Consider the following 72089-nt stretch of genomic DNA (forward strand, 5'->3'; position numbering starts at 1 on the left):
GCACCTATATAAGTCTCTGGGTGCGAGTGACATAACGCACAGGACTCGGATATCATCAGCAGTGGAGGAGATGGAGAAATTAATTTCTCCACCTCCTTCGTAGCGGTGTTCCGATCCTCTCTGTGTGAGAGTATTGGCGCACAGTAGCATGACACTCAGCTGCCGCTCGCAGAAGAGCCGATGGTCATTAGCTCTCGCATCGGATGCCATACGCTAGTGTGACATCAGCCTTAGCTGGGGCCACAGAGGACACTGCAGTTGTCAAGGAGGGAGATGATGAGGGCATGCTCTAACATTTTAATAGATTCAGGGCTGAGAAAAGGATGGATTCTGGAAATAATTTTGAGATGGAGGTGGCAAGAGCTTGGATGTGCAGTTTAAAGGACAGGGCAAAGTTAAGGGTTACTCTGAAGCAGCGGACAACCGGTACAGGGGAAAGGGTAATGTCATTTATTGTGATAGGTAGATCAGGTAGGAAGGTTGGGTGAGTTGGAGAAAGATGATGAACTCAGTTTTTTCCACACTGAGCTTTAGGAAGCATGCGGAGAAGAAAGAGAATACGGCTGATAAAATCCTAGGGAGAAATTAGCGCAAATAGGGCCTTATCTATCATACAATTATAGCTCTTAGTCACATTCTACTAACCTGATTGATGCTTTAAGCATTTGTACTGTTGCTGTGGATCCACGAGTCATAAAACCAAAAATCATGAAGATAAGAATAATTTGTGGATATCTCCCGAGTTGCTGTGTACTGAAGACGTCAAATCTCAGCTACTCATTCAAGTGTTTTTTTTTCAACGCGTTTTAAAGTGTCAAACACTTCTTCCTGAAAAATTGACCACAAATCTGAAATAACGCTATTAACCTGCAGATATGGGGTTAATCTGCAGGTTAACAGTGTTATTATGCTGCCCAGCGCCTGCATGCAGCCGAATGCATCTGGGAGAAAATTATCTTTATTCTCTCTGCCAGCATTTGGAATTCAGTCATGAGGGCGGTCGCACAGCGGGTTCAGTCATCGCTCCGAGAATAGAGAACGATGGCTGTAACTGTGCCCCTGGCCCTGACTGACAGGCGACCGCAATGCAGAGGGAGTGTTAGTCAGGGTCGGGGGAAAGGTTACAGCCACTGCTCTGTATTCTCAGAGCAGTAACTGAGCCCAAGTAGTCTCCATCCCCATGACTGAAACTGAATGCTGGAAGGGAGAATAAAGTTAATTTTCTCCCAGCTGCATTTGGCTGCGTGCAGGCACCAGGGTGCATAATAATGCAGCTTATAGGGAACCTGTCACCCCAAAATCAAAGATGAGTTAAGCCCACCGGCATCAGAGGCTTATCTACAGTATTCTGTAATGCTGTAGATAAGCCCCCGATGTATCCTGAAAGACGAGAAAAAGAGGTTAGATTATACTCACATGGGGGGGGGGTCCAATCCGATGGGTGTCGCGGTCTGGTCCGGGGCCTCCCATCTTCATACGATGACGTCCTCTTCTTGTCTTCACGCTGCGGCTCCGGTGCAGGCGTACTTTGTCTGCCCTGTTGAGGGCAGAGCAAAAGCAAAGTACTGCAGTGCGCAGGCGCCGGGAAATGTCAGAGAGGCCTGGTGCCTGCGCACTGCAGTACTTTGCTCTGCCCTCAACAGGGCAGACAAAGTACGCCTGTGCAGGAGAAGCAGCAGGAAGACAAGAAGAGGACGTCATCGTATGAAGATGGGAGGCCCCGGACCGGACCGCGACACCCATCGGATTGGACCGCCCGCCCAGGTGAGTATAATCTAACCTCTTTTTCTCATCTTTCAGGATACATCGGGGGCTTATCTACAGCATTCCAGAATGCTGTAGATAAGCCCCTGATGCCGGTGGGCTTAGCTCACCTTCGATTTTGGGGGTGACAGGTTCCCTCTAACAGCATATCTGCAGGTTAATACCATTATTTCTGGTGGTAGGTTCCCTTTAAAGAGGTTGTCTGGTCACAAGATATTTAAGACCTGTCCATGTGATGGGTCATCAAATTGAGATCAGAGGGGGTCTGACATTCGGCATTCTTACAAATCAGCTGTTATTAGCGCCGATGGTGGTCAGAGGTGTTGTGAATTTGGATTCTGGGCTCCCCCGGTGGCCGCTTGTGGAATTGGACTTGTCATCCTCTTTCCTGTTTCACCTGATTCCATCAGTAGTGGGTGTCGCTATTTAAGCTCATTTCTCTGGTGGTTTCTTGCCGGTCAACAATGTTATCTGATGCCTCTCAGTGCTTGTTCCTGCTTCTAGACAACTACTAGATAAGTTGGACTTTTGTCCATGTTTTGTTTTGCCTATTTGTTCCAGTTCACAGCTGAAGTTTTGTTACTGTGTCTGGAAAGCTCTCGTTGATCAGGGATTGCTACTCTGGCGTTATGAGTTAATGCCAGAGTTTAAGGTAATCTCTGGATGGTGTTTTGTTAGTGTTTTTCTGCTGACCATGAAAGTATACTATCTGTCTTCTGCTATCTAGTAAGCGGACCTCAAATTTGCTAAGACTATTTTCCTGCTGCGTTTGTTGTTTCATCTGAACTCACCGTCATTATATGTGGGGGGCTACTGTCTTCTTTGGAATATTTCTCTAGAGGTGAGCCAGGTCTTATATTTCCCTCTGCTAGCTATTTAGGTCTTAGGCCAGAGCTGGGCATCTAGCGATAAATAGGAAATGCTACCTGGCTATTTCTAGTTGCGCGGCAGGCTTAGTTCATGGTCAGTATAGTTCCATCTTCCGAGAGCTTGTCCCTCTATAGGCTTGCTATGATCTCTGCCTGCAGAGATCATGACAGTTTGACCGGCCCATAAAGTGTTAAAGACCCAGGTTGAGAAAGGAGAGTTATAAGTAGTCTGCTGGAATTTTTTTTTTTTTTTTTTTTTTCCTCCAGTCTGCCTTGCTGCAGTCTTTTTTCTCTCTCTCCTCCTAATCTCTGTATGCTCTGTGTGCACCTGACAATAATGGATCTCCAGAGTGTAACTGCGGGTTTGAATAATCTCATCACGAAAGTACAAAATTTACAAGATTTTGTGGTACATGCTCCGGTATCTGAGCCGAGAATTCCTTTGCCGGAGTTCTTCACAGGGAATAGAGCTAGCTTCCTGAATTTCCGAAATAATTGTAAGCTTTATTTGTCCCTGAAGTCTCGTTCAGCTGGAGACCCTGCTCAGCAGGTTAGGATTGTGATTTCCTTGCTCAGGGGTGACCCTCAAGATTGGGCCTTCTCATTGCCAGCAGGGGATCCTGCGTTACGCGATGTGGATGCGTTTTTTCTGGCCTTGGGCTTGCTTTATGAGGAACCTCATTTGGAACTTCAGGCAGAAAAAACTTTGATGGCACTATCTCAGGGGCAAGACGAAGCTGAAGTTTTCTGCCAAAAATTCCGTAAATGGTCTGTGCTTACTCAGTGGAATGAGTGCGCCTTGGCGGCAACTTTCAGAGAAGGTCTCTCTGATGCCGTTAAGGATGTTATGGTGGGGTTCCCTTTGCCTGCAGGTCTGAATGAGTCCATGACAATGGCTATTCAGATTGATAGGCGTCTGCGGGAGCGCAAACCGGTGCACCATCTGGCGGTGTCTATGGAAAAGACGCCAGAAAGTATGCAGTGTGATAGAATTCTGTCCAGGAGCGAGCGACAGAATTTTAGACGGAAGAATGGATTGTGTTTCTATTGTGGGGATTCTACTCATGTTATATCGGCATGCTCTAGGCGTACAAAGAAGCTTGATAAGTCTGTTTCCATTGGCACCATTCAGTCTAAGTTTATTTTGTCTGTAACCCTGATTTGCTCTTTGTCATCCATTGCCACGGACGCCTATGTTGACTCTGGCGCCGCTCTGAGTCTTATGGATTGGTCCTTTGCCAATCGTTGTGGTTTTGATTTAGAGCCTTTGGAGACTCTTATTCCTCTGAAGGGGATTGACTCCACCCCATTGGCTAATAATAAACCACAATACTGGACACAAGTAACCATGCGTATCAATCCGGATCACCAGGAGATTATTCGTTTCCTGGTGCTGTATAATTTACATGACGATTTGGTACTGGGATTGCCATGGTTGCAGTCTCACAACCCAGTCTTGGACTGGAGAGCAATGTCTGTGTTGAGCTGGGGATGTAAGGGTATTCATGGGGACGTACCTTTGGTTTCTATTTCGTCGTCCATTCCCTCTGAAGTCCCTGAGTTCCTCTCTGATTATCAAGACGTCTTTGACGAACCCAAGCTTGGGTCGTTACCTCCGCACCGTGAGTGCGATTGTGCCATAGATTTGATACCGGGTTGTAAATATCCAAAGGGTCGTTTGTTTAATTTGTCTGTGCCGGAACATGCTGCTATGCGGGAATATATAAAGGAGTCTTTGGAAAAGGGACATATTCGTCCATCTTCTTCTCCCTTGGGAGCTGGGTTTTTCTTTGTCTCAAAAAAAGACGGCTCTTTGAGACCATGTATTGATTATCGGCTTCTGAATAAGATCACTGTTAAGTATCAATACCCATTGCCATTGCTTACTGATTTGTTTGCTCGTATAGAGGGTGCTAAGTGGTTCTCTAAAATTGATCTTCGTGGGGCGTATAATTTGGTGCGGATCAGGCAGGGGGATGAGTGGAAGACCGCATTTAATACGCCCGAGGGCCACTTTGAGTATTTGGTCATGCCTTTTGGTCTTTCTAATGCCCCTTCAGTTTTCCAGTCTTTTATGCATGATATTTTCCGCGATTTTCTGGATAGATTTATGATAATATATCTGGATGATATTCTGATTTTTTCTGATGACTGGGACTCTCATGTCCAGCAGGTCAGGAGAGTTTTTCAGGTTCTGCGGTCTAATTCTTTATGTGTGAAGGGGTCTAAGTGCGTTTTTGGGGTCCAGAAAATTTCCTTTTTGGGGTATATTTTTTCTCCCTCTTCCATTGAGATGGATCCCGTCAAGGTGCAAGCTATTTGTGACTGGACTCAGCCCTCCTCTCTTAAGGGTCTTCAGAGATTTTTGGGCTTTGCCAACTTTTACCGCCGATTTATTGCTGGTTTTTCGGATGTCGTTAAACCACTGACTGATTTGACCAGACAAGGCGCTGATGTTGCTAATTGGTCCCCTCATGCTGTAGAGGCCTTTCAGGAGCTTAAGCGCCGTTTTGCCTCTGCCCCTGTGTTGCGTCAGCCTGATGTGAATCTGCCTTTTCAGGTTGAGGTTGACGCTTCGGAGATCGGAGCTGGGGCAGTGTTGTCGCAGAAAGGTTCCGACTGCTCCGTCATTAGGCCTTGTGCCTTCTTTTCTCGCAAATTTTCGCCCGCAGAGCGGAATTATGATGTTGGGAATCGGGAGCTTTTGGCCATGAAGTGGGCGTTTGAGGAGTGGCGCCATTGGCTCGAGGGGGCTAGGCATCAGGTGGTGGTATTGACTGACCACAAAAATTTGATTTATCTTGAGACTGCCAGACGCCTGAATCCTAGACAGGCGCGCTGGTCTTTATTTTTTTCTCGCTTTAATTTTGTGGTGTCATACCTACCGGGTTCTAAGAATGTTAAGGCAGATGCCCTTTCTAGGAGTTTTGACCCGGACTCTCCTGGTAATTCTGAACCCACAGGTATCCTTAGGGAGGGAGTAATTTTGTCGGCCGTTTCTCCTGATCTGCGGCGGTCCTTGCAAGAGTTTCAGGCGGATAGACCGGATCGTTGTCCGCCTGATAGACTGTTTGTTCCGGATGATTGGACCAGCAGAGTCATCTCTGAGGTACATTCTTCTGCATTGGCAGGTCATCCCGGAATTTTTGGTACCAGGGATTTGGTGGCAAGATCCTTCTGGTGGCCTTCTCTGTCACGAGATGTGCGAGTCTTTGTGCAGTCATGTGACGTTTGTGCTCGGGCCAAGTCTTGTAGTTCTCGGGCTAGCGGACTGCTGTTGCCCTTGCCTATTCCTAAGAGGCCTTGGACACACATCTCGATGGATTTTATTTCAGATCTGCCTGTTTCCCAGAAGATGTCTGTCATCTGGGTGGTCTGTGACCGTTTCTCTAAAATGGTCCATTTGGTTCCTCTGCCCAAGTTGCCTTCTTCTTCTGAGTTGGTTCCTCTGTTTTTTCAGAATGTTGTCCGATTGCACGGTATTCCTGAGAATATTGTTTCTGACAGAGGTACCCAATTTGTGTCTAGATTTTGGCGGGCATTCTGTGCTAGGATGGGCATAGATTTGTCTTTTTCATCTGCTTTTCACCCTCAGACTAATGGCCAGACCGAGCGGACTAATCAGACCCTTGAGACATATCTGAGGTGTTTTGTCTCTGCTGACCAGGATGATTGGGTTGCTTTTTTGCCATTGGCAGAGTTCGCCCTCAATAATCGGGCCAGTTCTTCCACCTTGGTGTCCCCGTTTTTCTGTAATTCGGGGTTTCACCCTCGATTTTCCTCCGGTCAGGTGGAATCCTCGGATTGTCCTGGAGTGGATGCGGTGGTGGAGAGATTGCATCACATCTGGGGGCAGGTTATGGACAATTTGAAGTTGTCCCAGGAGAAGACTCAGCGTTTTGCCAACCGTCATCGTCGTGTTGGTTCTCGGCTTTGTGTTGGAGATTTAGTGTGGTTGTCTTCTCGTTTTGTCCCTATGAGGGTCTCTTCTCCTAAGTTTAAACCTCGGTTCATCGGCCCTTATAGAATATTGGAGATTCTTAATCCTGTTTCTTTCCGTTTGGACCTCCCTGCGTCCTTTTCCATTCATAACGTTTTTCATCGGTCGTTATTGCGCAGGTATGAGGTACCTGTTGTACCTTCAGTTGAGCCTCCTGCTCCGGTGTTGGTTGAGGGTGAGTTGGAGTACGTTGTGGAGAAAATTTTGGACTCTCGTGTTTCCAGACGGAAACTCCAGTATCTGGTCAACTGGAAGGGTTACGGCCAGGAGGATAATTCTTGGGTCAATGCATCTGATGTTCATGCTTCTGATCTTGTTCGTGCCTTCCATAGGGCTCATCCTGGTCGCCCTGGTGGATCTGGTGAGGGTTCGGTGCCCCCTCCTTGAGGGGGGGGTACTGTTGTGAATTTGGATTCTGGGCTCCCCCGGTGGCCGCTTGTGGAATTGGACTTGTCATCCTCTTTCCTGTTTCACCTGATTCCATCAGTAGTGGGTGTCGCTATTTAAGCTCATTTCTCTGGTGGTTTCTTGCCGGTCAACAATGTTATCTGATGCCTCTCAGTGCTTGTTCCTGCTTCTAGACAACTACTAGATAAGTTGGACTTTTGTCCATGTTTTGTTTTGCCTATTTGTTCCAGTTCACAGCTGAAGTTTTGTTACTGTGTCTGGAAAGCTCTCGTTGATCAGGGATTGCTACTCTGGCGTTATGAGTTAATGCCAGAGTTTAAGGTAATCTCTGGATGGTGTTTTGTTAGTGTTTTTCTGCTGACCATGAAAGTATACTATCTGTCTTCTGCTATCTAGTAAGCGGACCTCAAATTTGCTAAGACTATTTTCCTGCTGCGTTTGTTGTTTCATCTGAACTCACCGTCATTATATGTGGGGGGCTACTGTCTTCTTTGGAATATTTCTCTAGAGGTGAGCCAGGTCTTATATTTCCCTCTGCTAGCTATTTAGGTCTTAGGCCAGAGCTGGGCATCTAGCGATAAATAGGAAATGCTACCTGGCTATTTCTAGTTGCGCGGCAGGCTTAGTTCATGGTCAGTATAGTTCCATCTTCCGAGAGCTTGTCCCTCTATAGGCTTGCTATGATCTCTGCCTGCAGAGATCATGACACAGAGGTAAACATTGAACGGGGCTGCACTAAACAGCTCCAGTCACAGTTAGTGTGTAGGAGAGTTCATAATTGTCAAGTGACTGAACAAATCCTTACAAGTACTCAGACACAATTCAATTTTTTGGAGGCTGTTAGAAGCCTCACACATCACATAATGATGTCACATTTTCTTACCTTAATAATAACTATGAAAATGACCTAAATAACAAAATAATACACATCAAATTGGTGAATTAAACATACAAAGATCACCAAAACTCTAATAACCTTACTTTTAATTATTTCAAAACCTGAGCTGTACAACTATCACTGGGATTATTATTATTTATTATTATAGCGCCATTTAGTCCATGGCGCCTTACATGTGATAGGGGTATACATAGTAATCACAGGTACATGTCATGTCGGACACTGTTCAGACCAGGTCGTCTGACAGACAGCGGTAATTCCGCGTTTGACCACTGTTTGCTCATTGGCGTCGGCTAGTTTTCGTCTGGCTTCTCCAGGGTTAATTTATCTGATCCTCGGATTGGAAGCTGGGCCATGCCCATTTCCTTTAAATGGTTCTCCTGATCTTTGCAAACTGTATTTCCGTATGCGCCCGATCTCCTCTGGTAATGAGGCTCAACGTGTGGGCCTGGTGTTGTCATTATTAAGCGGGGATCCCCAAGCATGGGCATTTTCGTTGCCGTCTGATTCTGCTGCATTTAACTCAGTGGAGGGTTTCTTTTCTGCTCTAGGACACATTTACGACGATCCAGACAGAATGGCTCTAGCAGAATCTAAGTTACGCACTATTTGCCAAGGGGAGCGTTTTGCAGAGGATTACTGTTCTGAATTTCGGCGCTGGGCGGTTGACACTCAGTGGAATGAGCCAGCATTGCGGAGTCACTTTATTCATGGAGTTTCTAATAGGGTTAAAAAAGCCCTCCTGATGTACGACACTCCTGCTTCACTAGACTCCGCTATGAGTCTTGTTGTCCGCATTGATCGCCGTTTGCGTCAGGGGAATCATGAGACACCGCCTGTGGGTGAAGGTTTAGGTTCACGTGAGGTTGCTGCAGGTGAGCCCACGGAATCTATGCAAATCGCAGGGGTGTCACATGTTAAGAATCGTCCCCCTGTACTCAGGAAGCAGGGAGCCTGTTTTTTCTGCGGTAAAACTGGTCATTTTATTAATATCTGTCCTCTGCTGTTAAAGAAAAATGCAACGGCGGAAAACTTCTGAGCTCAGAGGGGGGTGGAGGAGTCCAATCTGAGCTTATGTATATCCTCCATGATGATTTCTCAGTGCATGCTCCCTGCCAAAGTTGTTGTCGCTGGCAGAGAGATACCAATCACTATTTTTGTGGATAGTGGTTCCGCCACAAATCTCATTGATGAGGAGTTTTAAGATTGAAAAACTGCCTCATCCAATCCGTGTGGTCACCATCAATTCTGCTCCTCTTCCACAGGGGGAGATTACTGAGTTCGTGGCTGAGGTTAAACTCCACATTGGGGTTCTTCATTTCGAGCAGGTCACATGTAAGGTGCTCAAGAGTCTTCCGGCACAATTGGTTCTGGGTTTTCCATGGTTGTCTACACACAACCCGGTGATTGACTGGAAAACTCAGGACATAATCCAGTGGAGTGATTTCTGTCAGGAGAATTGCCTGGCCACATGTGTGTCCGCTGTGACTTCAAGCGTTCCTGAGTCACTTCAGGATTATGCGGATGTGTTCTCTGAGAAGGGTTGTTCAGAGCTGCCGCCACACCGCTCCTATGACTGTTCTATCAGGTTTAAACCAGGGGCCAAGTTGCCTAAAGCAAGGATGTTCAACATCTCCGGTCCGGAGAGACAAGCGCTCAAGGATTACATTTCTGAAAGTTTGAGCAAAGGGCAAATCAGGCCATCATCCTCGCCGGTGGCAGCAGGGTTCTTCTTCGTGAAGAAGAAAGATGGCGGATTACGCCCGTGTTTGGATTTCAGGGAGTTGAACCAGATTACGGTTCATGATCCATACCCTATGCCACCGATACCTGACTTGTTCAACCAGGTGGCAGGTGCTAAGTGGTTTACCAAGCTTGACCTCAGGGGGACGTACAACCTCATAAGAGTCCGTCAAGGTGATGAGTGGAAGACGGCTTTTAATACCCCTGAGGGTCATTTTGAAAATTTGGTGATGCCTTTTGGGTTAACTAACGCACCTGCAGTGTTCCAACATTTCATCAATGATGTGTTCTCGCATGTTTTGGGGAAATTCGTTATCGTGTACCTAGATGACATCCTCATATATTCTTGCGACCGTGATGCTCATTTAGATCATGTCAGGCAGGTGTTACAGCTTCTCAGAGAGAATAAGCTGCATGCTAAACTTGAGAAATGTGTATTTTTTGCTCAAGAGTTGCCGTTCTTGGGTTATATTGTGTCTGCTTCTGGTTTTAAAATGGACGCCGCTAAGGTGCAAGCGGTGCTGCATTGGGAACGTCCTGATAACCTGAAAGCACTTCAGCGGTTCCTTGGGTTTTCTAACTACTATAGGAAATTTATCAAGGATTTTTCTATCATTGCTAAACCGCTAACTGACATGACTAAAAAGGGTACCAATTTCTCCGTTTGGCCTGAGGCGGCTGTTCGCGCATTTGAATTTCTCAAGAACAGTTTTGTTTCAGCCCCCATTCTTCTGCAGCCAGACGTATCTAAACCCTTTGTCGTGGAAGTCGATGCGTCTGAGGTTGGTGTGGGGGGTGGTACTATCTCAGGGCTCATCCTTGAGTGGTTTGCGTCCGTGCGCCTATTTCTCAAAAAAACTGTCGTCCGCTGAACGTAACTACGATATCGGCAACAGGGAGTTGATGGCTATTAAGTTGGCCTTTGAGGAATGGCGACACTTCTTGGAGGGGTCGGTACATCAGGTCACTGTTATTACCGACCATAAGAATCCACTGTATTTGGAGTCTGCCAAGCGTCTGTCTCCCAGGCAGGCTCGCTGGGCATTGTTTTTCACGCGGTTCAACTTTGTTGTCACTTACAGACCAGGGTCTAAAAACACTAAGGCGGATGCTCTGTCCAGGTGTTTTCCGGGGGGTGAACCTCGGGAAGACCCAGTACCCATTCTCCAAAAGGGTGTTGTGGTTTCAGCCCTCACTACCGAGGTTGAGGCTGAGATTGCCGAGGCTCAGGAGGAGGTACCATCTGAGCTTCCATTTCACATTTACCCCACAGTGCCCTGTCCTCCTCTCCCACTTCAGCCTCTACAATATCACAATCCTCTTCCATTCACCCCCACAGTGACCATGATATGCCTAAATCGAATTACTCTAATAAATTCTATCCCCACTTACTGATGAAGTTTTCAGGCAGACAGTGAGGAGAACCAGGAAGTGACCAGATAGATGCAAGGAGGGCACTAGGACCCAGCGTGCCTCAGCCAAACCAAGCGTGCACACACTGCACAGCCAGAAAGTAACTGCAGCTTCTGCTGCCAGCCAGGAAGAGATTCCTCAGGTGAGACCACATTGCACTCTGCATGGAGGAAGGCTCTGCAGCTGGCATTGTGCTGCTCTCTCCCTGACACCTCAGACTCGGCAGTGGATCTCCCGGTGGGCCCCTTCAGGTGACTGGGCCCGGGGCAATGGCCCCCTCTGCCCCCCCAGTAGCTACGCTGCTGGCCTCTATTATAGACTTCACTATATTTGCTGAATATAAAAGTGACGCTGTATGCAATGCAATGGACACCTTGGCATTACCCAGCAGACCCCAATAAGAGTCAACAGCAACTTAGCGCTGGGCAAAAAATGTGGCTATTCAACATGCTGGATCCTTCTCTCTCCTGACATTTGTGTGCACTTCACCTTACACAGTGACAATGTTGTGAGTGATTGCTGATGCTCAATATTTCAGACATCATCTGTTGGGAGAAAGTTGGGAGGTCCCCAGACACATGAGGTGGTCGGATGTTCCTTCCAAAATCAGTGGGTTCAGTCGACCTATCTAATATGTATGTAAGTATGTAGGTGTTTAGCTTGCAGAGTGTATATTGTGCATTAGTCTGTAAGAGCAGAGTATCCATTGTACTAGATTGTGAGCTCCTATGAGCAGGTCGCATGTCTTTCTTTCCAGGGTCGGCTCTCCTGAGCTTAAAATTACATACAGCCGGGGCGGACATACCATTGATGCATCCTGTGCAGTCACACAGGGACCAAGATGTAAAGGGGCCACTACCACCTCCTAATCAGGTGAACTGTGCATTATGATGAGCTATTGGACTGTAAAGGGCCCATATACTGTTCTGGCCCAGGGGCCTCATCTGTCTGTGTCCGCCCCTGGCGTACAGATATACAGCAATACGCAGCAGGACAGACGAGATCCAGGGAGATATCCAGGGAGTTCGCCAGAACTGGGGTCAGGAAGGAATTTTTTTCCCCCCGTGAGGGTTTCTTCGCCTTCCTTTGGATCTTCGGGTCCAGTGGCTCTCATCAGGTCCACAATCTCTGCAGCACGTTCTGTGGTCTCCATCGGGCCTGACCTGAGAGTCACTGTGACCTTTAAGTTATTAAAGGGTCAGTAATATGCCAATACACAGTTTGGCTTTATCTTTCCATTTGGATCTATTTCCCCTTGCATGTTCCCTTCTGACTTCTAATTAATCCCCTCCTGTGTCTGTGACCAGTCTTCCTGCTGCCCCTCCTGTTGTGAATTCTGCTCTTGGGCTCCCTCCGGTGGTTGTTGGTGGTAGTGCAGTTGTCTTGGGGTTGTAATCTGGGCAGGTATTTCTGCTGATTGCAGCTCTATTAGGTATTTAGGTGTGCAGGCTCCATGAGTCAGTGCCAGTTGTCCATTGTACTTGGAGGGATTGCATCTCTCTCTGGCTCCTCATGCCATGCTGCCAATTCAGATAAGATAAGTGTCTGTTTTTTTTTTTCTCTGTGCACACATGCAGTGTGCTTTGCAATTCAGTGCAATTTATTGTGTTTTTGTCCAGCTTAGACTTTGTTTGGATTTTTCAGTCATGCTGGATTCTCAGGAGTTGCAGATATACTTTCTATGTCTTTAGTTAGATGTGGAATATTTGTATTATCTGCTGTGGATATTTTTAGGATTTTAATACTGACCGCTTAGAATTCTGTCCTATCCTTTCTATTTAGCTAGAAGTGCCTCTTTTGCTAAATCCTGTTTTTTCTGCCTGCGTGTGTCTTTCCTCTTATACTCACAGTCAATATTTGTGGGGGGCTGCCTATCCTTTGGGGTTCTGTTCTGAGGCAAGATAGAATTCCCATTTCTATCTATAGGGGTATTTAGTTCTCCGGCTGTGTCGAGGTGTCTAGGACGTGTTAGGTACATCCCACGGCTACTTCTAGTTGCGGTGATAGTTTAGGGTTGCGGTCAGTACAGGTACCACCTACTCCTGAGAAAGTCTCTCATGCGGCTCCAAGGTTACCAGATCATAACAGTACAACTGGCCAACAATGAGTTAAATGCATCTCAGAAGAAGGGAAGAAAGAGCCATTTTTTTTTCTGTAGCCTGCTCTGTCTTTTCTTCCCTCTTTTCCTCTGGGTGACTGAGGAGTTTTGTGCTAGCATGGATGTTCAGGGATTAGTTTCTCGTGTAGACCAGCTTGCTGCTAGGGTACAAGGTATTTCTGATTATATTGCTCAGACTCCGCTTTTAGAGCCTAGGATTCCTACTCCTGATTTGTTTTTTGGGGACAGGTCCAAATTTTTGAGTTTTAAAAACTGTAAATTGTTTTTTGCTCTGAAGCCTCGTTTCTCTGGTGATCCCATTCAGCAGATTAAAATTGTCATCTCTCTGCTGCGTGGCGACCCTCAGGATTGGGCATTTTCCCTGGAATCTGGGAATCCAGCCGTGCTTAATGTAGATGCATTTTTTCAGGCTCTAGGATTATTATATGATGAACCAAATTCTGTGGATCAAGCGGAGAAGACCTTGTTGGCCCTGTCTCAGGGTCAAGAAGCGGCAGAATTGTATTGTCAGAAATTTAGAAAATGGTCTGTGCTTACTAAATGGAATGAGGATGCTTTGGCGGCAATTTTCAGAAAGGGTCTTTCTGAATCTGTTAAAGATGTTATGGTGGGGTTTCCCACGCCTGTTGGTCTGAGTGATTCTATGTCTCTGGCCATTCAGATCGATCGGCGCTTGCGGGAGCGCAGAACTGTGCGCGCTGTGGCGTTGTCCTCAGAGCAGATGCCTGAGCCTATGCAGTGTGATAGGATTCTGTCTAGAACGGAACAACAAGGATTCAGACGTCAGAATAGGTTGTGTTTTTATTGTGGCGATGCTTCTCATGTCATTTCAGTCTGCCCAAAGCGTACAAAGAGAATCGCTAGTTCGGTTACCATCGGAACTGTACAACCTAAATTTCTGTTATCTGTGACCTTGATCTGCTCATTGTCGTCATTTTCTGTCATGGCGTTTGTGGATTCAGGCGCCGCTTTGAACTTAATGGACTTTGAATTTGCCAAGCGTTGTGGTTCCCCTTGCAGTCTTTGCAGAACCCTATTCCTTTAAGGGGCATTGATGCTACACCTTTGGCTAAAAATAAACCCCAGTTTTGGACACAGGTGACCATGTGCATGGCGCCAGCCCATCAGGAAGATTGTCGTTTTCTGGTGCTGCATAATTTGCATGATGCTATTGTGCTGGGTTTTCCATGGTTGCAGATACATAATCCTGTGCTGGATTGGAAGTCTATGTCTGTGACTAGTTGGGATTGTCAGGGGGTTCATAATGACGTTCCTGTGATGTCAATCTCCTCTTCCTCCTCTTCTGAAGTTCCAGAGTTTTTGTCTGATTTTCAGGATGTATTCGATGAGCCCAAGTCCAGTTCCCTTTCACCGCATAGGGACTGTGATTGTGCTATTGACTTGATTCCAGGCTGTAAGTTTCCTAAGGGCCGACTTTTCAACCTGTCTGTGCCGAAACATACCGCCATGTGGAGTTATGTTAAGGAGTCTTTGGAGAAAGGCCATATTCGGCCATCTTCTTCACCGTTTGGGAGCGGGATTTTTTTTTGTTGCTAAGAAGGATGGCTCCTTGAGACCCTGTATTGATTATCGCCTCTTGAATAAGATCACGGTCAAGTTTCAATACCCTTTACCTTTGCTTTCCGATTTGTTTGCCAGGATTAAGGGGGCTAGTTGGTTTACTAAAATTGACCTTCGGGGGGCATATAATCTTGTTCGTATTAAGCAGGGTGAAGAATGGAAAACTGCGTTTAATACGCCTGAAGGCCATTTTGAATACCTTGTGATGCCATTCGGGCTCTCTAATGCTCCATCTGTTTTTCAGTCCTTCATGCATGATATTTTCCGGACTTATCTTGATAAATTCATGATTGTATATTTGGATGACATCTTAATTTTTTCCGATGATTGGGAGTCTCATGTGAAACAGGTCAGGATGGTATTTCAGATCCTTCGTGATAATGCTTTGTTTGTCAAGGGGTCTAAGTGTCTCTTTGGAGTGCAGAAGGTTTCTTTTTTGGGCTTCATTTTTTCTCCTTCATCTATAGAGATGGATCCGGTTAAGGTTCAGGCCATTCATGATTGGATTCAGCCCACATCCGTGAAGAGCCTTCAGAAATTTTTTGGCTTTGCTAATTTTTATCGCCGTTTCATTGCTAACTTCTCCAGTGTGGTTAAACCCCTGACCGATTTGACGAAGAAAGGCGCTGATGTAACGAATTGGTCCCCTGTGGCTGTCTCTGCCTTTCAGGAGCTTAAACGCCGATTTACTTCTGCCCCGATGTTGCGTCAGCCAGATGTTTCTCTTCCGTTTCAGGTTGAGGTTGAGGCTTCTGAGATTGGGGCAGGGGCCGTTTTGTCTCAGAGGAATTCTGATGGTTCCTTGATGAAACCGTGTGCTTTCTTTTCCCGTAAGTTTTCACCTGCTGAACGCAATTATGATGTCGGCAATCGGGAGTTGTTGGCTATGAAGTGGGCGTTTGAGGAATGGCGACATTGGCTTGAGGGAGCCAAGCACCGTATTGTGGTCTTGACTGATCATAAAAATCTGATTTACCTCGAATCTGCCAAACGGCTGAATCCTAGACAGGCTCGATGGTCCTTGTTTTTCTCCTGTTTTGATTTCGTGGTTTCGTATCTTCCGGGTTCTAAGAATATTAAGGCTGATGCCCTCTCTAGGAGTTTTTTGCCTGATTCTCCTGAGGTACTTGAGCCGGTCGGCATTCTGAAGGAAGGGGTGGTCCTTTCTGCCATTTCCCCTGATTTGCGACGGGTTCTGCAGGAATTTCAGGCTGACAAACCTGACCGCTGTCCAGTGGGGAAACTCTTTGTTCCTGATAGATGGACTAGTAGAGTGATTTCTGAGGTTCATTGTTCTGTGTTGGCTGGCCATCCTGGTATTTTTGGTACCAGAGATTTGGTTGGTAGGTCCTTTTGGTGGCCTTCTTTGTTGCGTGATGTGCGTTCTTTTGTGCAGTCCTGTGGGACTTGTGCGTGGGCCAAGCCTTGTTGTTCCCGTGCTAGTGGGTTGCTTTTGCCTTTGCCGGTTCTTGAGAGGCCCTGGACGCATATTTCTATGGATTTTATTTCAGATCTTCCAGTTTCCCAGAGGATATCGGTTATCTGGGTGGTTTGTGACCGGTTTTCTAAGATGGTTCATTTGGTGCCTTTGCCTAAATTGCCTTCCTCTTCTGATTTGGTTCCGTTGTTTTTTCAGCATGTGGTTCGTTTGCATGGTATTCCGGAGAATATTGTGTTTGACAGAGGTTCCCAGTTTGTTTCTAGGTTTTGGCGGGCCTTTTGTGCTAGGCTGGGCATTGATTTGTCTTTTTCTTCCGCATTTCATCCTCAGACAAATGGCCAGACCGAGTGAACTAATCAGACTTTGGAAACTTATTTGAGATGCTTTGTGTCTGCAGATCAGGATGATTGGGTGGCTTTCTTGCCATTGGCTGAGTTTGCCCTTAATAACCGGGCTAGTTCGGCTACCTTGGTTTCGCCCTTCTTTTGTTTGTAATTTTGGTTTTCATCCTCGTTTTTCTTCGGGGCAAGTTGAACCTTCTGATTGTCCTGGTGTGGATTCTGTGGTTGACAGGTTGCAGCAGATTTGGGCTCATGTGGTGGACAATTTGGTGTTGTCTCAGGAGGAGGCTCAGCGTTTTGCTAACCGTCGTCGGTGTGTTGGTTCCCGGCTTCGGGTTGGGGATTTGGTCTGGTTGTCTTCCCGTCATGTTCCTATGAAGGTTTCTTCCCCTAAGTTTAAGCCTCGGTTTATTGGTCCTTATAGGATTTCTGAGATTATTAATCCGGTGTCTTTTCGTTTGGCCCTTCCGGCCTCTTGCCATCCATAATGTTTTCCATAGATCTTTATTGCGGAAATATGTGGTGCCCGTTGTTCCCTCTGTTGATCCTCCTGCTCCTGTGTTGGTTGATGGGGAGTTGGAGTATGTGGTTGAGAAGATTTTGGATTCTCGCTTTTCGAGGCGGAGGCTTCAGTACCTTGTCAAATGGAAGGGTTATGGCCAGGAGGATAATTCTTGGGTTTTTGCCTCTGATGTCCATGCTGCTGATTTGGTCCGTGCCTTTCATCTGGCTCGTCCTGATCGGCCTGGGGGCTCTGGTGAGGGTTCGGTGACCCCTCTTCAAGGGGGGGTACTGTTGTGAATTCTGCTCTTGGGCTCCCTCCGGTGGTTGTTGGTGGTAGTGCAGTTGTCTTGGGGTTGTAATCTGGGCAGGTGTTTCTGCTGATTGCAGCCCTATTAGGTATCTAGGTGTGCAGGCTCCATGAGTCAGTGCCAGTTGTCTATTGTACTTGGAGGGATTGCATCTCTCTCTGGCTCCTCATGCCATGCTGCCAATTCAGATAAGATAAGTGTCTGTTTTTTTTGTCTCTGTGCACACATGCAGTGTGCTTTGCAATTCAGTGCAATTTATTGTTTTTTTGTGCAGCTTAGACTTTGTTTGGATTTTTCAGTCATGCTGGATTCTCAGGAGTTGCACATATACTTTCTATGTAAACTGCAACATACTCCTCTGTGGCCTTCCTTCTAACACTCTCGCACCCCTCCAGTCCATCCTTAACTCTGCTGCCCGACTAATCTCTCTCCTCGCTACACTCCTGCTTCCCCTCTTTGCAAATCCCTTCACTGGCTCCCAATTTCCCAGCATATCCAGTTTAAACTACTAACACTGACCTACAAAGCCATCCATAATCTTTCTCCTCCGTATATTTCCACACTAATCTCTCAATATCTTCCCTCACGTAATCTCCGGTCCTTCCAAGACCTCCTTCTCTCCTCCACGTTTATTCGCTCCTCACCCAATCGCCTCCAAGACTTCTCCCGAATATCACCCATCCTCTGGAATTCAGTGCCCCAACACATCCGGTTATCCACTACTTTTGGATCCTTCAAAAGAAACCTGAAAACCCACCTCTTCAAAGAAGCTTACAGCCTGTAAAGACCACACGGCCACCTCAACACCATTGGAGCGACCGCAACCCTCGACCTACTGTCTCCTTCCCCATAATCCTGTAGAATGTAAGCCCACAAGCGCAGGGTCCTCTTCCCTCTGTACCAGTCTGTGATTGTTAGTTTTGTTTACTGAGATATTTGTATTTTGATGTAACCCCTTCATATTTTCATTACAATGTTGCTTATTGCTATTCCAATTAAAAAAACTCAAATAATATATTGTGTTGTGTGTTTTATTTGTGTGCACTTCACCTTACACAGTGACATGATGTGAGTGATCGCTGATGCTCAATATTTCAGAGCTAGAATCAGACTTGGCTGCTGATCTGGCTATAATAAAGTGTCTTACATGCTATATACATAGAGGCAGCTGCTTCAGCAGCGGGGACTACAGGGGGCGCTATATACAGAGCAGGTCGCATGTAACTCCAGTACAAGTAACATCACCAGTGCTATGGGGGTCAGTTTCTGTAATGGGGCCACTCATATTCTATTGGTCCTATACTAAGACATTACCTGAAAGACTGAAGACCAGATCACAGCGACGCAGAATACAGGAGATACAGGAAAATAGGAAAATGGCTAAAGAGGTATGATAGGGTGCAATAAATAGTCATGGGGCCAGAGTAAAACTAGGCCTCACTCAGAAATTAACACAATGACTCATTTACCAAGACCAGCAATAGTAAGTGGATATTTCTTCTGTTATCAAGTCTATCTTACCTTCTGGGCCGTCCTCCAGGCCGGGAAATAGAACTTGATAAAGCGCACAGAGCTCTGCGCCTTGTAGGTCTGGATAATTCCCGCCCCAGGCACAGAAACGCTTCAGAGTAGCTTCATCTCCTATCATGGATATTTTTAATCAAATGGAATAAAGCATTAATATTTTTATGCACACCCTCCCAATCCGAACCTTCTTTTTTTGCACTACCATTATAGATGGTCAGCAGTTTCTTTGGATTTAAGCGGTTTTAAAGTTATAGCTCTTGGAAGAAGAAGAGGAAAAAAAATAATACTCAAATATAGAAAATAGGTATGTTGGGAAGGGGTTAATGGTCCAAGCCATATAGGTTATACAATCTTTTTCGGATTTATTTTCTTTGATCTTGGCAGAATTACTTCCAGTAAGCTGATATTCTAAAAAGATTTGTCATAAGTAAAAAAAAGTCTTCTGCATAGAGTAATCAGAGGAAAACATTTATTGATTTGTTATATTTAAAGATATCAGCATCAAAGATTGTTACACTTTTATGAGATATCGGCTTTAAATTATAATTAATATCAAAATAAAATGATACGAGTAATATACATATAAATCATAAAAATTAAATATATTTCTAGGTAGTTGAAGACTTGTAAGCAATAGGTAAAACAGGAAATATCCTCATTTAGGAATCCCAGTCTTCATCAGAGAATAGGTCGGTACTACGCTTCTGAAAAGTCTTCCGAAACTCCTCATCAAACATACCGAGGTCCTCTTCATTTTTAAATATGCCCTGAAATTTATAGAAAATAACATTAATACAACTTAAAAAAGACCGATTACAGACAACAGCACTATTAAAGGAAACCTTTCAGGTCCCCCATACCCTCCAACCCTGCAGCATTAATATATATGACTAAATTCCCTGCCTAATCAGCCCTGCATGATTATTATTACTACTTATTATTATAGCACCATTTATTCCATGGCACTTTACATGTGAAAATGAATATGCATAATAAAAATGATTACAGTAATCTTAACCCCTTAGTGACCAAGCCAATTTTGACCTTAACCAAGCTAATTTTTACAATTCTGACCACTGTCACTTTATGAGGTTATAGCTCTGGAACGCTTCAACGTATCCCACTGATTCGGAGATTGTTTTTGTACTTATTGCACTTCATGTTAGTGGTAAAAAATTTCTATAAGACTTGTGTTTATGTACGAAAAAAAATGGAAATTTGGCAAAAATTTTGAACATTTTTCAATCTTCAAACTTTTAATTTTTGTGCCCTTAAATCAGAGAGTGGTGTCACACAAAATTGTTAATAAATAAAAAATTTACGCATGTCTAGTTTACATCAGCACAATTTTGGAAACTTTATTTTGCTAGGAAGTTATAAGGGCATGTTGACCAGCGATTTCTTATTTTTTCAAACAAAATTTACAAAACCATTTTTTAAGGACTATATCACATTTGAAGTGACTTTGAGGGGTCAATATGACAGAAAATACCCAAAAGTGACACAATTCTAAAAACTGCACCCCTCAAGGTGCTCCAAATCACATTCAAGAAGCTTAACCTTTCACGTGCTTCACAAGAACTAAAGCAATGTGGAAGGAAAAAAATAACATTTAACTTTTCTCACAAAAAATTCACCTTAGACCCAAACTTATTATTTTCACAAGAGTATCAGGAGAAAATGGACCACAAAATTTGTTGTGCAATTTCTCCTGAGTGCGCCGATACCCCGTATGTGGGGGAAAGCAACTGTCTGGGTGCATGGCAGGGCTCAGAAGAGAGGGAGCACCATTTGACTTTTTGAATGCAAAATTGGCTGGAATCGATGGCGGGCACCATATCGCGTTTGGAGACCCCCTGATGTGCCTAACCAGTAGAAACTCCACAATTCGAACTCCAACCCTAACACAGCCCTAAATCCAACACACTCTTAACACAAACCACAACCCTAACCACGACCCCGACTCTAATACAACACCAACCCCATCCCTAACCCTTACTGCAAAGAATGGAAAAAAATATTTTTATTTTGATCACTGTGATAAGGTCTATCACAGTGATCAGTGTCGGACTGGGGTGCCAAGGGCCAACCAGTAACATTAACTTTGGGGGGGGGGGCTACTTTTCACCTGCATACAAATATGACACTACCCTCGTTCACATATTTACCTATATCTCTATATAATAATAAACTGGGTAGTTTGGGTAATGAATGATGATATGTTGCTTTTTTATGTACAGAGTGAATCAAGTGAATTATGCCAAGTACTGCCCATACAGTGGGGTTGTAGGCCAAGATCTGTACTGGGGCCCACCGGGGGATTCCAGTTACCCTATGGGCCAGTTCAAGCCTGACAGTGATCAAAATGAACCAATAGGAAAAATCTCGGCGGGTGCACTGTGCATGCACCCGCTATTTTCTTCCAGGAAGAGGACATGGAAGGCCGGAACAGGAGGATCCGGGGATGGGTTGGGGGACTCCATTTCTCTTTCCTCTGATATCTTGGATCATATCAGAGGAGAGAGAAAGGAATGCAAAATCAGACTTTTTTTTGTGTGTGTGTGATCGCCGTTATTCAGTGAACAATGGCGATCACGTGACAGGGGACGGTAAAAACCGACCCGAATTCATGTCGGGTAGCTGAGACCTTGGAGATTTTCTAATGCTGGAGGGCACTATACATTTATTTCTCAGCGCCATTAAAAAGTGGCGCTGAGGAATAAGGCCCCTTAAGTGCCGCCTTGAAAAGGCGTATCGGGGTTGTTAAGGGGTTAAACAATAAAAGTCACGTCTGGTACAAGAGTACAAGAGGAGAGAGGAACCTCATGATCTACAAGGGATGGGTTAGGATACAATAAATGAGGGTAGAGCTGCTCGTGCAGAGGTTTGGTGGATCGGTGGTTACTGCAGGTTGTAGGCTTGTCGGAAGAGGTAGGTCTTAGGTTCCTTTTGAAGGTTTCCATGGTATGCGAGAGTCTGATCTGTATAAAGTTATTCACTGAAATCTAGGTTTAAAGAAAGTAGTTTTAACTTCCGCTTTCGGATGCTAATGAGGGGTTTGACTAATTGATGGGGCATTAGTTTCACCAGACTAGTCAGCCCTCTTTCCATGCCATCATGCCCCTGTAGGCATGATAACATTATTTTAAGCCAAAAGAGAATGGGGTAAACAATCCCAAAGAGTACATAAGCCTTAAAATACTGAATTTTATTTGACCATTAAAAATATACGTGAAATAGTAAAAATACATACAATGCCAGAGGCTGCCAAACGTAACTGCAGGGATCCATATCAGTAGATAACGTGAAACGTGTACGCTTCCTGGCTTCATAGACGCACCATCACCAGTCTTCTGCTCTTCTGGTCATGCGCAAGATTTGCAGGATATGGCGATGAAGCCGGCTCATACAGAGGCGTGATAACATGGAAAAAGGGCCAACTTGACTTGGGAAACTAACGCTCCATGGGAATTTAGTCATATATACTGTATGTTAATGCTGCGGGATTTTAAGCCAAGGGGAACCTGACAGGTTCCCTTTCAAGGTAATATGTCAGTAGGAGCAACCCTGCTAGGCCACCTACAGTGGGCATGTAGGGCATAGGAAGCTGAGCAAAATAATACCTTGATATCTGCGGTCTGATGTCTTAAGTACAGAGAAATTCACAGTTTTAATATGTAAATGAGCAGTTAAAATCTATGGGCCAAACATTGATCTCCAAAAGAATTTACTTCCAGAACTCACTGTAAATGAAAGGGGGTGTTACTGGTGTTAGACATGGTGCTACCAGGGTTTAGAAACGAAAGATTGCTTTAATTTTTGGAGCGCAATTTTGGCTGGAATAGACTGGGGACACTATGTCGCATTTGTAGAGCCCCTGAGGTACCAAAACAGAACAAAAAAAAAACATTTTGGAAGCTACACTGCTCAAGGAAATCATCTAGGGATGTACAGTGTGTTTTGAACCCACAGTAGCACAACAGAATTTTATAACATTGGGCTGTCGAAATAAAAATTACATTTTTACCACTGAAATGTTATATTAGCTGCAATTTTTTCATTTTTACAAGGGACAATAGCTGAAAACGGATTCATAAAATTGTTACACAATTTCTCTTGAACAATGTGATACCCCAGAAACTATTGATGGCTAAACAGCAGGTCTAAGGAAGGAGCACCATTTGACTTTTCGAGCTCAGATGTTGCTGGATTAGTTGGCGGTTGCCATTTGCAGAGGCCATAAGTTGCAGAACAGCAGAAAAAAAGCAAAACAACACAACCATGAGTACATGGTGCATGCGCGAACCACTACGCCAACGCCGGGAAGATAAGCAAGAGGTGGGGGTGAAACAGCCATTTCACCACGCCCTTTTGACCAGACCAGCGTGATTGACAGGCGAAAACGGCGACTTTTGTAAGGTATTTCAGCAGCATAGGTGGGGAATCAGGGCACAAAAAATACACTATTGTAAAGCACAGCTCAGGCCCTATTTAACGGTATTTTTATCTCATACTGAAAAAACGGGGTGACAGGTTCCCTTAAACAAATAACATCTTAGTGGCAACTGTAGAAAGAGTTGCAGCTTTTATTTGTAGCATTTTGCAGGGCAAAACATGTTTTGATCACTTTTACGGCTAGATTCACATTTATTCTGTGCTTTTGTTCAACACTAAGGGTACTGTCTCACAGTGGCACTTTTGTCGCTACGACGGTACGATCCGTGACGTTCCAGCGATATCCATACGATATCGCTGTGTCTGACACGCAGCAGCGATCAGGGACCCTGCTGAGAATCGTACGTCGTAGCAGATCGTTTGGAACTTTCTTTCGTCGCTGGATCTCCCGCTGTCATCGTTGGATCGGTGTGTGTGACTCCGATCCAACGATGCGTTCGCTTGTAACCAGGGTAAACATCGGGTTACTAAGCGCAGGGCCGCGCTTAGTAACCCGATGTTTACCCTGGTTACCATCGTAAAAGTAAAAAAAAACAAACCGTACATACTCACATTCCGGTGTCCGTCAGGTTCCTCGCAGTCTGCTTCCCGCTCTGACTGACTGCCGGCCGTAAAGTGAAAGCAGAGCACAGCGGTTACGTCACCGCTGTGCTGTGCTTTCACTTTACAGCGGCACTCAGTCAGTCCGGGAAGCAGACGGCAAGGGACCTGACGGACACCGGAATGTGAGTATGTACTGTTTTTTTTTTTTTTTACTTTTACGATGGTAACCAGGGTAAACATCGGGTTACTAAGCGCGGCCCTGCGCTTAGTAACCCGATGTTTACCCTGGTTACCCGGGGCCTTCGGCATCGTTGGTCGCTGGAGATCTGTCTGTGTGACAGCTCCCCAGCGACCACACAACGACTTTCCAACGATCACGGCCAGGTCGTATCGCTGGTCGTGATCGTTGGAAAGTTGCAGAGTGTGACAGTACCCTTATTCTCAGGTCTAAAAGAATGGCCATTGTCAGAACAGAGGTCAGATAAAGTTCTAAGTGCCTCATTATCAGACAAAATCCTTGAAGGAATTAGTCACTATAACTATAGTGAAATAGGCAGATAGAGTTAATACTTTGGACTCTGTTTGGCCTCCGCTCCAGCAGTGTCCTATCTTTTAAGCAAAAGAATGCTCTCTGTGGGAAAACAAGATAGCCATTAAAAGGTATCTTAACTACAAGGTTAACAAAAATAAAATAAATGATGTTACAAAGCAAGCTTTCGAGACTTCTTAGGCTGGTTTCACATTTGCGGATGAGGGCTCTGCGGCAGACTGCGTACGTCCTTCGTTAAGCCCCACCCACTGCCGCGCCTCTTCCCTCAGCTCCGTCTACGGCATGCGTCCTGCGTACTCCATCTTTAACACTGAGCACGCAGGCCATGCGGATGTATGCGAATGCCTCCACATGCGTCGTTTTCACGCTGCGCCGACCGCAACAAAATGCAACATGTTGCAACGATGCATGCGGAGGCATCCACATATATCCGAATGGCCTGCGTACCCAATGTTAAAGATAGGGTACGCAGTGGGCGGGGCTTAACGGAGGAACTACACAGTCCTCCGAAAAGCCCTCGTCCGCAAATGTGAAACCAGCCTTAGGCATGCCCACAACTGCAGTCAACAACACTTTTGTGCCTGAAAAGACAGACACTGCTGGAACAAAGGACAGATGGGATCCAAAGTGTTTCCATCTGCCTTACTATATTGAATATTTTGGTCTTCGTTTCGTCTGAATTGTGTTTGTTGGGGGGATTTAGATGGAGTCCCCAAAATAAGTGCTCAGTATAGAGCACAGGATAAATGTAAATCAAGTCTAATATACTGATTTCTGGAAGGTAGGATGAACAAATAAACAGCAGTTCAAGAATTGGTTTATTTTCTTTTACGCCATTCACTGTGCAGTAAAAGTGACAAAGATAACTTTTCCCTATTACCTTACAGAACCATAGAGAGAGAGGATCTGCCCAAGGAACAGGAAAACTACAGAATAAAAAGGCGGAACCACTCTCTACACATCAATGTGGGGTTCCTGTTCTTAAGGGATACCTACAGCCATGACCTAAAGGTGAAATCACTTTTCTTTTTTGTTTTATTTTTACCTGGAGAAGGGGATGGCTGAGAATTTTTTTGGGCCTTGCTTCCAGCCAGCCAGTGGGTGGTAAGTTCTGTTGGTCAGAGTCTCAGACTAGATTACCACTCTTCACAAAAAAGATAATACAAACAAGATTGGGAGCAAAAAAAACCCCAAACTATATTAGCGGAAGAAGTGATCGTTTTGTTAGAAAAACAAGTTTTCGTCAGAGTGCCAGAAGCAGAAATTGGGCAGGTGTTTTACAGCTATGTCTTTGTAGTCAGGAAGCCAGATGGTTCTTTCAAAAAAATTATCAATCTGAAGGCCCTAAACGTTCATCTAAAAACCACAACATTTGAAATTTAAATGCTAAAATCTAGCGTACAGCTGCTACACCCCTTGTGTTTCATGTCTGTGATAGATCTGAAGAAAATATGTCAGAGTTGAAGTGAAAATCATGGGACACCTTCTTCATCTGCAGTAACAGTACCTACCCTTCGGTATTTCCATGGTGTCCAGAATTTTCACAAAATTTAAAGAAACTTTGATGTTGGTAGAAAGAAATCTTTCATCCATATCCACCAAAAGTTGGAGAATCTCATAGCCGATTACCTAAGATGTCACCTGCTCAGCCAGGGAGAATGGACCTTGAATCGAGAAATCTTCAGTCAGATTTGTGGTTTGCAAGGTCTTCAGGAAACAGATCTGTTTGCCATCAGGAGGAATCGCCAGGTACAAGCGTTTTTTCCCTAAACCCCAAGGAATCTCCTAGTGGGGTGTATGCCCTCCTTCAAAAGATGAGATTTTCACCTACCTTACACTCCCCCCCCCCCCCTTCCTTTTAATTCCTGTGGTGGTGAAGAAAATTCAGGAGGAGGGAGCCAGAATTTTCCTAATTGCGCCCACCCCCCTTCTCCGTCTGGCCCAGGACAGCATGGAGCACATGGCTAAGATTTATGTAAATCCTTAACCCCTTGATACTTCCCAAGAATCCAGATCTTCATAGGGCCCAATTCTCCACCTTGGGTTATCAATCCTGTCTTTAAGTCTAGACCATAGGATGGTCCGAAAGAAGCACATTGGGATCTGAATCTGGTGCTCAATACCCTCAACCAGAATCGATATGAACATCTTTCGTTTGCCACTGTTAGAGTGCTCACTCTGAAAACTGCTCTTCTAGTAGCTTTAACCTCAATTAAAAGGGTTTGTGTAATAAAAGCATTTGAATCAATCCACCTTTCAGAACATTCCTTGAGAACAGGGTTGTTATAAAACTTGCCCAGATTTACTTCCTTAAGTAATTTTTAGGTTTCATAGTTCCCAAGAAAAACTGTAGTTCTCCTTCACTCTGTCAGAATCCGAGATCTCAGAGTTAGGTAATGCTTCATTCTTTAGACATTATGAGATGCTTTCTTAAATACCTTGAAGTTACAGGCCCTGGGCAGAAACTTTTATCCAAGTTTGATATGGTTAGGGCCTCAATAAGGGAAAGACTGCTACAAAAGCCTCCATAGTTAGATGGGTTAGAATTGCCATAGCTCTGACCCATTGTTCGTCTAGTCACAATCCTCCTCAAAATATTAAGGCTCAATCTATAAGAGACATAGTCACTTCCTGGGCAGAAAAGGCCAATGCATCAGTAGATCAGGTAAGTATTGCAGAAGTCTGGTCTTCATATTGTTTTCTTTAAGCACTACATGCTGAATTTGGAAGACTCTGACCTCTCCTTTGGGATGAACGTTTTTTCAGTGTTGATCCCTCCCTTAGGGATTTCTTCTATTTTAATGTCTCTACAGTGTCGTCAGGGTGTAGGGAAAATATGATCATTAGTACAAGTAATTTGATTTTCCTGAACCATGATAGCACCTTGCTTTTTCCCTCAATATGGTTTTATGGTAGATTGATGCCTTTTTATTCTGTAGGCTTCCTGTTCCTGGAGTTACCTAAAGATGCTCTCTTCATTACAGTAATATACAAGATGGTGATCAATGCATCTGCACAAAGACTGTGTAGTTACAATATTTATTGAACAAGACAAATACTCACTTTTGGCAGATATCCCAGTAACTGTGAGGCATGTTGCTTGAGAAGTTTCTGTCTCTCCTCCTCAATGATAGCCCGGCGAAATGCTTCTCTCTTCTCCTCCTCATGCCTTTCTTGGAGTTCACGGTCCTGAAAATAATGAAAAAAGTTAGTTAAGGAAGGCAGCACGTGCTTTAAATGAATGCAAAAATCATGTACAACTTTATTGTGACTTTGGTAACAAAACATGTCAGGCTGGAGAAAATGTGGAACAAGACGTAAAGTTACAGGTCGTGCTTCTGTGACCTTCGGGGATAACTTAGTAATTAATCAGCTGCAGGGAACCTCCAGTATTTAGGATGGGGCGCTGTAGAATTGCTGGATAGGGAATAGGAAATTCCTTATGGGAGTAACCCTTTAATTGATGAGAATATTCTGTGACCTAAGAAAAATATTACAGATTTGATTTCACTGAATTGCACACGTGAAAGAAAACCTGTAATTAATATTTTTTTTTCTGAAGGATTCTTTGTTCACAATCTGAAATCGCTTCTTATATCACTGCCTAAAAATATCGCACTTCTTGAAGCTTGAAAGGAAATACAACTTAATACAATTCTCTGCTCACTCTAGGCTTAGAAGTCCAGAGAAAGCCCTACTTCCATGCTAGTGCTACTACTGACTGACAACTGTCTGGGTATTTACACTTACACAGGGAAGGCTGATCTTCATGGAATGAGACCACTCAATAGATTCATTAACTCAGAGCTAGCAGGAATGTAAATCAACACATAAATGACTGACTCTTTTCCCACAGAAAATTATGTATGGTCTGTTCCTCCTGCTTTACATTACGCTGCCTGCCTGAAAAATGTAAAGATAATAAACAGTATGCACAGTATACAAATAACAATGTAATTTCTCACTTTATCAGCAAGGAACTGTTTGCGTTGGTCCTCCAGTAGTTTCTCCACTGCTCGCTTGTGCTCAAGCTGTTTCATCCTCCTCTTCTGAGCATTCATCTGCTCAATCTTATCATCCTCAGCAAACTTTGCAAGCATGGCTTGCCTGAAAGCTTCTTCCTCCTCTTTTGCAGCTTGCTGAACAATTTGCTTAAAAGCCATTTGTTCTTCAAACGTACGCTGCAATTCAAGCCGCTGACGAATTTTCTTCTCCATCTCTGCCTAAAAAAAAGTCCAAAAAATAATATTACTGCTATTATATACATCCAGGAACCAAAGCTCAGCACCGTCCAAACTATCTAGTATCTAAATTAGTGTTAAGAAGACCTTTATGCTGTTACAAAATCTATTCTGTAACAACGGTACTGCTTGGGCACACAGCAGGGCTCGGAAGGGAAGGAGTGCCATTTGAGTTTTCGCACAAAATTGCTAAAATAAATAGCGTACGCCATGTTGAATTTCGAGAGCTCCTGATGTGCCTAAACAGTGGAAACCCCTCACAAGTGATACCGTTTTGGAAACTAGACCCCTCAGGGAACTTATCTAGATGTGTGGTGATCACATTGAATTCCCAGGTGCTTCTCAGAAGTTTATATTATTGAGCTGTGAAAATAAAAAATACATAAAAAGAAAAAAAAAATAAAATCAAAATTTTCCCACAAAAATGTTTTTTTTTGCCCCAAATTTTGCATTTTCGTTAGGGTAATTGGAAAAATGTAACCATACAATTTGTTGCGCAGTTTGTCCCGAATAATTGACAATATGCCATATGTGGTCAAAAACCATATACCATGGCAGGCCTAGGCAAGGAAAGAGCGCTATTTGCCTGGGACAGATTGTGAATGCCATGTCGCATTTGAAGAGCCCCGGACTTGTGAAAACAGCAGAAACCCCCCACAAGTGACCCCATTTTGGAAACTAAACCCCACAAAGCAATGCATCTAGATGTGTGGTGAGCACCTTGTACCCCCAGGTCCTTCACACACGTTTATAACATGAAGCCGTGAAAATTTAAAAAAAATTCAAAACAAAACAAAATTTTAAACCCAAAATGTACGCATATGTCAGAGGATTGTATGGGGCTACATGGATGTGTCAGAAGGTAAACAAGATGCTGTCTTGTTACTAGGCATTAGAGCAGGAGCTGAACTATCCTCTTAATGTCGGCATTACCTCCCTCCAGGCAAACATCTCTGAACAATAAATGCTTTAATCCCTTATTAGGCCGCACTAATCCCAAAATCTCAACCTGGTTGTTAACCAGTCAAGTTCTTTAAATGTAACAGATTGCCACTACAAGCTATTGTGTAAGAAAAAAAAAAAATCAATGGAGCATAATTACATTTGACTAAATAAATTCCACACAGGCATTTACTCAGAGCCTGATTTGCCATAGTGGCAGTGAAAATATTTGGCGCTTGTAATCATTAAATAATTGATAATTTATTTAAAAAAATAAATGCGAACACCAATGATGAAGATGAATGCTGCTCTTTTACTAAATATGAAAAATAGATATTGTCGTGCACTCCGAGTTTCACTAGTGGAGGTGCCAATTGAGTGGATTGGTGAAATCCCTCGTAGACCATGTAGAATAAATATCAATTGCACACTCCTTTTGAATGCAAACAAGATTTTTTATTAAAAGGTCAAAAAATAAGAGCAACCTTTGAATGTCAACGCGTTTCGGCCAACTCAGCCTTTTTCACGATAGTTGTACTCTGTAGGTATTCTCTTCTAGACAGGGATTTTTCTTTCCTGGAGGTGCGATTTATTAAGTCTGGAAGGTAAACCTCAAGAGATATCCTTGAGTAGGTTGATGAATGTGTAAAGCCTGTATTTCATGTGTCCCAGACCGGGTGCTTGCTTAAATGTAGCTGCTGGACAGATCAGCTGGGGAAATGGGCAAGAGCACTACTTCAGTGACAATGAGGATGGTTTTCCTTTCTGCTGTTAGAATATGTTCTTAAAGGGAACCGGTCACCCCCAAAATCGATGATGAGGTAAGACCACCATCATCAGGGGCTTATCGACAGCATTCTGTAATGCTGTAGATAAGCCCCCGATGTTACCTGAAAGAGGAGAAAAAGAGGTTATATTATACTCACCCAGGGGCGGTCCGGTCCGGTCCGATGGGCGTCTCAGGTCCACTCCAGCGCCTCCTATATCTTCATTCCATGACGTCCTCTTCTGGTCTTCACGCCGCGGCTCCGGCGCAGGCGTACTTTGTCTGCCCTCTTGTGGGCAGAGCAAAGTACTGTAGTGTCCAGGCGCCGGGCCTCTCTGATCTTTCCGGCGCCTGAGTCTTTATTTGCGCATGCGCAATGTCCCTATGCTATACGTACTGGCAACAGCGTTTAGACTCCACCTCCTTTCGTTCCTGTGTGTTTGGCGGCCATCGGGCAGGCGCCTAGTACGGTAGGCTTCCCTCGCCTCTGGTGTCCCCGGGAGCTCCTTTGCGCACGCGCAGGTTCCGTATGCCCCCTCTGACCTCCTGGCAGCGCCGACTCACGTGATCGCAGTGTGTTCCACTCCGTGTCACGGTGCGCATCCAGTGGGTCCCCTTGGTAAGGTGGGACGGCCCTGTATGCGCGCGCATCCTTGAACTCTCGGGTGACACTTCCGGGTCTTGCTATTCGGCACTACATATAAACCTCCTTAATGCCTTCTAAACCTGTCTACGCCCCTATTGAAGAAGCTTATGCGAAACGGCGCTCGTCGGGCACGGGAACCTAGCACTGGCACGCCATATCAGGCACAGCCTTTTCTCTTGATCCATATCGGCATTACAGGTAATTAACCCCATGATGTTAAGCTTTTCCTCCTTTGTAGGCATCTCTGGGCACACTTAGTGTATTCACTTACCAGCTCATTAACAACCTAGGTTGTATTCTCTGGTCTGCTTTGTCCTATTTTTTGTCTTCATTCCTAGGATTTTTTGCTTTGGGGAATATTAACCCTTGTCCTGTAAACGAGTATACAGGTCCTTCTCAAAAAATTAGCATATAGTGTTAAATTTCATTATTTACCATAATGTAATGATTACAATTAAACTTTCATATATTATAGATTCATTATCCACCAACTGAAATTTGTCAGGTCTTTTATTGTTTTAATACTGATGATTTTGGCATACAACTCCTGATAACCCAAAAAACCTGTCTCAATAAATTAGCATATTTCACCCGTCCAATCAAATAAAAGTGTTTTTTAATAACAAACAAAAAAACCATCAAATAATAATGTTCAGTTATGCACTCAATACTTGGTCGGGAATCCTTTGGCAGAAATGACTGCTTCAATGCGGCGTGGCATGGAGGCAATCAGCCTGTGACACTGCTGAGATGTTATGGAGGCCCAGGATGCTTCAATAGCGGCCTAAAGCTCATCCAGAGTGTTGGGTCTTGCGTCTCTCAACTTTCTCTTCACAATATCCCACAGATTCTCTATGGGGTTCAGGTCAGGAGAGTTGGCAGGCCAATTGAGCACAGTAATACCATGGTCAGTAAACCATTTACCAGTGGTTTTGGCACTGTGAGCAGGTGCCAGGTCGTGCTGAAAAATGAAATCTTCATCTCCATAAAGCATTTCAGCCGATGGAAGCATGAAGTGCTCCAAAATCTCCTGATAGCTAGCTGCATTGACCCTGCCCTTGATGAAACACAGTGGACCAACACCAGCAGCTGACATGGCACCCAACACCATCACTGACTGTGGGTACTTGACACTGGACTTCAGGCATTTTGGCATTTCCTTCTCCCCAGTCTTCCTCCAGACTCTGGCACCTTGATTTCCGAATGACATGCAAAATTTGCTTTCATCAGAAAAAAGTACTTGGGACCACTTAGCAACAGTCCAGTGCTGCTTCTCTGTAGCCCAGGTCAGGCGCTTCTGCCGCTGTTTATGGTTCAAAAGTGGCTTTACCTGGGGAATGCGGCACCTGTAGCCCATTTCCTGCACACGCCTGTGCACGGTGGCTCTGGATGTTTCCACACCAGACTCAGTCCACTGCTTCCTCAGGTTCCCCAAGGTCTGGAATCGGTCCTTCTCCACAATCTTCCTCAGGGTCCGGTCACCTCTTCTCGTTGTACAGCGTTTTCTGCCACATTGTTTCCTTCCAACAGACTTACCATTGAGGTGCCTTGATACAGCACTCTGGGAACAGCCTATTTGTTGAGAAATTTCTTTCTGGGTCTTACCCTCTTGCTTGAGGGTGTCAATGATCGCCTTCTTGACATCTGTCAGGTCGCTAGTCTTACCCATGATGGGGGTTTTGAGTAATGAACCAGGCAGGGAGTTTTTAAAAGCCTCAGGTATCTTTTGCATGTGTTTAGAGTTAATTAGTTGATTCAGAAGATTAGGGTAATAGGTCATTTAGAGAACCTTTTCTTGATATGCTAATTTATTGAGACAGGTTTTTTGGGTTATCAGGAGTTGTATGCCAAAATCATCAGTATTAAAACAATAAAAGACCTGACAAATTTCAGTTGGTGGATAATGAATCTATAATATATGAAAGTTTAATTGTAATCATTACATTATGGTAAATAATGAAATTTAACACTATATGCTAATTTTTTGAGAAGGACCTGTATACATCTAAGGCTGTACCGTTAAGTGCTTGTTATATATACAGCCCTCACTGTTATATAGCATTGAGGGCTGCTTGCATTTATTTATTTTTGGAGTTTCCATGTGCCGGTGCTATTTCCCATTGTAGTCCGGTGGTTTTTACTCCCCCTGTTTTTTCTATTGTATTTCATTGTTCCATGTATATATAATTAATTCATGTAATAAAATTTATCTTTTTAATATAAAACTCCTTTATCACTTCTTTTCCTCGTATGGTACTCCATATCAGAATATGCATTTATCCTTGTGGAAGTGACCTTAGCTGGTATTAATTTGGACTATGGGTATAATTTATATTTAGAGAGATGTTTCCTATCACTTACAATTTCCCCTTGCCTGGCCTCCTCCGCTTGTTCCTCCAGGTACAGCTCTTGACGCATCTGCTCAAGTTCTTCTCTCTGTTGAAGCTCTTTTTGGATGTGTCCTGCAAGCTAATACAAAAATGTATCACTGGTTATTTCTATAGAAAACACATATGAACCTACAAAAAGATATCCTGTTCCTCTAAATGTATTTTTAGTAAAGGAGTAAGTAATCTGGGTACACTCACGTTCACATGGGAATGTGATCCGGCGGATATCTGTAGATGTGACATCAACGGCCACATTCACCAACCAACGTGGAGGTGACCAAAGCTGGATTACCTCCCTCTTTATAACTTTTACAAATTGGCTTTAATTGTGACATTACTAATATTAATTTTGACATTTCCAGGGAGACGGAAAGAAAAGTATAGATAGGTGGGAGGTGGTTTAAAAGGCATTGCCAAATAGCGGCCAATGAAGGGGAAATGTCACATATGGGCACCGCTGCCTGGAAGAACCGCCACGTCCTCCGTCACACAAGATGGCACAAGCATTTCAAAGGGCAGATGGTATTTGGTGGCCTTATGACTTCAAAGAGTTGTAAAAGTGGTGATAAAAGTGGTGGTCTACTTTTAAGCTATAAATAATAATATTACTAGTTTCCCTTCATTAAAACGGTATGAAAGTGTGGCTCAATGCATGCTATAAAATAAGGTGCACTATGAGCTATATGCATAAAAGGGTTTATCAATTAATTTATCCTTTCTTATGTAATACATAGTTTAGGGCTGTGTTTCAAAATTGGACATAAAGGAGGAGGAATTAATAAAGGTTTTGAAATGTATTCATTTACTAATTTGTCCTCCACTAATAGGATCTCCTGTATTTTATAATTTGGTCAGCAATGTTGGGGACTCTGGTTGTGTTTGACTCTTTTCCTCATCTCATTGATCAATACCATGTCCTGAAGAGCCTTTTTCTTCTCCTCCTGCTCTCTAACTTGTGCCATGCGGTCCTCCTCTCTCCTCTGCTGCATGTTTGCAAATGCCAGGATCTTTCTGTTCTCGTCTTCCATCTTCTCCTTCTCCATTTTTCTCCAGGTGTATTGCTGCTCTTTGAATTCCTCTATGTATCTCCTTGTAGCATTCAATTTTTCTAGCTTCAATTGCCGCTCTCTGTAGAAAGAAAATATAATGTACAGAAAGTTCCCCAGAATATTGAATAGATTTAATTTAGCTTTTGTTGAGAGAAATTAGAATTTCATTGGCCACTGCAGTTCTGCTTGATGAATGAAACAGACAAATATTGCGCTGAAAAGGGTGTTATCATCATCCTGGATGGGTAAAACAGCAAAGTGTTTGTAAGAACAAGCAACTTTGTAATTTACCTCTTATTAAAATTCCTCTCTGTTCTCAGGAGCAGAGGCTTTTATAACTCTATCGTTTACTGTCCATTGCCTGCTTTACTTGCCACCTCTGCAGTGCATCAGTTTAAAACTAATGTGGAGCAGGGAGCCACTGGCTCCTTGCATCACTCTTCTGCTACAGCCAGCAAGCCTTTCAGTGGCTCGGAGCTGCAGAGCACTGCAGCATAATGACGTCAGGACCTCATTACACCACCTGGAAGTCCTCCGGCTGTAGAGGAAGTGCGGGGCAAAGAACCAGCTGAAAGGAGGAAGAGGACAAAGCAGCTCAGCAAATTGGGTTATTTTTTTTTTTTTAGATACTAGTAGAGCACTGGGGGGCACAATAGGAGCCAAATAAAGGGGCAATATTAATCAATGGGGTCAGAATTGGGGACATTATGAACCACTTTACCCCCGAGGGTGGTTTGCATGCTAATGACCGGGCCAATTTTTACAATTCTGACCACTGTCCATTTATGAGGTAATAACTCTGGAACGCTTCCATGCATCGCGGTCATTCCGAGAATGTTTTCTCATGACATATTGTACTTCAAGATAGTTGTAAAATTTATTTGATATTACCTGCGTTTATTTGTGAAAAAAATCGGAAATTTGGCAAAAAATTTTAAAATTTCGCAATTTTCCAAGTTTGAATTTTCATGCCCTTAAATCACAGAGATATGTCACACAAAATACTTAATAACATTTCCCACATGTCTACTTTACATCAGCACAATTATGGAACCAATTTTTTTTTTGTTAGGAAGTTATAAGTTGAACAGTGATTTCTCATTTTTACAACACCATTCTTTTTTTTTAGGGACAACATCACATTTGAAGTCACTTTGTGGGGTCTATATGATAGAAGATACCCAAAAGTGACCCAAAAGTGACACCATTCTAAAAACTGCACCCCTCAAGGAGTTCAAAACCGCATTCAAGAAGTTTATTAACCCTTCAGGTGCTTCACAGGAATTTTTTGAATGTTTAAAAAGAAATGAACATTTAACTTTTTTCACAAAAAAATTACTTCAGATCCAATATTTTTTTATTTTCCCAAGGGAAACAGGAGAAATTGGACCCCAAAAGTTGTTGTGCAATTTGTCCTGAGTACGCCGATACCCCATATGTGGGGGGGGACCACTGTTTGGGCACATGGCAGAGCTCGGAAAGGAAGGAGCGCCATTTGACTTTTCAACACAAAATTGTCTGGAATTGAGATCGGACACCATGTCACGTTTAGAGAGCCCCTGATGTGCCTAAACAGTAGAAACCCCCCCACAAGTGACACTATTTTGAAACTAGACCCCCCAAGGAACTTACCTAGATGTGTGGTGAGCACTTTCAACCCTCAAGTGCTTCACAGAAGTTTATAAAGTTGAGCCGTAACAAAATCACATTTTCCTCCCAAAAATGTTATTTTAGCTCCAAATTTTGCATTTTCATAAGGGCAACAAGAGAAATTGCACCATACAATTTGTGGTGCAATTTCTCGTGAGCACGCCGTATGTAGGGGAATACTACTTTTGAGGCACAGTACAAAACTCAGAAAGGAAGAGGTGCCATATTGGAGTTCAGATTTTGCCGGAATGGTTTGAGGGTGCCATGTCACATTGGCAGAGCCCTTGAGGTGCCAGAACACCAGAACTCATTTTACAAACTACACTCCGCAATGAATTCATCTAGGGGTGCAGTGATCATATTGACACCACATGTGCCTCACAGAATTTTATACCATTGAGTGGTGAAGAAAAAATAAATTACGGTACATTTTTACCACTAAAATGTTGTTTTAGCCCCAAGTTTTAATTTTTCTAAGGGCTAATAGGAATTTTTGAGTGTGCCAATTCCCTACATGTAATCGGGAAATATTTTTCAGGCACAGTGCAAAGCTCAGAAGGCAAGAAGCACCAGATTTTACTGTTATGGTTTGCCGGTGCCATGACCAACTGGGAGAGCTAATGAGGTGTCAGAACATAAAAAAAATCACCATAAGTGACCCAATTTTGTGAACTACACCTCTCAATAAATTCATCTAGGGGTGCAGTGATCATATTAACACCATGGGTGTGTCACAGAATTTTATACCAAAGAGACAGCAAGTGTTAGCTGATGGGACTATTACTTCCATCAGCCTACCCCTGCTGCCGGTAATAACAGTGACAGCAGGAGCGGCTGATGGGTGCTATAAAAAATAAATAAATGAAAAAAACGGCATGGGTTCCCCTGTATTTTCTATGACCAGCCAGGCAAAACTCACAGCTGAGGGCTGGTATTCTCAGGTCGGTAAGGGTCCATGGATAATGACCCTCCCATCCCTAGCCTAAAAATAGCAGATGCGACAATTCTGGTGCTTTGCCTGGCTCTTTCCACTTGCCCTGTAGCGGTTGCAAGTGGGGTTCATATTTGTGGGGTAGCTGTCACCTTTGTATTGTCAAGTGACATCAAGCCCCTGGCTTAGTAATGGAGAAGCGTCTATAAGACACTTAAAGGGAACCTGTCACCCCCCCAGGCGGTTTTAACTAAAAGAGCCACCTTGTGCAGCAGTAATGCTGCATTCTGACAAGGTGGCTCTTTTAGTTCTGGGTGCTGTAACTGCCGAAATAATCAGTTTTGTAATTTGTCCTAAATACCTTTTCTTCACTCAAGGAGGCAGGCCTTTCCCCCCTGCTGCAGACGCCACACAGCTGTCACTCAAATCTTCTTGGCGCCGGGCGCCGCCTCTTCACCGCTGTTTTGAAATGATCCGGCGCCTACGCTCTTTTCTCCTGCCTTGGGCAGGCGCATTGAGCGCTGCCCGTCTGTCCTCATATGCAGTCCAGCTGACTGCGCCTGTGCGGACGCCCTGCCTGTGAATCCCACAGGGGCTGGGATTCAGCTGGACTGCATATGAGGACAGACGGGCAGCGCTCACTGCGCCTGCCCAAGGCAGGAGAAAAGAGCACAGGCGCCAGATCATTTCAAAACAGCGGTGAGGAGGCGGCGCCAAGAAGATTTGAGTGTCTCGGTGAAAAGTCAGAAAGGGAACTCGGCAGGAAAGAGCAGCTAAACTCCGAGACCCTTCTGATCTAAGTAGTCGCGACTAGGAAGGCGACTTTCCGTAAGAGATGGGATAGAGAGATGTCCTGCAACGGCTCGAAGGGAGATTCTTGTAGGACACCTAGGACCAGATTAAGATTCCAGGCGTCTAGGGGTGCTCTATAGGGAGGTACCACATGGGAGACTCCCTGAAAGAACATTCTCACCTGGGGTTTGGAAGCGATCTTATGCTGGAACAGGATGGACAAGGCCAAGACCTGCCCCTTGAGGGAGCTTGGCACTAGGCCCAAGTCCAGGCCGGACTGAAGGAATTCCAAAATGGTGGGAATGTTGAAAACCAGCGGAGGCCGACCTCTGCTTCTGCACCATTCGAAAAAGATTTTCAGATCTAATGATAGATGCGCCCTGACACCGGTTTTTGAGCATTGATCATGGTGGAAACTACCTGGGGGAAAAACCCTCTTGGGTCAGAACCCAGGATTCAACGGCCAAGCCGTCAAACACAGGGCCCCTGAGTTCTGGTGGTAAATCGGACACTGAGAAAGCAGATCCGGTCGATCTGGCATTGTTCGACTGGATACGGATGGTGCGGCCTGCTAGGAGACGATGGAACCGCCGCAGGGACAGTCAAACCGCTCGGATCTCCAAGACATTGATGGGAAGATATGACTCCTGAGGAGACCAACTCCCCTAGGCAGTGTGGTGAGGAAAAACAGATCCCCAGCTGAGGAGGCTGGCATCGGTAGTGACTACCAACCAATGGCCCGGGAGAAAGGACTTCCCTTGGAGGCTGGAAGGACAGAAGCGTCCACCACTGGAGTGCCTACTTGACCCGAGAGATCAGCCGACTGTCGATCAAGGGAAAAGGTACTCTTGTCCCATGCATCCAAAAGTGCATGTTGTAAGGGACGAAGATGCAGCTGCGCAAATGGAATAGCTTCCACTGCAGCTACCATCTGCCCGAGGATCCTCATGCCGAAACGGAAGGAACAAGTAGACGGTTGACAGAGCGGAAGGACTCCCTGATGAAGAGCTAAGACCTTGTCCCGAGGGAGAATCACCAACCCTCGGGAAGTGTCCAGAATCATGCACAGGAAGGAAGTTTGCTGAGCTGGAACGGGCGATTTGTTCAGGTTGATCAACCAGCCTAGCCAAGAAAGGGTATCCCATGAAATGCGGAGGCACCCCTTGCAGGCTTAGAAAGATGGCCCTTTGATCACGGTTTGATCAGTCTTAGCAGAGTCCAGTAGGATGAGCTGAGTCGACAACCCCACCAAACGGTAATCCACTGGAATAAGGCGTGCTTGCTTGAAAAAACATGAGTGGAAATCCAAACAGGAAGAAAATAACAGCACCACACAAGTCTTCTAGTAAAAAAAAACCTTTGTCCTTTATTTTAACAACGTGCAGTGGACATGGTTACAGAGGGCAGGATAATTGCAAGACGAACTGGTTAGGTTAATGGACTACGGCCGTTTCGCGTGGTATACGCTTCAACGGGTCTAGAATCATGCACCGGAAGGAAGTTTGCTGAGCTGGAACGGGAGATTTGTTCAGGTTGATCAACCAGCCTAGCCAAGAAAGGGTATCCCATGAAATGCGGAGGCACCCCTCGCAGGCTTAGAAAGATGGCCCTTTGATCAGTAGGTCGTCTAGGTAAGGGAAGACGACTACGCCCTGAGGGTGTAAAATGGACATGAGAGCCGTTGTGACCTTTGTGAACACCCTGGGGGCAGTGGCGAGGCCGAAGGGCAAAGCCGTGAACTGAAAAAGTTCTCCGCGAACGGCGAAGTGAAGGAACCTTTGGTGAGGGGGGGGGGGGGAAGATTGGGATGTGAAGATACGCATCCCGAATATTATCGATGGCGGCTAGGAACTCCCCTTGCTCCATCAAGGAGATGACAGAACGGAGAGATTCCATTCTGAAATGCCGGACTCTGACAAATTTGCTTAGAAGCTTTAGGTCCAGGATGGGCCTGGCTGTACCATCCTTTTTTGGGACCATGAACAGATTTGAATAGATACCCTGGAACCTTTCGTTCTCTGGGACCGGGGTAATGACTCCGTCTTGGCAGAGTGACTCTATGGCTTGGTTAAAAGGATCTTGCCCTCGTTCCCACTTTGGGGGAATGGGAGGCAAAAAAAAACGGTTGGAGGGAAAGAAAATTCTATTTTGTATCCGGAGGACAACAGATTCCTGACCCACTTGTTGTGAACGACTGCGAGCCAGACATGGCGAAACAGGAGTAGGCAGCCGCCCACTCTGCTGGTGTCATCTGGACAGTGTTGCAAGTCATCTAGCCGAGGATCTTTGGGGCCTGGATCCCCTAGATCTGGCCTGCTTGGAGCGGGCATTCCACGAGTGGTTGGGTTTGTACGAGGCCTGTGGGCTCTTGTCCCTGCGAGCGGGGCGCCCCGAACTGGGGGAACTGGCCGTAGAGGACCACCTGTAATTGCTGTGAAAGGACCGGAATCGTGTCTGCAGCTGTCGGCAGATAGGGCGCCTAATTCTCTTCTGGGGAAGGGATTTACTCTTCCCGCCTGTAGCGTCCGAAATAAGCTGGTCCAGCTTTTCTCCGAATAAGGCCTCTTTCACACATCCGTCATTTGGCCAACATCACAATGAGTCGTTTTGGAGAAAAAACGCATCCTGCAAAGTTGCCCACAAGATGCGTTTTTTCTCCATAGACTTGCATTAGCGACGCATTGCGACGTTTGGCCACACGTTGCAACCGTCGTGCAACGGTTGCGTCGTGATTTTGCGGCCCGTCGTGACAAAAAAAGTTTAATGTAACGTTTTTTCGTCCGTCGGACCCGCCATTTCCGACCGCGCATGCGCGGCCAGAACTCCGCTCCCTCCTCCCCGGAACTCATAATGGGCAGCGGATGCATCTGAAAACTGCATCCGCTGCCCACGTTGTGCACTATTTGCACAACGTCCGTCGGTACATTGGGCCGACTGTTTGCGACGGCCCCGTACCGACGGATGTGGGAAAGAGGCCTAAGCGACTGCTGAGATAAGAGAGGGAGATTAAGGACTTTTTGGATGCAGTCCGCTTGTCAGTCCCTGAGCCATAGTGCCACTGTTTGCGGAGGTCAGATGAGAAGGGATATCCGGTTTCAAGAGATCTCTGACCTGCAAAACGTCTGTCTGGCGGCTCCATATGTCACCGAACTATGTCCTGGAACTCAGGGTGATTGGCAAACACCCTATGAGGATGTTTGGTCCTTTTAAAGGACACTGCGTTATCCGCGTGGGAAGTAGTAGGCTCTTCGTCGACCTGCAGCGACTGGTTGAAGGCCGCAATGAGGCTATCCACTGCAGCCTGATAACTTGGCGACTCTAGGTCAAGGGGCCCCTCAGACTCGGATTCGTGTTCGCTACAAGCCCCTGGAGAGGGAGAGCGAGAAACGGAGCTAACAGATGCCGAGGTGCCAGAGGGCCGAGCTATGTACTTGTTTCCTAGATGTCTGTCTGTGTTTTAAACGAGAACGGCCCCTGCAGGCCAATGCTTCCCCTGATATAGGGGAATTCTCTGAAACAGGTGGATTAGGGCTCCTGCTCCTGGAGGGCCCCTGAAGGGATTCAATCACCTTAGTTAAAGAAGCCATAGATTGCGATAATGACGAAACCCACTCAGGGGGACTAGTCACTGTGGGGTTGGTCGCGGTAGGGGGCTCCTGAGCGCATTTAGAGTCACAAGCATCACAGAGCGGAGTAGTATGCCCCCTTGGTAACGCAGCCTGACAGGAAAGTGCATGAAGCAAAAAACACTGTTTTGGTGGACTTTTTGGAGGTTTTAGGTAGGGACTTGCTGAACCCCTGTTATCTCACAATATACTGCAGGAAGGGCTATGTGTGAGTAGCTGAGGAACAGCGGAGCACTTTGTGTGGAAAGGAGGAGCCTGAGAGCAGTGTAGCAGAGCTCTTACCTAGGTCCTGTGCCCCTGAGAAGTTGAGAGAGGGACCGTCCAGCTCCCTGCAGCACCGCTGTTCCATCAGTGGTGGTGCAGTGGGAGCAGCACGGACGCCATAGGGGCCTCTGTGTATCCTAAGGGTTCACTCCCCTAGGAATTCACAGGGCTGTGTCCGGCTGTAGCCTGGCTCAGAAGGGGGTACATGGAGGTGACACTCCATGCTCCCGTGTGCTGCTGGGAGATCGGCGCCCTGAAGGGAACAGTCATCCCAAGTGTAGCTCAGGCATGGCATCCCACGTCGCAGGAGAGGATACAGGGAGGTGACACTCACCGTGCTCGCCTGTTGTTGGTTGGGGGAGATCGACCCCTTGAAAGGGTCCGTCGCCCCACTCTTCCTTGTAAAAAAGGTTTAAAAAAGTAAAACTTGAAAAATAAAAAAAAAAAAAGTATGGTCTAAATAGCAGACCCCAGTGTGCCTCCTACGGACACGAAGCATGAACTGGTTCTGTCCGAAACCAGTGTGGGTGTATACTGCAGAGGAGGAGCTAACCCTTTTTGTATTCACTTAGTGGCAGCAGCACAAACCCTCGGTCCTGTGTCCCCCAATGTGGCGAAGGAGAAAACAGTTTTCAACCTGGACGGTGCCAAGATGTGACCGTCCAGGCTGAGAACCACTGGTGAACGAGCGGCTGCGAGTGCAGTGTCAGTGACCGGCAGGGCTATATGAGGGACATTGCTAATGTATAGGGCCACATGGGGAATATCACTACTATATCTGAGCTACAAAGAAGGATGTTACACTTGTATGGGGGCATAATAAGTGGACAATACTACTGTATGCAAAAAAGGTAGATTCCTGAGAGGCAACAGTAAGAAGGTAAGTAAAATTCATGATTTATTGGTAAAATTAGAAGTGAAACAGTTTCACAAAATCCAGGGGCACAATATTCATATTGTGCAGCTGGATTTTGTGAAACTCTTTCATTTTGAATTTTACCAATAAATCATGGATTTTATTTACCTTCTTAGGCCTCATGCATACGATGAGGATTTGATGAATTTTTTTTATCTCAGTATTTGTAATCCAAAACCAGGAGTGGGTGATAAATACAGTAGTGGTGCATATGTTTCTATTATACTTTCCCTCTAATTGTTCCACTCCTGGTTTTGGCTTATTAATACGAATGTAAAATACTGACCAAATACTGAACGTGTGCACGTGGCCCCAGAGTTGCTTCGCTGGAATCTACCATTTTTGCATTGCTTCCAAGACGATCCCCAGGCTACTTCATGCAATACCTTCAGCTGTATCCAATAACTACGAATATTGTGAACTGACTGTCCCTCTACCTTAACCTGGTTTTCATCAACACTAATGTATTGGTGGCATGGTGGAGGCAATTCTGAATTTGGGCACAGAAAGAACATAAGCATTACTATTGTATGGGGGACACTGGGGAGAATGTATTGTTTTATTCATTTTGGGGGATAATGTTACCAACTAAGCTCAAGTTATATAAATTCTCTAAATCTAAAAAATTTAATTAACTGATTTAGCCAAAAAATGGTGGACAATACTTTGAAAAGTTGCAAGGTTTTTACGCAAAGCAAAGTTGGGCAAAATTTGGTGACTTTTGGTGTTCTTGCAATAGTTTAAAGCAGCTCTACCACAATGCACGGAGTTGTGGATGAGCCAGTGTCTGGTGTGGCTACTCCCAACAAATTCAGCAAAAGTGCTGGCTATTCTTATACCAGAAATGTTATTTCAGTCCCTAACAAGAGTAAAATTTATGGCGATGCACACGCCACTGAGAAGATGACCCTAATTCATTAAGTGGCGTGTGCCCGTTAATTTTTTGGGGCTTGACCCTGGTGATGGGTCTTCATATAGCTGAGCAGAAATATATGTTTTTTTTTTAAACTTTGCAAAAGAGTGCCCACTATAGGTTTCTTTGGCATATTACAGCACCTATTGTCTACTATTTTTCTCTACATGTTTTCAAGAGTCAGATTCAAATGAGCTTACGTTTGATCTTCTTCATAAATCTTCCTCACAATTTCATCAACAAGGATCTTTTCCCTTAGGAATTCCTGATAAGCCTCCTGCCTCTTCTTCTCTTTGTCTTCCAGCTGCGTTTCTAGCTCTCTCTGGTAACGCAGCTTCTCCTTATAACGTCTCGTCTCCTTGGCCAGCTCTTCTTCTGAAGCCCTTTCATGTTCTTCCTTCATTTTGCGAGCAATGTCAGAGTCTCGTTTCTATTAAGAAATGACAAATACATCAAAAAGGAAATTAATGAATGGCAACTAAAATTTAAACAGGTCAAGTACAGAAGGTTATTATAACCTTTGCCAACCAAAAGCATGCTGCGATTGGCAGCGTATATCGGCCGAGACTCACCAATGCAAGTCAGTGGGTGCCAGAAAAAAAAAACGCACGGCACACGGACAATATGACTATCAAGTTAGTAATGAGGGCATCTTATAGATGCCTCTCCATTACTGACCATGACAATACAATACTAACTTCAACATCAATAATATTACCCCACTTGCCAAGGCACCAGGGCGAATGGGAAGAGAGAAGGCTAAGCTCCAGAATTGGCGGATCTTATGGATGTGCCATTTCTGGGGTGGCTGAGAGCTAATGTTTTTAGTCTGAGAGGGGGCCAATATGTATGGCCCCTTCCTAGGCTATGAATATCAGCCCACAGCTGTTTGCCTAGTCTTTGCTGGTTATTAACTATAGGGAGGGCCCCATGTAATTTTTTTGTGGTCCACCATTTAATAAGCTGTAAAGAATAAGTATACAGCTGATATTAATAGCCTGGGAAGTTCCATGTGTATTACCCCCTTCGCAGACTAGAAGCATTAGCCCCCAGCTGTCCGCTTTCCCTCAGGTGGTTAACAAAATTTTGGGGGATCCCACACCATTTTTTTCTGTAATTTAATGATTAATTAGATACATGTACAGTAAGCTACACATGCAATGTATTAACTATATATGTTCTCTCTATTTCTATGTATTGAAGAATATTTACTTTTCAAACTATCTTTAAATGACATACATATTTACTAAAAGCTAAATGTCAAAATCGCATTGTTCTCGCATTAAAATCGCATACCACTTGCATGACTTTTAAGGAACAACATTGGACCAATTTTATTCAGGCTGATCGTTATGAGCTCAAACACTACAAACTGCATTAAATAGATGTCTCAAACCTGATGACACTGGTGTCCTTACTTTGAGAATCCATGTTAGAAAGACTGAATAATCCTAAATCCTACAAGAAAATTGATTATTTAAAGAATACACAGCACGAAACTTCACTAACAAGTTAAAGTGAGCAACTAACAATCTGTCAGTGAGCTTGTTCTAACAATCTAATAGGAATGTTAGTAACTCTTTTATCTGTCTTTTTTTGAGCTCCTCTCAGCTGATTTATGGCCACAGACTATACTAAAGTTAAGTTGCAAAGAAACAAAAGAGATTGTAAAAGCCAAATAGTGCAAAATTTGTAATGAAACCCAATTGCAAAAGTGATTTTTAGCCCAAATTACATGCTTTTAAGGATGCTCCAAAAAGTTGAACAACATCTGTTGCAAGGTATGCAGCTTGTATTGTTACACTTTGTGATAAATCTGCTGTAGATCATACTCTTGTGCACCATAATATAGATCTACAGAGAATACAGCACCTTACCATTTTCTCATAATTAAGAAGTTCTTTTTCAGCAACCTGAGCAGCCCTCTCCCTTGCTAGATAGGCAGACTTCAGTTTTTGTTCCAATTCCCTGAGCTCAAGGCTGTAAGAAAACACAAAAAATTAAAATTATAATACAATCATCTAGAAAACGTACCAGCATCGACTGAGACATACTATAATATCAAACAGCAACAATACACTGATCCATACGATTATAAAAAAAAAAAAAGAAGAAAACAGAATCTGTCAGCAGGTTTTTGCTACCTCATCTGAGTGCATTCTGAGGTACGCAAAAAGAAGCTGAATCGAACGATGTAACACTTAGATTTCTGGGTACAGCTGTTCTGAAACAATCAGTGTTTTTAGATCTAGATATGCAGCAGAGCTAAGGAAGCTAACCCCGACTAGAACTTTTTTGAAGTTACCAAATGGCTGCAATGAAACAAAGAGTGAAAAATTTAAATGGGTCTGAATACTTTCCGTACCCACTGTACAATGTCTATACACAAAATTCCAATATTATAAAAACAGCATTGATGGAGATAGTACCAAAATGAGGCACCACAGGCCAGAGGTACACTTATCTTAAGTTAAATCCCGCCACCTTTGTACAACTAATGATTGTTAGGGTCCAAAAATCTCTCATGCCCCACGGCATGATATACCATATAAACCCAGAATATATCATAACATAGTGGCCCGATGAACAGGTAATTATAAAATATAAACCATGACTATACCTCTGGTCCGATGGTGCCGCCACCCCTACGCGCGTTTCGGCTACCTGTGCCTTCTTCCGGGGGAGTCCCCCGCAGGGCCGCGCTTAGTAACCCGATGTTTACCCTGGTTACCAGCGTAAAATGTAAAAAAAACAAACACTACATACTTACATTCGCGTCCCCCGGCGTCCGCTTCCCACACTGACTGAGCGCCGGCCCTAACAGCAGAGCGGTGACGTCACCGCTGTGCTATACTTTCACTTTCACTTTACGGCGCTCAGTCAGTGTGGGAAGCGGACGCCGGGGGACGCGAAGGTGAGTATGTAGTTTGTTTTTTTTACATTTTACACTGGTAACCAGGGTAAACATCGGGTTACTAAGCGCGGCCCTGCGCTTCGTAACCCGATGTTTACCCTGGTTACCAGTGTAAAACATCGCTGGTATTGTTGCTTTCGGTGTCAAACACGACGATACACGCCGGTCTGACGACCAAATAAAGTTCTGAACTTTGTTCAACGACCAGCGATATCACAGCAGGATCCTGATCGCTGCTGCGTGTCAAACTAAACGATATCGCTAGCCAGGACGCTGCAACGTCACGGATCGCTAGCGATATCGTTTAGTGTGAAGGTACCTTAACTAGGCTTACCCTGTGTATTGTGTGTCTAATTGGCATTAATGTCTATACACAGTAAAGTGCCTATCACAGTGTCCCCACAGCGATGTGCTCCTGGTGCTAAAACAATCAATGCAAACAAACAAAACCACAGAGCTGGATAAGAGAGGAATCGCTGAAATCTGTGTTTTAGCCCCTACAGCACGCTGTCTCATCAATTTCACATCGAGCAGGTTTGACATTCAACAACCCCCACCAATCAGCTGTTAGCAGGTCCCAAGGCGACAAGTACACAGATTATGGAGCTGGCACAAACTGTTTCCATACACTGCCTAGTGCCAATGTTTAAGTATTGTGGCTCATTTCCTATTTAAGTGAATGGAAGCCGAGCTGCAGTATTTAACAACGGCCAGTATACAGTGTAGTGAGCTGTGCTGCTCCGGCTCGGTACACTGTGTACTTTTGGCCATGGAAGTGCTGATATATGATTGGGAGAATGTTGGGTGTGAACAACCCCATTTGAGAGGAGTTGTCAACATTCCTGATATGTCTGTTTAACCCCTTAATGCCCCTTGAGTTTGGAGAAGACTCAGAAGCAGAGCCTGCTCCACAGAGGGCAGATGCCTGCTATATTGTACAGCTTACCTCTACCTCTAACAGCAGCGATTGGCGCACCTTGTCCTGCCCCGCTGATTCAGAGTGAATGCCCGCAGGGAGAACATAGCTTCCTTTTCGCCCTGCAACCACGCTTCCCAACAGACAACCACATGCACTTAAAACGGTACTTTCCTGCAGACTGGTTGAAGGTTAGTACATTTTTTTGCTGACAGGTTCCCTTTAAGTAACTACAAATATAGGTTATTATTAGAGCAACAGTATCCATTACCTGTTCTCTCGTATTTGTTGCCTCATTTTCTCATCTTTAAGTTGCTCATTCTTTATTCTTGCCAACTCCTGCGCCATTCTCTCTTCTTGCTCAAGCTGTAACTCTTTAAGATGTTTGCTTTCTTCAAACTACATTTAGAGCAAAGAAAAGGTATCTTACGATAAGTTACAACTTCCATGGATTTTCTAGAATGACAAATCATACTTTATAACACACAATTCCGCACTTGTCCATGGGTCGGGTCAGATTTTGAAATTCAATCTTATTCACTTAAAGAGGACCTGTCACTTGGTAAAAAGCGGTCAGTTTTTGCTCCTATTTTAATCCCCACTGCTCCTCTAAATATTCATGTTTTTTTTTTTTTTTAAATCTGCCATATGGTTGCAGAAACATGGGACTGTTTATCTAGTTCTAATTTTTATGTTTTTTTACAAGGGCGAATTACTGCAAGGATAAAAATGCAAAGCAGCCTAAAGACAGGCCCTCCAGTGACTCCTGTGAGCCACTCCCATTTGGTAAAAAGACTAGAGATGAGCGAACTCAAACTTAAAAGTTCAGGGTTCCTACCAGATAATTAGTGTCCAGTGCTTAATGCCGAACACAGACTTCTCCCGGAAGCCCACTGCGATGCTCGGAGAAAGAGAATACGGTATATTTTCCAGCTCAAAAGTTCGGGTTCTGGTTCAAGTTCGGTACACAAACCGAACTCTGGAATAAAGTTTTAGTCGGGTACCAGAATCAAACTTCCACAGCTAAACTCATCCCTAGTAAAGACCATGAGAAAAAAGACTCACATCTCTGAAACCGCGTGGGGGAATTAACCCCTCAACGACCAGGGGTATTTCAGTTTTTGAATTTCCGTTTTTTTGCTCTCATTCTTCCCAGAGTCATAACTTTTATATATGGCCATGTGAGGGCTTGTTTTTTGCAGGACAAGTTGTACTTTTGAATGACATTGGTTTTAATATATTGTGTACTGGAAAACAGGAAAAAAATTCCAAGTGCGGTGAAACTGCAAAAAAAAGTGCAATTCCACAGTTGGTTTTATTTTTAACCATGTTCACTAAATGCTAAAACAGACCTGCCATTATGATTCTCCAGGTCATTACGAGTTCACAGACACCAAACATGTATAGGTTAATTTGTAGCGTCTCCATTTTTCGTGCTGTGGGGCTGGGTGAGGGCTTATTTTTTAAGCACCAAGCTGATACGATCTTTTGATCACCCCTTATTTTATTGCAATGTAGCGGCGACAAAAAAAATGTAATGCCATTTAGCCATTGGGTTAATTTTTACAATTCTGGCCACTGTCACTTTATGAAGTTATAGCTCTGGAACGCTTCAACGTATCCCACTGAATCTCACACTGTTTTTTCGTGACATATTGTACTTCATGTTAGTGGTAAAATTTATTCGATATAACTTGCGTTTATTTATGAAAAAATGGAAATTTGGTAAAAATCTTGAAACTGTTGCAATTTTCAAACTTTAAATTTTTGTACTCTTAAATCAGAGAGTGGCGTCACACAAAATAGTTAATAAATAACTTTTCCCTCATGTCAACTTTACATCAGCACAAATTTGGAAACATAATTTTTTTTGTTAGGACGTTTTAAGGGTTAAAAGTTGACCAGCGATATCTCATTTTTACAACAAAATTTACAAAGACATTTTTTTTTAGGGACCACCTCACATTTGAAGTGAGTTTGGGGGTCAATATGACAGAAAATACCCCAAATTACACCATTCTAAAAACTGCACCTCTCAAGGTGCGCAAAACCACATTCAAGAAGTTTATTATCCCTTCAGGTGCATCACGAGAAGTAAAGCAATGTGGAAGGAAAAAAAAAAATGAACATTTTACTTTTTTCACAAAAAAATTACTTTTTAACCATTTTTTTTACTTTCACTAGGCTATCAGGAGAAAATGGACCCCAAAATTTGTTGTGCAATTGCTCCCGAATACGCTAATACCCCATATATGGGGGAAAGCCACTGTTTGGGCGCATGGCAGGGCTCAGAAGGGAGCACTATTTGACTTTTTGAACGTAAAATTGTGTGGAATCAATGGTGGCGCCATTTCGCATTTGTAGACCCTCTGATGTCCCTCAACAGTGGAACCCACCCAATTCTAACTCCAACCCAAACCCCAACACGCCCCTAACCCTAATCCCAACCCTAACTCCAACACACCCCTAACTATAATTCCAACCACAAACCTAACCCTAACACACCCCTAACCATAATCCCCTGCCACAACCCCACAACCTACTGTCTCCTTCTCCATTGTCCTGTAGAATTCAAGCTGTCAAGGCAGGGTCCTCTCCCCTCTATACCAGACTGTCATTGTTAGTTTGTTCACTGTAATTTACATTTTTATTTTGTTTATAGCCCCTTCTCATGTACAGCACGATGGAATCAACAATGCTTTAAAAATAAATAATAATAATAATACATAGCTGTAAAATGGTATTTATGAACATTAAGAAAATTCAGAATTAAATGTTTTAATTTATATTTTTTTAGTTATTTTTTTATAATAAAAAGTGATCAAAAAGTTGCATGTACCACATAGTAGTACCAATAGAAAAAAACAGTTTGTCAGGCAAAAAATAAGCTCTCATACAGCTCTGCTGATGGAAATTTGTAAAACTTATGGCTCTCAGAACATGGCGAGCCCCCTCCTAGAAAATGTTTGTTCTTTTTTACAAACATATATTCAAAGACAAATACAACTAATCTTGGAAAAAACAAGCCCTCATATGACAGTGTCAATGAAGAAATAAAAAATATTTAGATCCTGAAACATGATGATTAAAAAGTATTTAAAAAAAAATGGTTATGTCATAAATGCTAAAACTAGCTGTGATTCTAAGGGGTTACTACAGAAATGTTTAAAGCATTTTATAATCTGAAAAGGCCTAGCATTTTTTGAGAAGGATGAAATTAGTTTATCATCCCTACTGTACAAGTGATAAAAGTCATCTTCTGTGGCAAGGGCAGGTGATAAGGGTAATAGGTGTGGGCAGCTGTAGAGGGCTCCATCACAGAAGGGGGCAATTTATGGATTATTATGGAAAAAACACTGCTTGGCCTTTAGTGCAATTAAAGCGATTGTGCAGGAGATAAAATATGAGTTCCCACAGCAGAAAAGAAACAAAATAAAAAAACATTACTCACCTGTATAACCCCTTAAAGCACCACTCCAGCGTTTTTTTCTATTGCACCACTGGAGTGGTGCCTTATAATGTAATTTCCCTGCCCTCTGTCTCACACTCAACCTGCAACCTTCATCCTTTTCCTGCGTCGCTCCCATCGTTCTCTGGCAAAAAGTGACCTGCCAATAGCTCCAGTGTTTCATGGAGCACGACGGAGGTCACTTTTCAATACAAGTCTATGATAGCCTCGCTCTGCTGCTCATAGACTTACATTGAGCTCCTGTGACTTAAATTCTAACTTCCGGCCAGTTAAAAGTTATGGGCACAAGATGGCGCCACTGGACTGAAGCCGCTGGAAGGTGAGTGCAAGAACTGGGGCAAGGGGGCTTACATTTAAAGCGCCACTCCAACGCTGCAAAAAAAACCCCAAAAAACAAAGCTTTGAAGTGTTGCTTTAAGGACAAATCCAGTTTTCATTTCTATGCTTTAATTTTTTCCTTCTTTGAAGAGCCATACCTTTTTTATTTTTTCATTGACATAGCCATATAAGAGTATGGTTTTTTTTGCAGAATAAATTGTAGTTTTGAATGACATCGTTCGTTGCATAGTACAAATGACTTGACATCATGATTCTTCAAGTCAGTACAATTACAGTGTAACCAAAATTAATTTCCATATTATTTTTATTTGCAAAAGAAAAAATTGCCTTCTGTAGCCATTTTCCGAGACCGATTAGTTTTCAGTCAATGGAGCTCTATGAAAGCCTGCTTTTATTTTTGTTTGCAGAACTGTATATTATTTCACTTCTATTTTGGGGTACACACACTTTGAATACTGTGTACTGAATTTTTTGGGGGAGGTGCTGAAACCAAAAAAAGGCAATGCTAGCAAATATTTCTGTATTGTAGAATACAGTGAAAATTATGATTGAATTGAGAATAGGGGGAGTCGCTGCCTAAACGGGGGCGTCCCCAATGGTATGGCGCCATGTTTATGATGTTGTCAGAGACCGCAGCAATCAGATATGAGGCAGCTTCTGACTTCCTGAGCCCACTCGATACACCTGCATGATGGATATAAGCGTCATGGAGTGTGAAGGGATAAATCCCCCTTGTGTTTCTTTACTCTTTTGCTCCTTTTGGTCTGAATCTACAATGTTCGTATTCCAATAAGAATAGGGAAAACCACTGCATGACTAGGTGTGTCCAAACTTTTGACTGGTACTGTATGTCTCCGGGACAGCCACTTTTAATAAATGCTTGTCCATTTGTCAGCTATTGTGCTAATCCTTTTGGTCAGAGGGTGTTTGGACATATTCTGATACCTTGCTTTGGGCTTCTCCTAATCTTGTTTTGGGGAATCCTTGACTCGGTTCTAGGGAAGTCTTGGTGACAATATTTGGTCTGTGCACCCTGTGGCCTTGATTTATCAAAGCCTTTATGCCAGTAATGTGGCGTAAAAAGCTTTGAAAAGTCTCAACATTTTGGCGCAACTCAAAGCTGTGCTTAAAATTTGGCTCCTTTTGATGCTCTCACACGATTTTCACCCAGCTGCAACAGGCAAAGCTGAGGCTGAATGGGGGCATGGTGACCGCCACTCTAAGTCACGATGAGCGGCGTCATTTGCTAAGACACAAATCTTATTCCAGCAAGGACTGGAGTAGGATTTGTAGCGAGGTGCACACCAAGGTGGACACCACTTGTCCATTGTTCCTGATCCATGAAGAGGTGTATGCCTCTTCATGGATCATCAGCATCTGATTCCAGCACATTTCATGAAGACCAACGTGAACAATGCCAGTTTTAATGAATCAGAATCAGAACTACACAGCTCTTACCTGCTGGAGCGTTTCCTCCATCCTCTTCTCCTGTTCTTCATCCTGAAGTCTCCTCAGAAAGCGTTTTTTTTCCACACGTTCCTCGCTCTTCAAGCATGCTTCCATCTGCTGTTCTTGGTTCAGTTTCTTAATTTGGTCCTCCCGAATAAATTCTTGGCGCCTAGCCTCTGCTATCATCTTCTCCCTCTGACTATAGGTCACACTTCTCTTTGAAACCTAATAAGATATATACAGTATATTTGGGAGATGATTTATCATTAGAATTGCTAAATGCAAAAAAGAATAAGACACGGACTTTATTACAATCCTGTACATGGCATAATATATTTAACACATCTCGCTAGTCATTGGCTAAATTCATAGCACCTTACTGAACTTATACAGATTTATATGTATATTCATGTAAAAATATACTGTCTCTTATTTTAATACACTGGTGTTTATCAACACTATAAAAAAAATCTAACAATACACAATCATTATTATATACTGTGAATTATATCAGTCCAACACTCTGATGTGTACATTCCATTTCTGTACCCATGTTAGAGCGGACTCGTCCCCTTGGACTGTATGCTTCTAAATGTGCAATATTCATCTTGTTACATATGGTGCCCCGATCTATACCAGTGGGGTTCATGCAGACCAGGACTGGTGATATATATTTTTGAATGAATTTTTAATCTGGGATAATGTGTTACCGGATCCAGTAATTATTTGGATACATACAGTCATTAACTAAAGTGTTGGCACCCTTGAAATTGTTCCAGAAAGCGAAGTATTTCTCTAAGAAAAGAATTTCAATTACATGTTTTGTTATACACATGGTTATTTCCTTTGTGTGTATCAGAACAACATAAAAAAACTGAGAAAAAAGGCAAATTGGACATAATTTTACACAATACCCCCCAAAATGAGCCAGACAATAATCATGTGTCTAACAAAACATGTGTAATTGCAAAACTTTTCGGAGATACTTCATTTTCTGGAACAATTTCAAGGGTGCCAACACTTTCTGCCATGATTGTATGTGCATAAATCCACAGACGTATTGTTTTATGTGTTGGCTCCTTTTTAAATCTAATATAAGTACAGAATACATATCCGAGTGGTGGACTGATATAACTGACTGTATTCACGCCGGAGGGCATTTCTATTTAGTGATATTTGATTAAATTGGCTTTTACTAACACCATGAGAGTCAATGTACTTTTTTAGAATTATTTTAATTAAAACACACAAGTTTTTCTGGAATAAGACATCGGATCAGTTATATCAGGTATCATCTTATTCAGCCTCCTATGACCTACATGTCCATATAGATGGCTTAGGGGGGTTGATCCTGCTGACAGATTCCCTTTAAGACATATTCCCTTCCAGTGCAGGTGTCTCCGAATCTTATGTGTATAAATATCACAGCGAGTAATTAATTAAAAAGGAGCATGATATTAAAAAAAGATGTGGTTTGGAATGGTGAAGACTCAAGCTGGCCAAAAATATACAAACAGGTGAGAGATAGAGGTGGCCATTGTTTCTGCTGACAATCACATAGATATAATAGACTGTTATCTGCTGCGGAAGGCGAGAAAAGGTGATGGGAGACAGCCAACTAAGAGCAGAAAGTATCTTTCTAGGCCATTGTGTCTCCATCTTGACTCCTGCCCATACCTGCTTGTGTTCTGCTGCTGCTGCTGACAATATGGTGATGGACTCAGTTGACACATGAGAAGCAATGTTACGGCCACATCAAACTAGAAAGCAACAAAGTATCAATGCTTTACAATAGCTGAAGATCCACTGCACGTTTACCAATGACTGGTGCTATTCATCTCTAATCTATGGGAATAAGGGCACGCTGATTAGCATCCAATGCCATTTGTCCTGTACAGCGGGTACAGATGTTCTCCTAAGGTGATGGTGCGTTGCCCGCAGATGCCCTCACTTACTGACTGAGGACTGATCCTGAGAATGAGAAGACCCCAGCTATGGCTTTTCAGTGATATTACCCAAAATGTACGGACCTTCAACTAGTGATGGAGTATGAGGGGGAAGTGCCGCTGCCGCTCTGGGCCCAAAATTCTATAAGGTAGCAAAGTTTAGCACATAGTGTCACATGGTCGTGCAGCAGGCATAGCTACCTCCTAAAACAAATGAACCCTGCGGCCGACATTGTCATCTCAGTCGCTGCCTATGAAGAGCGCTCCACACAATCACAAGCTCATGTAGATTGCTGCACTCTACATAGGCAGCAACCAGGATGATAAAGGCTGCACTGTGCCCTCACGGATCTCTAGGACTCTTCTATCACTTGTGATTTGGAGAGGGGGAAAAGACACCTGCCGAGATAAAATGTTACTGAATGTTAGTGCTTGTATGTGTTCACATACTTTCTCCAGCCCGGTTTAGCGTTACGGCTGGGGGGCAACAGCAGAGAAGACCAAACAAAACATGCAACAAACAAATAATACAACAATGTATAGTAGAAACGAAAACATTGGATTTTATCAAAAAGCAAGAAAACCGAGCGACCACAGAGAAATCAGTTCTTACCATCCAATGTGTGTTTGGGGCATGTCCTGCACTGGAGGAAGGGGCTCATGGCGTCGGCCCAAGAGTCAGGCCGCGCTCACACACTCAGGGTGTCACATCAGTGTCTGTGAGCCTAAACCAGGAGTGGGTGATAAATGCAGAAGTGGTGCATATGTTTCTATTATACTTTTCCTCTGATTGTTCCCTCCTGATTTTCGCTTACAAATACTGAGGTGAAAACACTGACAATGGCTGTGCTGCAGTGCACATGTATATGATATTAAAATAGTGTCCAACATTGCTGCTTACTGCCACCCCTGTGCACAGGTCGTGTGTGGTATTACATCTCAGGACCATGCACTTTAGGGTATGTGTCCACGTTCAGGATTGCATCAGGATTTGTAAGCCAAAACCAGGAGTGGGTGATAAATACAGAAGTGGAGCATAGGTTTCTATTATACTTTTCCTCGAATTGTTCCACTCCTGGTTTTGGCTTACAAATACTGATGGAAAATCCTGACCAAATCCTGATGGAATCCTGAACGTGGACACATACCCTTAATGAAGCTAAGATGCACTACCTGCCATCACCGGAGGACAGGGCGGCGCTGTGCCTGGAGGGTGCCGCCATGTTGTGCAATCCTGTAGTTGTGATCTGTAGTATGTGCGCGGGGTGCTGCAGTACGTGACACAACACATTAGTGCAGCCGACCCCTCAGTCAGACAGTGTCCTTTCTCACCATCATTGTTACAGCTCAGAGCCCGCGCTTCTCCCAGATCCGCCACTTCTTCTTCCTCAGCCGCCGCTGCTGTTTGCTCACGTTACTCAGGTAACCGAGTTTCCATGGATATTCTCCGCCCTTCCATGCCCTCTTTTTCCTCACGTGACCTGCAAACTAGCTCACATTTCGAAAGCTGTCGCTACAAAGCGATCCTGCCGCCATGATTTTGGTTTCTTAGCAAATGAGCGATCAAAATGATAATATTTTGTTTTATTAGCGCCACCTAGTGTGCGGCCTGCGTTACGTACAAAGACAACCCGTGTTGTAGTCTCCCGGCCCTGTTTTGCTAAGGCCTGGACTCACGGTAAGATCACGTGGTATTTGTGGAGCAACCTATCCTGATAGTGTGCCCAGCTGAATAGTTGAGGGGGCACTGTGACTGTGTACAGGGGGTGAGGGCGGTTCAGACGCCGGTATATGAGGGGGGCGCTATGTACACGTGATAATGGCTCAGAGGCTGATATACAGGGGGTAATGGCAGCTCAGGCTGCTATGTGATGTACCACTGTGTACAGGGAATGATAGCGGCTCAGAGGCTGGTATGTTAGGGCTCACTGTGTGTACAGGGGATGATGGCAGCTGAGAGGCTGCTATGTGAGGGGGCACCATGTGTACAAGGGATGTTGGCCTCTCAGAGGCTGGTATATGAGGGGGCACTGTGTGTACAGGGGATCAAGTTGGCTCAGAGGCTGGTATGTGAGGGCTCACTGTGTGTACAGGGGATGATGGTGGCTCAGAGACTGGTATGTGAGGGGTCACTGTGTATAGGGGATGATGGCAGCTGAGAGGCTGCTATGTGAGGGGGCACCATGTGTACAAGGGATGTTGGCCTCTCAGAGGCTGGTATGTGAGGGGGCACTGTGTGTACAGGGGATCAAGTTGGCTCAGAGGCTGGTATGTGAGGGGGCACTGTGTGTACAAGGGATGATGGTGGCTCAGAGGCTGCTATGTGAGGGGACACTGTGTATAGGGGATGATGGTGGCTCAGAGGCTGGTATGTGAGGGGGCACGGTGTGAACGGGATGATGGTGGCTCAGGCTGGTATGTGAGGGGGCACTGTGTGAACAGGGGGTGATGGCAGCTCAGAGGCTGGTTTGTGAGGGGGCACGGTGTGAACAGGGGATGATAGCTGCTCAGAGGCTGGTATGTGAGGGGGCACTGTGTGAACAGGGGATGATGGCGGCTCAGAGGCTGGTATGTGAGGTGGCACTGTGTGAACAGGGGATGATGGCGGCTCAGAGGCTGGTATGTGAGCTGGCACTGTGTGAACAGGGGGTGATGGCAGCTCAGAGGCTGGTATGTGAGGGGGCACTGTGTGTACAGGGGATGATGGCGGCTCAGAGGCTGGTATGTGAGGTGGCACTGTGTGAACAGGGGGTGATGGCAGCTCAGAGGCTGGTATGTGAGGGGGCACTGTGTGAACAGGGGGTGATGGCAGCTCAGAGGCTGGTTTGTGAGGGGGCACGGTGTGAACAGGGGATGATAGCTGCTCAGAGGCTGGTATGTGAGGGGGCACTGTGTGTACAGGGGATGATGGCGGCTCAGGCTGGTATGTGAGGGGGCACTGTGTGAACAGGGGATGATGGCGGCTCAGAGGCTGGTATGTGAGGTGGCACTGTGTGAACAGGGGGTGATGGCAGCTCAGAGGCTGGTATGTGAGGGGGCACTGTGTGTACAGGGGATGATGGTGGCTCTGAGACTGGTATGTGAGGGGACACGGTGTACCGGGACGATGGTGGCTCAGAGGCTGGTATGTGAGGGGGCACTGTGTGTACAGGGGATGATGGTGGCTCTGAGACTGGTATGTGAGGGGACACGGTGTACCGGGACGATGGTGGCTCAGGCTGGTATGTGAGGGGGCACTGTGTGTACAGGGGATGATGGTGGCTCTGAGACTGGTATGTGAGGGGACACGGTGTACCGGGATGATGGCAGCTCAGAGGCTGGTATGTGAGGGGGCACTGTGTGTACAGGGGATGATGGTGGCTCTGAGACTGGTATGTGAGGGGACACGGTGTACCGGGATGATGGTGGCTCAGAGGTTGGTATGTGAGGGGGCACTGTGTGAACAGGGGATGATGGCGGCTCAGAGGCTGGTATGTGAGGTGGCACTGTGTGAACAGGGGGTGATGGCAGCTCAGAGGCTGGTATGTGAGGGGGCACTGTGTGTACAGGGGATGATGGTGGCTCTGAGACTGGTATGTGAGGGGACACGGTGTACCGGGACGATGGTGGCTCAGAGGCTGGTATGTGAGGGGGCACTGTGTACAGGGGATGATGGTGGCTCTGAGACTGGTATGTGAGGGGACACGGTGTACCAGGATGATGGCAGCTCAGAGGCTGGTATGTGAGGGGGCACTGTGTGTACAGGGGATGATGGTGGCTCTGAGACTGGTATGTGAGGGGACACGGTGTACCGGGATGATGGCAGCTCAGAGGCTGGTATGTGAGGGGGCACTGTGTGTACAGGGGATGATGGTGGCTCTGAGACTGGTATGTGAGGGGACACGGTGTACCGGGACGATGGTGGCTCAGGCTGGTATGTGAGGGGGCACTGTGTGTACAGGGGATGATGGTGGCTCTGAGACTGGTATGTGAGGGGACACGGTGTACCGGGATGATGGCAGCTCAGAGGCTGGTATGTGAGGGGGCACTGTGTGTACAGGGGATGATGGTGGCTCTGAGACTGGTATGTGAGGGGACACGGTGTACCGGGATGATGGTGGCTCAGAGGTTGGTATGTGAGGGGGCACTGTGTATACATGGGAGTAAGAGGAGCAGGAATGCACTGTTAAGAATAAAAGTAAAATCTACAGTTAATAAACGTGAAAAACGTATCACCAAAATATAGTATTCAGGACTATGACTTTAACAGGTCTGTTCCCCCACTGTGCCCCTCCATGCCTGGAAATCTATTAATATGCGGACCCCAATGCTGGATTCACAGGTCTAAGGCTCCGTTCACATCTATTTTATTGGCACAGAATTTGTAAATTTTCAAAAAAATAGTGTTAATGGCGGTAAAACAATGCACCCTATGATCAGGCACCGTTGGTGTCGACCACGTAAGGGACCCAGGCCTGCTTTCATTTTGAAATGAAATTCAGTCCATGGTAAGTGCTGCAGCTGTGTGCGGGGAAGCAGCAGACTTGTAAGTGCAGTAACCTGAAGCTCCAGTAAGAGCACAGCACATAACCGGCACTACAAGTAATGAGGCCTCTGAGCCGCCCTCACCCCTTGTATGTCACTGATATCTGCAAAGATGGGATCAGCAGGTATCATTCACCTGCACCTCATATTCTAATAGGCAGGCGCACAATGCCTCCTGATCGCGCCCTGCCTAGTATCCGTATACCCGACGTCACCGGCCCTTCTCACCTTCCTATACAGATGTGAGCAGGAGCAAGCCTTTTAAGGAGTTCTCCACTTTTAGAAATTTGGATCCAAACTGATTAGATTGTAATATAAGAAATATAATAATTATAATAGAGTATTTGCCGTCCCTCAGTCTAGCACTGGCGGCCTGCCTCTGTGGTGGTGATGTCACAAGTACAGCCCATATCTCCGCTGCTGCCAATTATTGAGCTCTGCGTCTCTCCTGTTGTTTATGGTACGAGCTTCCGAGCTCAGTATTTGGCTGCAGCGGTGATGTGCATTGTATGTTTTTCTTTTTTATTACAATCTTATCTGTTGAGGTCCAGTTTTCTAAAAGTGGAAAACCCCTTTAGCAGCTCCCTGTCTTATGACAACAATGTACATCATGGTCGGATTTTGGTTCCTACTTTATGACCTACATTTTTGTAATCGTGATTTCCCGGCTATTTTCTGTGCACCTGGCAGATCAGCAACCAGATCGGGATGATTATTCTCCATGGTCAATAGTGGCTGAAGAATCTGATTAGTTAGAGGGAGGGGGTTCCTTCTGTCACCCAACACAATAGCAGGGTACTCTAGAAGCTAGGAACCTTACTATGGGTGCCATCTTAGTATTCCTAATAAAACACCTATTATAATAAATAGCACAGGTACACTATACCTGCCGATGATGCACAAGTTCTGGCGGCCACCCACCAATGGAACGTCATCAGCGCCACTCGCCTCCTGATGCTAAGTGGGCATTGCTGGAAGGCTTTACGGTTTCATGGGGGATTTAACAACACGTCTTTATAAGAACAGTCTCTTGACGATCACATCACATTTGTTTGTATCTAGGGTGTAATATCTGATAGCGGGGAGTTCCGCCTGGTGGGGTTAATATGGTAATGCCAAGGTTAGTAGTAATCAATGGCAACATTTTTTTAAAAATTACCTAACTTTATTTTAAAATTTGACTTTTGAACCTAATGGAACATTAAAATAATTAGGAAAAGGGTCAGTTATGTTGCTAAGACCAGATTCACACAATTGTGTATCACGTTCTTAGTACGGGTTCTCCTGACCAGAACTTGACGGTCCATGCATCATGTTTCATAGTCAGACCGCGAAACATGAATATAGGAAATTGGTCTGAACTTAAGTTTGTTGGCGGGAGAAAAATCTGTGAATGCACAGACTGGCCGCAGGTTTACCGACCCGAACGTGACAACTTCATATATGTCTATGAAGCTGTTATGCTCAGGTCGAAAGACCAGAGGCTAGTCAGTGCTTTGCAGTCCGATCTCAGACCGATTTGCACGGACGTCTGAATGCACCCTTATACCGTAATTACCGTACTTCTATCAAAACTGCTTCCTTAGTTCTACTTCAACAAAAAAATATGCTCTTAGAAGAAGGGGAAGAAAAAACAAAAACGTAAAATTGCCTGGTTTGGTTAAATTAATTCTGCCTGATCCTTCTCTTTTTTTTTTTTTGGTCCTTATCTACGGAGGAGAATCTCTAAGCACCAGTAACAATGGTGATTGGCTGGATCTGCTGAAATGTAGTTGGCAATTTTCAGTAGTGGAAATGTTTAAAGCTTTTGAAAAGATTTTAATGTTTTTTTTATGTTGTCTTTACAGTTTTGTTTCTTAGGTAACCACAGTCCACACCTAAATATCAAGCCTTTTATTGATGGATATTGGGAGTGAACCACGTTCTTCCAAGAATGATGAACCAAACAAATCTGCCAGACTAGTAGCCAAAGGAAATGTTCGTGGCAAGCACAAGAAAAAAGTGTGCGCTGCTAATAAATCCCGTTTATTTAGACATAAAGAAAGTAAGAAATTGTTACAAGAATCGACGAGAGAGAAGAAGAGATTTTCCTGTAAGGAATGTGGTCTACGGATGTCTCAGAGCTCAGCCTTCGAGCAGCATCAGAAAACTCACCTGGGAGTAAAGGACTTCACTTGCTATGAGTGTGGGAAAAAGTTCTTGCTCAAAAAGAGCATGATAAGACACCAAAAGACTCATTTGGTCCAGCAGTCCTTTGGCGTCAGATCAATTCCAATTGAAAGAAACCAGAGGAAATGTGCTGAACTTATGATAGATGAACATAATACAGTATAACATCAGTAGAAGGGCTAAAAAAAATAAAAAATGTTACTGGTGAAAAAAGTATTTACTAGAGCTTCTTAGTGGGTGTGCGGGGTTAAAAATACTGGTTACTGCTGCCGGGTGTGACTATGGAGGCTGCTTTCACATTCAGTGCTGCTAGAGAACTCTGAAATCATTAAGGGAAATATGACACCCCCACAATCTAAATGGAACCATTTATACACTTATATAGGGAGCATGGTCCCTTTTAAAAATTATATTGTGGTACAGATTCTACTTGTTTTGTTTAATGTAAAAAATAGTTCTATTACATATATACATGAAGGCCTTCAGTGCATTCTTGGAGTGGACAAGTACTCAGGACCCTGTTCTGCCCCCTCAATTATTTATCTTCTGCCCCTCTCCTTAAGAAGATTGACAGCGCTCCAGGGAGCTGTGCCTCTAGTGATTCCTCTGCTTTGCACCTACAGACATTTCAGGAGCCAAGAGCTCACACAATGTCAGCAGGTGCCCACTGATCCCCTTGTCTTGTCTGCAGTGTCCATTTGTGGCACATAGGCCCGGACAGCAGGTGGCCAATGCTGACAGGAGAAGGGGAGGAGAACACATGCGTGCGGACGCTGATCTCTCCACTCCTGCAAGTGAGTACGTACAGGCCTAAGGATTCAGTACAAGCACCGCTGTTAATCATCAAAAGGGGGAGGGGCAGAGGATAGTAATGGATGGGACAGAATGGTGCGCCGAGCACTTGGCCAGTCCACAGGTGCACCAAAGATCCTTTAACATATGTAATAAAACTTTTTCCATAGATCAAAATAGTTAAAATCTCTACCACAAGTATAATTATATGATTTTATAAAGGGTTTAATTTCAATTATGGGGGTGACCTATTCTCTTGACGGTTGATCCAACTGTATCGGTGCCCTCTGTCGGGTGCAGACGCTCAGGAGGAATGTGCCCAACAGTGTTCACAGATAGGATGGATGCCTCGGCATCCATTCACCATAACGGCCAGCGGTAAAGATTTCAGATTGCAAGCTCCTACGGGCAGGGTCGTCATTCTCTTTGCATTAATGATTGTATTATTGTTAACTTTATGACTGTTGTATATGAACTGTTGAATTTTCCTGCTTATTTGATGCAATTTTGGTGCGGATATGAAGCAGAGTCTTAAATGATTTTTTAGTAGTATAGAAAAGCTTTGATTCTGCACTTAAAAATGTAACAGTGTTTTTTTTTTAATACATTTTTTTCAGAAGAAGCCTACAGAGGATAAATGCATCAAAATCGCAGAGTTCAGTAGTGGATTTAGACTACAGGGGACTGAGATTTCATGACATCATATCCACGTTGCTTCAACATTTCGACCTTGTTCACATGTAGTGTAAATGCTGTGTATTTTTTTTACACAAAAAATCTGCTGTGTTTAACGGTTCCAAGCAAAGTGGATGTGATTTCATGAAATCTGCGCCTTCTGTGCTCCCAAGGATGCTGCTGAACTGTGCGGTTTTGGTGCTTTTTTTTTCTCTTTGTGGAGCCTAAAAAATTCATATAAAAAACTACAGTTGCTTTTTTTAAGTGCAGAATCAAAGTATAATAAACATGCTTTGTACAAAAAAGGAAAAAAAAAAAAAACAGCATGAACCGCACCTCCAAAAATCATATGTTGATCTAAAGCCGCCAGGCAACAATTTATATAACTGAATATGAGGTTTTCCGTTAAACATTCTGATCAGGAGCGGTCATGGGGGCTCAGTCTCGCAGCATGGATGCTGTCGGGCAACAGGCCGTTCGCCCTGCTGGTGCATTGCCGCTGTGGTGGTGCTCGCTGCACGGCTCCACTCCGTTAGGGCGGTAGGACCCACTACGAGGTTTGCTGTGACGTGGCAGTGGGCTTCATACAGTCTATAAAAGGAGTAGCTGGCCGACAGCACACAGATGAACAGATGCACGTCCTAGTTCCACTGGACCCCCATGGAGAGTGTACATACCAGATAAAAAATGAAGGACAGCATCCAATCCAGGTGAAAGTGTTCACAAATGAATTCCTTTATTTGCCAAAGTGCAACGTTTCGACCTACATGGGTCTTTGTCAAGCATGCTTGACAAAGACCCATGTAGGTCGAAACGTTGCACTTTGGCAAATAAAGGAATTCGTTTGTGAACACTTTCACCTGGATTGGATGCTGTCCTTCATTTTTTATCTAGTGGGCTTCATACAGTCTGATCATCAGCTGGTTGGAAAATACATATTAAACTTAACTTTTATTAAGTAGGTTTAAAAATGATACAAAGTGCGAAAAAATAGTGCTTGTGCTTCAAACAAAAGTGCAACAATAAAACCACCAGGGTATCATTGCACATACCACGTTTCTAGATCTTCTATGAATATAAACATTGAGACTCATACGTGTAGCCATACAAGGAAATACACAAGATTCTATATCTGTCTCTTACAAATTCAAGATCCTTCTTTTACATAGCCTCGAACAGTCAATTATATAAAAAAATGGAGATACCACTCATTTTAATACCCGCCTCGAATATAGCAACGCCACACATAAGGCAAATCAATGCATATGGGTATTAATGCGGTAAATATCCGACCTTCAGTTGTACTTTTACTATGTGGTCACCTCCCACATTACCGATATAGAGGTGCCTCCAGTAATAACGGATAGTTGTAGTGCAAAAGTATAGCAAGCTCAAAATCTTATCATATTAATCATAATATATTACCTAAAGATGTCACTAGAATACATAATACCTCCCACCAGGGATAGGCATCCCGTTAAGTGTATTTTAATTTAGGGATTTCAAAAAACCTGCACATATTAAATCTATTTTAAAGACAGGCTCCATGGCGGTAAATGTAAAAATATCCACCTGGACACCATGCAATAGCGACAGCATAATGTATGTCTGCCGCATTAGCGTAATGCGCCGCTGCGGGTCATATGATCTGAATTTCGGGCATTACGTCAGCGGTTCATCTCCATGCTTGTATCTATAGCCGGAGATGATGTGAGCGTTCCAACGCTCACCGCTTGCGGCTCAAGGACCGGAGGTGACGTTCACCTTCCGGCGCATGAGCACACCGAATACCGGAAGTGAATTGCCGGCGTCCGGAAACCACGCGATGTGGGAAAATGCGCGGAATCTATTTAAGGCAAGCAAGGAGACCATGAGCTTAGCAATGCTCGTTTATTAGAAGGTTGATGTCGCTACCCCCCTGATGAGTCAAGAGAAACTTTTTGCAGACCTTGCCGCATATAGGGAAATTCATCCTTCAGCAAATTCATCTGGGTGTTAATTGAGGATATAGCACAGCTGCAGTTACAGCAACAAATACATCTTTCAATGAAGGCTCATTCTCCCGCTGTTCTGGGCTGTTAACAACAGAGGCAGCTCCAGCTTGGGGTTGTGAGGCAGGGAGAACCTCAGTATCATGTTCATCATATTACCTGTATTCCCTTTGGGTGTTGAGGGGTCTCGATTATCCTAGCAAAGCTAGATAACTTCACCTCCACAGTAGCTGTAATTGCTTTTTCTACCCTGGTAGTTGCCGAAGGCACTTTGGTGCCATCTTTGATTTCTCTTCCCGTTGTGTTAGCTGCTTCTTGGAGCTTTTTACCTGCACCTCCGGCCATAATCACATTGCCAACGGGTGTCAGGATATGCAGAGGATATTCAGCAGCTCTTGTAGCCAAAGTACAGATTCGTAGGGGCCCAGTGGAGTCTCATACAGGCCTCTGTTCCTGGAGCTTTCCTGGTGCGTGACCGCTCACATGCATGGCCAAACCACATCCCTTGTTAAAACATGTTTGCTTGAAAATCCAATATTTCTCAGGGTGATGACATGTGATTACCCAATCTGACCCATTTCTTAGCATGCCGTGCCCACATCTTATTATTGCAACTACATACAATAATTTACAATGTAGAAACATTTCTAATAATAGTTGATTAAAACATTGCTTTTTGTGAGCCAATTGGTGATATGTGGCCTTTACCCTCCCATTTCAATCCAATCCTCAACTCGCCTCCTCTACTCTTAAGGTCCGTTTACATAGATCGATCGGTGGCATGATACAACCACCCATCAGTAAGCTTTTACCAGTTGGCGATCGTTTAATAGCCTGTTTACACAAAGTACATGATGCGCATTGAGCGGTGTGTAATCATCCACAAGCAAGATTGTAGAAGAGAAGTGCACCCAAAATGTACATCTTTGTGTTTAGTGCATGTTTTGGGTATATCCTCCACATGTATACCACATGGAGCAAAGCCCCCCTTCCAGCCTGCTGTAAAACAAAGCTGCCATGAGCTGGAAAAACAAGTTTCATTTAGGACTGAGGGGGTGTATCTTAGTGGACAATAGACCGTGACCTCATTTCACACACCTCTTTTAGCTGGTTACATAAAAGGCTCAAGACACATGTGCTCTGCCTATTTTGCTCTCTGCCTTGCTGGGAATATCATGGACCCACATGGTGGATAAGTACTCTGTATCCCCTTTTCTTACTAGGCCCTGTAACTTCTTAGGCATTAGGGTTAGCTAGCCATAGGTGGGAGGGCTGATATTGTATGTGTGATTTGGGTAATCAGACAGTTAATTGCGAGTTTTTATATTGTGTGATATTGTTGTGATATTACTGGTTATTGTGGGTTATTACTGTGTGATACTGTTGGGATATCACTTTATACTGTAGTGATATTACTATATCAGAGTTGTGATATCCGTATATTTGTGTGTGTGTATGTGTATGTGTGTGTGTGTGTATATATATATATATATATATATATATATTTTATAGTCGCCAGCTTGGGCATAAGTATATTATGGACTGTAGACTTGAGTGTGTGTAATAAATACCCTTTATTGTTACACTGTTTTGTCTCAGTATATAGTATAAGGTAAGGATAACGTTGTGGATATTAATTATTAGTAGTCAATTTTGGCGTTAATAGTTGATATCGCACCTCAATAGAGGTGTAGGGAGAGTTCCCCCTTATGGTAACTATAAGTTTAGTAAATTGTGGAGGAAAACCCTGTCCTTTTACAAAGATAATCAAGAAACTTGCGTTTTTAACAAAGAATATCTTGCAGTGTAAATGTCCCCGTAACCATATTTCTTAAAATGCCAGCTACAGTTCAGTGGGCCGGCAAGATAATATTTAAGAGCTAATACACGCATACATGAAGTCCACATACAATTGCATAGTGGTATACATGCTCTGTGTCTTTCTCTAGAGGCTCACATTAAACACAAGATGCCGCAATACGTACAGAATCAGGAAATAACCCTGTATGTATTTTTTATAGCCTCTGGAAAGCATCCAGAGGCCTCCCAAATACGTTGACCCGCATGGCATCAACCTAATTGCCAGATGTTGCTTGTCCTTAATTTGAATTGTATTCAATATTAGGCTGGGGCTATATGGCAAATATGGCATCAACACAGATTACTCCACCAAAGACCACTGTATTCTGCTGCTTCACCACAGGATACTGCAAGTGAGTGAAATAGCATTGTGACCCCCTTTCCATCCCGGCCCCTACCCCCATCCATGGTACTATCACCACAATGATTAGCAAATAGCCCAACTGGTTCACACTTATTGCAACTTGCTTGTCATGGTACTTTGTGGGTCACTATGATACCCCCGTCACCTGCATTATGCTGTGGTCACAACGATACCCCCGTCACCTGCATTATGCTGTGGTCACAATGATACCCCTGTCACCTGCATTATGCTGTGGTCACAATGATACCCCTGTCACCTGCATTATGCTGTGGTCACAATGATACCCCCGTCACCTGCATTATGCTGTGATGCTGTAGTCACAATGATACCCCCGTCACCTGCATTATGCTGTGGTCACAATGATACCCCCGCCACCTGCATTATGCTGTGGTCACAATGATACCCCCGCCACCTGCATTATGCTGTGGTCACAATGATACCCCTGTCACCTGCATTATGCTGTGGTCACAATGATACCCCGGCCACCTGCATTATGCTGTAGTAACAATGATACCCCCACCTCCTGCATTATGCTGTAGTAACAATGATACCCCCACCTCCTGCATTATGCTGTGGTCACCATGATACCCCTGTTACCTGAATTATGCTGTGGTCACAATGATACCCCCGCCACCTGCATTATGCTGTGGTCACAATGATACCCCCGTCACCTGCATTATGCTGTGGTCACAATGATACCCCTGTCACCTGCATTATGCTGTGGTCACAATGATACCCCGGCCACCTGCATTATGCTGTAGTAACAATGATACCCCCACTTCCTGCATTATGCTGTAGTAACAATGATACCCCCACCTCCTGCATTATGCTGTGGTCACCATGATACCCCTGTCACCTGCATTATGCTGTGGTCACAATGATACCCCCGTCACCTGCATTATGCTGTGGTCACAATGATACCCCCGTCACCTGCATTATGCTGTGGTCACAATGATACCCCCGTCACCTGCATTATGCTGTGGTCACAATGATACCCCTGTCACCTGAATTATGCTGTGGTCACAATGATACCCCCACCTCCTGCATTATGCTGTGGTCACCATGATACCCCCGTCACCTGCATTATGCTATGGTCACAATGATACCCCTGTCACCTGAATTATGCTGTGGTCACCATGATACCCCCGCCACCTGCATTATGCTGTGGTCACAATGATACCCCCGTCACCTGCATTATGCTATGGTCACAATGATACCCCTGTCACCTGAATTATGCTGTGGTCACAATGATACCCCCACCTCCTGCATTATGCTGTGGTCACCATGATACCCCCGTCACCTGCATTATGCTATGGTCACAATGATACCCCTGTCACCTGAATTATGCTGTGGTCACAATGATACCCCCACCACCTGCATTATGCTGTGATGTTGCAGTAGCCCCAGCCTTATAAAGAGACACTGTTGACCAAGTTCGGCTGAATAGCTTAGCTTCTTGTAGAATTCTTATCCCATACTCACTGAGCAGTGTATCAACATGATAGAGAATAAAATGTGCTCATGTCTATTATCCATAAAACCAGCATTCATTAATTGATCCAAACTTATTCTAAGCCTAAAATATCAGCAAATTAAAACAAAAAAATGTTTTAACATTTAACTGAAATGCCCCCTATCTCCTGTCATTTCCTCCAGCTGGACACCACCCGCAGAGGGCTCTGGAGCGCTCTCTGAGCATAACACACATATCCTTAATATATTGATAACACCATTTTTCACTTAAGTGACAAATCCCCACAGGGAATAATTATGCTAATAAACCTTAATGATTCCTGCAAATAAATGATCAAACCAAATTGCTAGTGTTGATTTATATTAATGGCTGCCTTTAGGAGGAGATCTGTCAGGATGTGCTGCTTCCTGCATCCTGATTCCCTTAGTTTACACTCTCAGGAGTTTCTCTGGAGCTTTTGCAGTTTCTACATGTTCATATTCTTCCTTGTGGCCAGTAAATATCAACATTTTTATTACTGGAGATATTTTCTCTTTTATTTTTTTTCTTTGTTCCAGCAGATGTTCCAGAACATTTACTATTAATCAAGAACACTAGAATGTTCTAATATCTAATGTAACACATAGTAAGGCTTGTTGCTGATATCTGGATTACACTATTGCAAGCAATAAATGGAGTTGTATAATTTAGTGTTCTGGCATTGCTGCAGTCTGTCTGCAGTTGCTACCGTGTTTCCTCAAAAATAAGATCTGGCCTGAAAATTATCCCTAGTATGGTTTTCTAGAATTTTTGGAGTATGCTTGAAATATAAGCCCTACACTCCAGGTTACAGTCAGGACTGATGTTGGATGTGGGGGGAGCAGACTGGGCAATATCTTCCCAGGAAAAGAAGCAGGATAGGGAATCACATAAGGATGTTGGGACGGGACTCATCGACGCTACAGAGTCGGAGTATCCCCGGTGCCAGGGATGCCAATGAGTAAAGGGATAGCTCAGCGAGAGCGAATAGCGGACATCAGAATGTGCTGTGCTATGGACTTTGAAAACGGAAAAGTTTATACCCAATAATGTGTTTTTCAATATGATAAAAATGGACAATTAAAGGGGTTGTCCGGTCAAAACTGATAAGTCTGCAGTCACTCTGTTTTAGTGACTTATGAATCCCCCAGCGCATGCACTGTGGGGATTCGCTAGTTTCAGACCCAGACCGGAGGGTATGCAAAACAAGCTAAACAAGCCCAACTTTTCCAACCTTTCATCATATGCGAGGTCTTCCATCCCTCGTAATCATCTAGTTGCCCGTCTTTGAACTGATTCTAAATTCTGAATATCCTTTTTGAAATGTGAAGCCCAAAACTGGATCCCATATTCTAGATGTGGCCTCACCAGTGATTTATAAAGGGGTAATAATACGTTGGGATTGTGGGATTTTATCTCTCCTTTTATACATACTAAAATTTTCTTTGCTTTTGCGGCTGCAGCTTGACATTGAGTACTGCTGCTCAGCTTACTTGTAACGAGAATGCCCAAGTGCTCCTGCTTTCCTTTTTGTAATTTTTAAAATGTAAAAAATGTAAATTTTTTTTTTTTGCAAAAATACAAATGAAATGTGTCATCTTTAAAGGGAACCTGTCACCCCCCCCCCCCCAGTCGTTTCAAACTAAAAGAGCCACCTTGTGCAGCAGTAATGCTGCATTCTGACAAGGTGGCTCTTTTTGTTCTGGGTGCTGTAACTTGAGAAATAATCAGTTTTATAATTTGTCTGAAGTACCTGGTCCTCAGTCAAGTGGGCCGGCGTTTCCCCCCTGCTTCAGACAGCACACTGCTGTCACTCACATCTTCTTGGCGCCGGGCGCCGCCTCCTCCTCACCGCTGTTTTCAAAAGTAGCCGGCGCCTGCGCTCTTATCCCCTGCTTGGTGCAGGCGCAGTGAGCGCTGCCCGTCTTTCATCATATGCAGCCCAGCTGACTGCGCCTGCGCGGCCGCCCTGCCTGTGAATCCCAGCCCCGCAGTGACTTATGATTTATTCACATTGCGGGGCTGGGATTCACAGGCAGGGCGGCCGCACAGGCGCAGTCAGCTGGGCTGCATATGAGGAGTTGTGATCAACAACAGAATAACTTTTGCACAGCATGGTAGAGCTATGTACAATTTTGAGCAACTGCTGTGGTTTTCAACAGCAACATGATCTATACATGTGCAAACAGAAGTAACAACTGCGTATTCATTCTCTACAAGTGACATTGCTTGTTTATCACAGATCATACAGATGCGCTAATGCAGTATATGTAGGGTTGCATCCCAGCAAGATGCAAATCAGATTTTTTTTTCTGCAAATCCTAGAGAACTTATGTCACCACGTAAGAACGGCTGAAGTGCCCAGACACCTTCCTAAAGGCCTCTTTCACATGTCCGTGTTTAAACATGTATGTCAAAAACCAGCACTGGTGCCATCAGAGCTTTCCATCAGTGTGTGATCCGTGTGTCATCAGTGTTTTTAACGGATGGATAAAGAAAAAATTAAATTACAAAGCTCCTATACTTTGCAATGTTAAACACAGACCCCACACCAGTGAAACATAGTTGCCATCTGTTTGCTGTACTTGTTTTTCACAAATCCAAAGACTTGTATTGGCCCTTGTCATCTGTGCTGCCTGACAAAAGGACATGTCTATGTGTGTTTTGCATTTGCATAGTAGCAGGTTATAATGGGTACTTGTGGTATCTGTGAAAAAAAGTTTTGTCACCCGTTCTTATAAGCTGTAAAACTGCTTGGCATTTGCTTTACCTCACATTAACAAAAAGACAGAGCAGGTAGATGGATATAACTTTGTGCCCAGTTGCTGTTGATGAGGTCATATCTATTGAGGATGACGCAAAGGCATAGAAGGAAGTAGATAACCGTCGCCTGTTGGTGGAACCAGGCGTAGCGCCCAATGGTGGAGTCTATACTAGAGTCGAGCAAATATGTTTGGAATCGGTCTCTGAATCTGAATTTGCCATATTCGTACCATATTGGTGCTTTAATCACGCCGAATTTATGTGTGATGATCGATTCCGAACATATTCGATCATTTCTACTCCCATTGACTCCAATTGGAGTCAATTGGGCAAATATTGCAAAAACAATATTCACCGCCAATAGTAACCGGAACCGAATTTTGAAAACTTTGCTCATCTCTAGTCTTTACCACCTGTCCTGGTTGTGGTCATACATATCTGCTGCTGAAAAAATGTTCCCAGTAGGCATGAAAGACATGTACTGTCCTTGTACAGAGTAGCTACGCCATGTGTCTATGAGGCACTGTACTTCAGAGCTCAAAGACAAGTCGAAAGAGTGTTCACGATCTGAACATGAGAGCACAGACTGGGCACGTCTTTCTGCTAGAAATAATGGAGGGTGTGCCCCTAATAATCCAATTAACAAAACTGGGTTTGAATTGTGCCCCCCATCTACTCCGACCCGATGCCATCCAAATACAACAGCTGACTGAACATTTCATTCAATAAGTTTACTGTTAGAAGTAGTTGTGAAATGTCAAAAAAACAGAAGAGTGTTGTGCCATATATTTCATTATGTGCTCCTACTAACCTGAAGGCTGGTGACGTTGATACCC

General features: G+C 44.2%; 1 protein-coding gene across 1 annotated transcript; it reads right to left on the reverse strand.

Annotated features, from left to right (window-relative positions):
- Positions 1–19371: 19371 nt before the first annotated feature.
- Positions 19372–56106, reverse strand: MNS1 (meiosis specific nuclear structural 1). Its single transcript, XM_077263802.1, has 10 exons — positions 55956–56106; positions 52687–52902; positions 47692–47819; positions 45468–45570; positions 43791–44020; positions 34361–34577; positions 33421–33528; positions 28430–28687; positions 27528–27653; positions 19372–19683 (listed from the first exon to the last, which is right to left on the reverse strand). Exons 1-10 carry the CDS (start codon positions 55959–55961, stop codon positions 19576–19578), a joined length of 1500 nt encoding a protein of 499 aa, XP_077119917.1. The 5' UTR covers positions 55962–56106; the 3' UTR covers positions 19372–19575.
- Positions 56107–72089: the final 15983 nt, after the last annotated feature.

This window comes from Ranitomeya variabilis, chromosome 5 (genome assembly GCF_051348905.1).
Source record: "Ranitomeya variabilis isolate aRanVar5 chromosome 5, aRanVar5.hap1, whole genome shotgun sequence".
NCBI lineage: Eukaryota > Metazoa > Chordata > Amphibia > Anura > Dendrobatidae > Ranitomeya > Ranitomeya variabilis.

Coding starts and splice junctions, on each gene's coding strand:
- MNS1 (XM_077263802.1), bottom strand. Junction 44,021..45,467: donor TTCTTAATTATGAGAAAATG/GTAAGGTGCTGT, acceptor ATTTCTTAATAG/AAACGAGACTCTGACATTGC. Junction 33,529..34,360: donor AAAAGGCTCTTCAGGACATG/GTATTGATCAAT, acceptor TTTTTGTATTAG/CTTGCAGGACACATCCAAAA.